The following is a 53,576-nucleotide window of genomic DNA, read 5'->3' on the forward strand; positions in this document are numbered from 1 at the left end:
CTGAGGGAGGTAATTGGGGAACATATCCAAATAGACAGAACACTTGGTCCTTCGGGATCTGCTTCTTGGTAATAGTACCAACATGTGATATAACCGAATCCCAGTAGCTGTTGATGGTTGGGCAGTCCCAGAGTTGATAGAGCAGCGTGGGGCGGGGTATATAGAGATACCATGGGCATTTTTTTAGGTTTGCATTGTCTTTGCCGATGTAGAATGGGTAGTAAGCTCTGTGTATTATTTTGAATTGTGTTTCACGCCAAGTTTCTGATATGGTGAGTTTGCGTACGCATCTGTATCCTTCCAGAATTTTGTCTGGGGGATCCTCATCTCCAGGAAGAACCGACCATGTTTGAAAGGGTTTGAGATGGTATTTCTCAGATTGGTGTTGGATAAGGTAGGAGTATAAGTTGGTGTTGGACAGATGGAGTACTCCCCTACTTGTTACACCGTGTCTATGAAAGACATCCGGAAAGGGTCTGATTTGGGTCCGTAGCATGACCTCAGGTAGTCGATCAGCTGGTTGTAGTAAAAGATGTGTGCTGATGGTAAGGAGAATTCCTGCGACAGAGATGCGAAGGGTTAGAACTTCCCCTGACTATCTTGATACACAGCTGTTGTTGACGTGAGGCCTTTTAATTTCCATTGGTTGTATGCGTCGTGCAGGGACGAAGGGAGAAACATAGGGTTCCCTTGAATTGGTAAGTGCCTGGAGATGGTTGATGGTAGCCCCAGTATTTTGCGTACTTCTCTGCCAGCAATGTTCGTGTCTCTGACAAGTAAATTTGATTTTAGATGGGGTGGAAGGGTACTCAGATTGGAGTGTAGAGTAGCCTCTAAAGTGTATGGGGAGGCCATAGCCCCCTTGAGAGGGGTATTGCAGTACTTGGATTTTCCTGTTATCCAATCTAAGCCCTGTCTAAGTAGACATGCAAGATTATAAAAACGAATATTTGCCATACCTGCACCACTCTCGGTCTTCAGGAGGCTCAACCCTCAAGACCATAGGAAAGTAGACAGCGCCTTGTGGATCTTTCAGTAGTAAGGGTATGGTCTGCATTGGGTATAGCAGCCGAGCAAAGGAAACCTTTTTGAATAAGTGGCATCTCCCGAAGAGCGAGAGGGGCAGGGTCGCCCATACCTCTAATTCCTGAACACTTTTAGTTATTTTATTTTTTTTATTTATTTTTTTGCCACGTCAGAGGTCCTGTGCTTGAGATACAATCATATTGCCTCTCATTTTTTATCTCAGCATCATATCTCATCATCGTGGATTATAATTCTTATTTTCCATGTTTTTTTTTTTTTTTGCTATTACAGTATCCAGCAAAAGTTACCCGCCTTCCTGAGGCCTATCTAGACAACAATCATCTATCTGTATTTTATCCCTTACCCACCCTACCCCCACCCATCCTAATCCCCCCCCCCCTCCCGCACCCCCCTCCACATCCCTCCCTTACACCCGCTTGCACATAGACCTCAATATGCTACCACTATGTCTCCTATTCATTCTAATCTATAGGATATCCCATCTCGGTTATCCATGGGGACCATATGCCCTTCCATACTCTATAATTTCCTCTCCTTACATACAGAGTCTTCTCTTTCCAGACTAGTTCATTAATACTTTGGGTCCATTCTCCTACTGTAGGGGCTCTTTCAGCTTGCCATCTTTGCGCGATCAATCTGCGTGCCTGAAAGAGACATCTTACCACTGCCACCGTGACATATTTCCCTTCTCTCGGCTCTTGCCTATATCCCAATACGCACAAAATCGGGTCCATTCCCATTTCTAACTTAAAGATCCTATTGATACTCGCCGTCACTTCTCTCCAATATCGAAAGAGCTTCGGGCAGCGCCACAGCATGTGTAAGAGATCTCCCTGTCCCCGACATCTAGGACATCTGTCATCTGTTCTCCTACCAATCTGACGTAATCTTTTAGGGGTATAATAAGCCCTGTGCACCAGCATCAATTGTGAGATCTTTTGAGAAGGGGAGAGCGAGGTCACTGGCCCTAATTCCATTATTCTCCTCCACTGCGTATCTAAGATTTCTCCTATATCCTCTTCCCATTTCCTCTTCAAGTTCGGGTGGTCTATTACGTCATTAGAATTCATACCTAAATGATTGTAAATACCTGAGATGGACCCCTTTACACTATCTGAGGTGAGCAACTTCTGAAGTGGAGGTATTTTATCCCACGTTGGCATATTTCCCCCAAACTGTGCTACTAAAGCATGTCTCATCTGCACATAGCTAAAAAATGAGTGTTGTGGTATATCATATACTTTTTTTAAGTCCGAGAATGTCCTTAAGACCCCTCCATCATAAAGGTGGATCAGTCTGGTTATACCCTTCCTTTCCCAAGATTTAATCTTACCGATACTAAGTATTTCAGGTAAGTTTTTGTTGTCCCATAGGGGTGTGGTTTCTAACAGCCCTGAGAAGCCCATTTTTAATTTCACCGCTTTCCAAACCTTACCTACCATTTTAGTTATCGAATTACTATACTGAAAGGAGTCAGCCTCCAGGACCTCAGCTATAAACTCATGCGGGGCTCCTATCATTCTGATCCCTTCTTTTAGCTTTCTTCCTTGCTCCGAGTCGTAACCCGCCAGATGCTGCATCTGCGCCACCAGGTAATAGTTCCTAGGATGTGGAACAGCCAGGCCTCCTCTATCTATTGGCATCTGTAACGTCTGGAGTCGTATCCGGGCCGTACCCTTTTTCCAAATAAGTTCTCGAAAAAGGGTATCTACTTTCTTAAACCATTTTTTGCATATCCATACGGGCGCATTATGCAAAACATACAGCAGCTGTGGCAGCCAGATCATTTTGATCAAGCTGCATCGGCCCATAACTGAAAGCGGAAGTTTACTCACATTACGTCACATTTGCGATTAAATTTATGCAAAAGAGGGATTAAATTTTTATTGATATATTGATCGGGGTTCAGTGTCAAGTATATGCCGAGATACTTCAGCACATCCACCTCTCTTACCCTTATCCCCGGGTGCGGGACTGCAGCATCCAGGGGGTCAACTCGGAGCAGTTCAGATTTCTCCCAATTAATAGCCAGCCCTGAGAGGTTTCCGAAACCTTCTACTAAAGTTACTGCCTGTGTCAGAGATGGTCCAGTATCTCCCAAAAACAATAACACATCATCTGCGTATAGGGCAATCTTTTCCTGTCTCTCTCCGCTTCTTTGAAATCCCTTAATCCCAGAGTTGGCCCTGATAGCTATGGCTAATGGCTCTATAGCCAATGCAAAGAGCAGAGGGGACGGGGGACAACCCTGCCTTGTCCCCCTGCCCATTTCAATTTTTTCTGAGTACCTACTGTTGGCCCTTACTTTGGCGCTAGGGGCATTATACATCTTTTTGATCCAGCCAATAAAGGTGGGGCCCATTCCTACTTTCTCCAGCACCCGCCATAGGAAGTTCCATTCTAAACTGTCAAAAGCTTTTGATACATCCAGGGACATTATGGCCCTTGCCCCTACATTCTCTGCTGGGATCTGCATATTTAGGAAGGTTCTTCTAATGTTCATGCTTGTAGATCTTCCCATAATAAACCCAGTTTGATCTGGGTGCACTAGCTTTATCATGAACTGGTTCAGCCTATTTGACAGTACTTTAGCTAAGATTTTTTCATCCACATTCAGTAATGAAATTGGCCTGTATGAGGCCACTTCCAAGGGGTCCTTATCCGTTTTGGGGATTACTATGATCGTAGCCTCTGTCATTGAAGCCGGGAGGTGTCTCCCTTCCGCTGAATCTATTAAAGTTTTATGCAACTCAGGAAGTAGCAGTTCTCCATAATGTTTATATATTTCTACCGGGAGCCCATCCGGGCCGGGAGCCTTATTATTTGGCATCCCAGCCAGTGCCTGTTGTAGCTCATTAATGGTTATCGGGGCATCTAAGATTTCCCGTTCCTCCTGAGTGAGGGTCACCATTTCTAAATTTTCCAGGAAACTATCCATTACCCCTTGCTCCCCTGAGCCTTGTGACTGATACAGCTCTCTGTAATAATCTCCAAAAATTTCTACTATCTCCTCGCTCTTGCATGTTATCACCCCATTTGAATTTCTAATACTAGAAATGAGTGAGGGGGAGGTGTTTGTCTTAACCAGCTGTGCAAGCAATCTTCCCACCCCCTCCCCTTCTCCAAAGTAGCGCTGTTTCATAAATATTCGTTTACTCTCTTCTTTTTTTACAATTACTGTTTTATAATCTTGTTGTTTATTTAACCAGATTTTTTGGTTTTCTGGGGTTGGGTCCATGACATAGGCATTCTCGGCTTCTAGAAGTTCCTTCCTAATATTCTCCTCCCATAATCTAGATTTTCTCTTCATTCTTGCTACCTGTTGGATCAAAACGCCCCTAATAAACGCTTTTAGGGCATCCCAGATCACGCTCATTGGGGCCGAGCCGGCATTAAGGCTTATAAACTCTTTTAATCTTAGTTTAACTTCCACTTCGTCCTTCATAAGTTCAAGCCAAAACGGACTAATCTTCCAACACCCTTGAATTTTTTTGATCCCCGTATTGAGCACGACCCTCAACAAGGAGTGGTCTGAGATCCCCCTAGGCATATATTCTATCTCAGTTATGTTTTGTGCCATTTCCACATTACCTATAGCCATGTCTATCCTAGAAAGGGTGCCGTGTGTACCTGAAAAGCAGGAGTATTGTTTTATTCTCGGGTGCCTCTCTCTCCAAAGGTCCTTCAAGCCTATTTCATTCAGAAAGCAGCTCAGCCTAGTTTCACCTGGGTCCCTGGATCGCACCTTAGGGGGAAACCTATCATAATTTACATCAAGAACTTCATTGAGATCCCCCATCGCAATAACTGGGATATCCTCTTTGTCCCCAATAAATTCCAACAGTTTGTACATAACTTCCATTTTAAACGGCGGGGGTATATATATATTTGCCAAGATACAGCTGCTACCCTCAAGTTTACCGTACAAAAAAATATATCGGCCCTGCTCGTCTATACTGACCTGATTGCAGGAGAAACTCACCCCTTCCTTTATTATCACACTTACCCCCCTAGAGTAGGAGGAGTATACTGAGTGGTATTGTTGTCGATATTTCCTATTAATTAACAGTGATTTGGATATATTGGTAAGGTGGGTCTCCTGCAAACAAGCCAGTCCAATATCAAATCTCTCCAGCATAGCAAAAACTATCGCTTTTTTTACCGGGGTACCCAGGCCCCTCACATTCCAAGACCCGATGTTTATAGATTTACCCTGCATCAAATTTACCATCGGATCTTAAAAAAAAAAAAAAAAAAAACAGCAAGCAAAGAGCGCCACACAGTTACACAGAGGGCGACTACATGACATTTACCAAATATAAAGTCTACTAGGATACCTATCTCCATTAAGTACACCCACCCTAGTGTCATATACAATTTGTGTTTCTCTACTTTAGTCCATTGAAATTTCCCAACTTTGTACTTTAATAACTCGCAATTAAATTTGACCCTAAAAAGGTATCTTGTAATAGTGCTTGTGTTCTTTCTCTCATGTGCATTTATCCTGTGAGTTTCATATTTTCCAATCTCGTGTTTACTCTCTTGTATGGTTATCGTGCTATTTTCAAATTTTACCTTCAAGTGTTTACAATTTCCAAATGGTTTCACCCCCCCCACCCAATCCAAACCCACCCAACCCTACTCCCCCCTCCAGACCACCCACCCCAGCCCCCCCAGGCCCTCGTCCCTCCCCCGACCCTCCTTCCCAGCTACTTAATACCAAACCCTCCCTTCCTCCCCCCCACCTAACAAGGTGCTCCCTACGGGAGTTTAACGTGACCGGTTCATCCATAACCCTCCTCACACCCTATCTCACAAACACTGCCACGATGATTCCCCCCCCCCATCCTGAAAATCTTAACTACGGTATCCAACCAGGGGTTTATCAAAACCGCTTACAGTCGCCCTCCTTCACTGTCTCCCCTCCCTTTCTCCTCGGCTATTCCGTAAAGACTCCTTATTGTCCTCCAACCATTGCGATGCTCCAGCTGCCGAGTCAAAGAACTGTACCCCAGCCGGGGTTACCGCTCGCAGTCTTGCTGGGTATAAAAGAGCGTATGTTAGATTATATGACTGAAAAGTGGCTTTAATTCCGAAATTCCGCTCTACGTCTCTGCAGCTCGGGAGAGTAGTCTGGATAAAGAGAAATCCTTGAACCATTGAAGGAAATGTCCCCCATCTCCCTTGCCTTGCGCATTAATGTCACCTTATGTTTATAATTAAAAAGCTTCAGCATCAGGGGTCTGGGGCGCCCCCCAGGTGGTGGTATTCTAGAGGGGTACCGGTGGGCGCGTTCTATCAAGAAGAAAGGTGAGAAGCCTTCCCTTCCGAACTTGTCTAATAACCATGTCTCCAAGAATTTTATCATGTCAGGGCCTTCGCTTTTCTCAGGTAGGCCCAGCAGCCTAACATTAACCCGGCGTGATCTATTTTCTAACTCATCCATTTTAATAGCATAGCTGTCCAGATTCGTTTGCATATTCTTAACCGTGTGCTGTATTGGGTTTAAATCATCCTCCAACTGGCTTATTCTTACTTCCAGCTCCGTTGTTCTTTCAACTACTTTCTGGATATCTTGTCGCACTAACAATATATCCTCCTTCATTCCAGTTAGCTGAGCTGCCAGGTCTCCCAGAGACTATTGACATGCGTTAACCGCCTGTAATACATCCTTCAATGTTGGAGCCTCCTCCTCTTGCGGCCTACCAGGCCTAGCAGACTCTAAGTCGCCCTGGGAGTCCCCCGTGTTCTTTTTGCTCTTACCCTCTGAAACCAGCGTGGACAATAGGGCCGCTTGGCCTTGACTTTTTCTGTCGCCAGGACCCCCAGTATGGGATTTAATTTGAGCCGTCTGTCCTCCTTTTATTGGTGTTTGGGTTGGGGTATGCACTGGGGTATGCACAAACCGTTCCAATTTTGCAGCGGCTGATAATGCTGCCTGATTATTTTTTTCTTTTTCTTTAGAGGATCGGAGATGTTGTGTCCCCGCCCCCTCATGCTGCGACTGTTCCTCCCCTCGTCGCCTAGACATATTAACTTATAAAGGTCGTTACCCCAAATAAAGCAGGGTAAATGGGGCGGTATTGTTAAAACCTTTCAAACAGTCCCATAGATCCGTACTACGTAGAGGGGAGAAAAATAATAATGCTAGTGCTTACTCCCCAGAGATAACCAAGTCTCTCTTTCTTTCCCTTCTCCCTTTCCTTTCCTGTTACCCCCCTATCTTTCCCTTACCGTTCCTTCCTTGCCCCCACCTCCCCAGCCCCTTTTTCCCCCTATATTTATTTAAAAAATTGCTGGCTGTGTCCGCCGTTGGTGCGTCCAGAAGTCTTTTAAATGTGTGTGGACATGCCGTTATTGACTTATACTTAGAGGAAAAGAGAGAAAAAAGGGAAAATAAAATAAAAAGTAAAAAAAAATATATATATATGTATATATATATATATATATATATATAATATATTTCTCCCTTTTTTCCTTTCTCCTTTAGAGTGTCACTGGGGTTTCGTTCAGAACATTTGTAGATGAGGAAAAATTCTTATCAACATCAGAGATAACAGAACTAGTAACCGTTCAGTAGATAGCAGTATAGGCATATATATGATTTCAATCCCATCAGCAGGAGGTGGATAGCATAACTTAAAAAAGCATAAGGGTGTACATTACATCCTGCTATTTTGGCTCCTATGTGCCAGGTGGAAAGCAAACAGAACAGCTACCGCAGTCCTTTAAACAATTTAAACACATTCAATGTACTAGTTTTGACTCAGGAGGGGCTATTCCTAACTGTTTTCCCCCGCTGGGGTTACTCACGAATACCGTTACTGGTAGCTAGGAGGTGCTGGCATCCGTGCGCTGTCTGGGCCGAGCTCGTCCGGCTTGCATTACATGTGTGTATCTTCGGCCGCTAATGACCAGCGCGTGTGCCGTTGCTTCCGCGTTGTCCGGGAGATCCTCGGTCGTGCTCGGGTTGCGTCAAAAGATCTTCGGCCACTTTCGGCCAACTTCGGCGGATGCCGGCTCCTCCGTATTCCTGGAGCCCTCAAACCGAGCTCCTCCCTTGGATATGCATCAAGTCCTCCACAGCGTGGCACTCAAAGACAGGACGAGGGAGAGACAACGCAGCGGTGTCTCACTCACCTCAGCCCAGCCACATCCTCGCCGCTCACACCACGCCCCGCACACATCCGGTCACCTCCCCGACTGACACAACCATTCTTCCACTTTTAGTTATTAACGGGGTGTAATTAAGCCCATACAACTAGGCCGGTTCACGTCCAATATGAGTACCCAGATAGGTTATAGTACGTTGTGCTATCGCGAATAGTGACAAGTGTTTCCACTTTAGAGCTAGTCTTGGGTGGAGTGGCAAGATTTCACTCTTGTCAAAGTTTATTCGGAAGCCCGAGCTCCTTCCAAAGGCCTCAAAAAGTCCTTTCAAGCTGTCAAAGTCAGAAACGGGATCAGTGGAAAGCAGCAATATGTCATCTGCAAATAAAGAAGAGTGCAGAACCTGGGTTCCTATAGGAATTCCACTGACCCCATCCTGTGAGTTGAATATTCTAGATAGGGGCTCGATGGCCAAGTTAAACAGTAAGGGTGACAGTGGGCATCCCTGCCTGGTTCCCTTAGTTAAGGGTATTGACCCAGATATGAAGTCGGGGGTAACCAATCGTGCTGTGGGGGATGTGTACATTTGTTGGAGAGTCCCATAAAGGGACCCTGCAAGCCAAATTGTGTCATCACCAGGGCAGGACTTAGGGTGGTGGGGGCCCCTGGGCTTGAGTCACTTTCGGGCCCTACCTTCTATACATTACCGTATTTATCGGCGCATAACACGCACCCCAAGTTTAGGAGGGAAGTTTAAGGAAAAAAACTTTCATTTAAATGCCCATCAATGCAGCCTTATCAGTGTCCATCTGCAGCCTTGCCTATCCATCTGCAGCCTTGTCCAGTGTAATTTGCAGCCTTGTCAATGTAGCCTTGTCATTTGTCATTGCAGTCTTGAAGTTTAAAAATGGTGTCGCGGAGATACAGAGTCCTGTGTATCTTGGCGGCTCTCGGGTCCTCTCGCAGTCCCGAGCGGAGCCAAGATTAACCTGGTGTACTCGGCTCGGCTTACAGTCACGCCCAGTCCCTGCATTATGTCCATCGTAGGGTGGGCCTGGGAGTGACTGTGAGTGGAGCCGAGCCAAGTACACTCGGCTATGTATCTCGCTGGGGCTCGCAGGGGCCCCCTGTTGGGCAGGGCCCATGAGCTTGAGCCCAGTGAAGCCCAATGGTAAGTCCAGCCCTGGTCATCACTCTGAATAGCCAAGACAAACTAACATGTCAAAGGCTTTTTCTGCATCCAATGAAATAATTGCCACATCTTGGTCTGGGTGTGTTTTAGCGTAATTTAGGGCCATGAGTACTTTGCGTATATTCAAAGTGGCAGATCGACCTGTAACGAAACCTGATTGGGCTGGCTGAAGCAAAGACGGGAGTATAGTGGCTAGGCGCGAAGCTACAATTTTGGATAGGATTTTAGCGTTGACATTTATTAATGATATGGGGCGGTAGGATCCTGGCATTAGGGGGTCCTTCTCTTTCTTGGAAATTAATTTGATATAAGCCTGTGTTCCTGTAGGCATATAGGGCCCTCCATTCCACATGCCTGCATAAACGTGTTTCAGTGTGTCAGGTATAAAGTCAATGGTTGATATGTAATTCTGCTATATATAGCCATCTGGCCCTGGTGCTTTGGCTGTTGACATTTTCATGATTGGGTGCCGGATGTCTTCTAGAGTAATAGGGGCATTTAGTTCATCTAGATGTGTGCTTTGGAGTTTAGGTAAACGTACTCTGGAGAGTAGAGTCTCAGCCATAGTCTGATCCGTGGGGTCAGCTGTGTATAGGTCTGTGTAGTATTTGGTTAGTAAGGCACTAATTCTGTCGGTTGATGTGGTCAAGGACCCATCCGTATCTCTCATGGCGGTGATACGAGTGGGTCGCCACTTCCCAGCACACAATTTCACCAGTAATTTGCCTGCCTTGTTACCAGATCTATGGAATTGTAATTTGGTGTAGGATAGTTTAGCCATTTCTTGCTGTTCCGCCCAGAGGTCAAATGAGCTTTTAGCCTGCTGCCAGCTTTTAATATTATCAGGTGTACAGCTTATAAGTAGGCGTTCATGTGCTGTACGTAGCGTTTCGTTAGCTCTGTTATAGTGTTGCCTATTGTGTTTCTTAAGTTGGGCAGTGTAGGATATAATCCTGCCTCTCAGGAAGGCTTTGCCAGTCTCCCAGAACAGGTTGGGGTCGGTTACGTGTTCACTATTGGTGGATATGTATTCATTCCAAGCGTCTTGTAGCGCGCTCTTAAAGTCTGCGTTATCTACTAAATATGAAGGGAATCGCCAGGATGGTGATGGAGAAGAAGGTGTAGACTGGGACAAATGTACCACAATGGGGCTGTGGTCCGGATTCTGGCATCTAGTATCTCTGAATCGCTCAGGGAGGGCATTAATGTAGGGGAGGCAAAGAAATAATCTATTTGTGAGAAAGATTGATGTGGGGGAGAAAAAAAGGTATACTCTTGATTCGTCGGGTGCTGTAGACGCCACGCAGCTATAAAGTGTATGGAGGAAATAGCTTGTGCAAGCTGGGTGAGGATGGGCTTTGGGGGACCTGAGTTGATCGTGTGATATGTGTGACCTTTCATGCGATCAGCTAGGGTAGACATGAGTGAGTTGAAGTCTCCCCCAACCAGGTGTCTGTTTTCAGGGGCGGTAAGTATCCACTGGGCCATATCTTGGAAAAAGATAGTACCGGGCGTGTTGGGGGCATAGATATTGGTAATAGTTATGGGGTTTGAGGTCTACCATCATATGGACAGTCACCTTGCGGCCTTCCCAGGGGCGTAACTATAAGGGGTGCAGCAGTCGCGACTGCAACCGGGCCCTGTGATGCAGGGGGCTCATGCAGCCCCCTCTACATATGGCCGGCAGCAGCATAGGTAGCTAGGGGTACCAGTGCACCATGCACACGGGTGGCTGGAAGTGAAAGGTGACTAGCAGAGCTCCATGCTCGACCATCGCACTGGCTGCTCTTTAGTTGTGCATTCCCCGCATGACCTGTGTCCTCGGCCGGCTCCTCAGAGTAGCCCTCTCCTGCTCCATGCATTGCCGCTCAGTCCGATGTCTGTTCTCCCCAGCCAGAGTCCCCCCCCCTGAGTCCGGCCCACACTGCACTGCATTCTTCTCCTGGGTAAACAAACTTTAAGCACACAGATGCAGTGCAGCCCTATGAGAGCCCCCTGGAGGACACTGCAGGCTTGTCTGCCAGTCCCCCCTCCTCCCCCGTCATACACAGACGATGAAAGGTCTTTCTGGGAGATATGCTGATCACCCGTCCAGCACACTGGATGGAGCCCAGGCCAACATGGATGAGTGCGTGGCCTACAGCTTGGTCATGGTGAGTGAGAGGACCCCATCCCCCACACACCATTACATACCCCCTCCATCTCCCCCTGGGGACAGGGACCCCTTCTCACGTGGGGACAGTGACCCCCACCTCCCCTGGAGACAGGGACCCCTTCTCACCTGGGGGCTGTAACTTAATTTGCCCTGGAGAAAAGGACCTCATCTCTTCTGGGGACGGGGACCCCATCCTGCGTAGGGACAGTCCCCCAATGGGGCACCTAAAAAAATAATAATAAAATAATTGAAAAAAAAATACTGATACCAGTGGTGGAACTACAGGGCTCACAAAGGTCATACCTGTGACCACGCCCTGGAGTTCCACCGCCGGACTCAGAGGGAAGGGCCCTGGCTGGGGTTCAGGGGGGTCCTTCATGTTTTCTTGCATCGGGGGCCCTGAAGGTTCTAGTTACGCCACTGGGCCTTCTGAATCAGTCCTGACATCTATTACCTCATATCTCAGATTTTTGTGAAGCAGAATGGCGACACCAGCTTTGCACCCGACGGCCGGAGAGCCAAATATTGTGCGCAGTCGTTGCAGATCATCAGCTGTCAGGTGTGTCTCCTGCAGCAATGCCACATCTGCTCGGAGGCGTTTTAAGTGTCTTAGAATAGCCATGCGCTTACATGGTGATCTGAGCCCCTTAACATTCCAGGAAACAAACTTCAGGTAATTCCCACTGGCTGGAGAGGCCATGTCCAAAATGGGTAAGTAATTTTGGTTGATGGTTTGCAGAGAGGTCCTCTATCAGACAGGGCCCCTGCAACCGGAGAAGCCACTAAGTTAGACAACTTTCCAGAGGGTATAGGAATGGGGCATGAGAATAACAACAAGTAGACTATCGTATAGACTAGGAAACATAACAGCGAAGCTAAAGGTAAATCATTAAAATATTTAACACCTCATGCAAACTTCTCTTTTTTCCACATGAGGTTCAACCTGCAATCTCGGTAATCAGCCATGTCCCGCTCCTCCCCTGGTGGCTGGAGTGAGGCCAAAGGGGGAGGTAGAAGGGGATAGGACGATTGCTGGCACATAGTATGATAATCAAGGGGGGGGGTCCCTTGGGCGGGTGCAAGGATAAAATATTATACCCTCCTATCCGGGAGGGAAATTTAGGATAGCATTCGAGCCCTTTTCGGCTGGGGTCAATGTAGAGGGCTAGCGATCCGAATTGGTAGCTGTAACCTTTGTGTTAGATTAACAATATGCTATATAAAGTATACTAGTAGGAAACATTTACAAACAACTTGTCTAGTTAACTGAGTGCTAAACGGTAGTGCCTAGGTAGAGTCAATGGGTTCTGTCCCATCTGTGACCCTTAGAACCCACACCTATAGTTGGCATGGGTAGGTCAAAAGGAAGAGAGAGGGAGAACAGAACAGGAACAATACTACCCGTCTCTCGGTCATGCATCAGAGCGATTCTTCGCTGTAGAGTGTCAGCGGTGGCCTGAGTGGTCATATTTTGGGGTGAGTCAGATACAATTGTGCGGAGGTTTAGTTGGGCTACGCTGGTGCTTGGGGTGTGTAGCTGGCTGGATCGTGGACTGTGAGGCTGATTTTCCCGCAGCATCAACGTGTTCCATGTCTGTGCCCATGGTGTTGATGTATTTCTCTGCCTCTTCTGGCGTGGCGAAAGTGAGTTGGTCGCCTTCATATGTTTGGATTCTGAGGGTGGCCGGGTAGGTTAAGGAGAATTTTATCTGGTTGTTATGCAAAGTGGTGCATACCGGAGAGAAGACCTTGCGTCTGTTCATCACTTCAATGGAATAATCCGCAAACAATAATAGCTTTGCACCGCCGTCTACTGTCAATGAGCGGCAAAACTTTTGCATGATAGCGTTTTTGTCTGCATAGTTCAGATATTTAACTATAACATGGCGAGGTTTGGCACGGGATTCAGATTGCTGTCCAATGCGGTGCGCCCTTTCGATCGTGCATGGTATGCGTAGGCCCAATTGCTCCGGGATAATCTTAGCACATATTGTCGTGAGCTTGGCGGTGGTGACCGATTCAGGGAGACCTATGATCCGTAGGTTGTTTCTTCTCGAACGATTTTCCAAATCGTCGAGTTTCTCCCAGATCTCTTTGTGTGTACCAGCCGTACGTGCAAGTGACACAGATGTACCAGCCGCTTCATCCTCCAGAGAGGAGACGCGCTCCTCTGTATGTGTCAGTCTCTGCGCCTGGGCCTGTATTTCCAGGTGTAGTTGTTCTAGCCCTCTATGCACTGCTGCGTCCACTGTAGCGGCAAGTGTGGGTCCTAATAGCATGACTACCGCTTGTGCTATTCCCTCGGGAGAGGCAGGGTCTGCCGGAGCCGTCTCTGGGGCAGCAAGAGGCTTTATTTGTGGCAGTCCGTGCTCCATTGCGGACGATGCGGCCGCCATGTTGGCCATGTGTGTCTCTCCCGCTGGAAGGAGACATGCACCTGCAGAGGCCGCCTTGGCGTACGATCGCTCCATGAAGCGATCCATGATTGCTCACCCGCCTGTGGATGTAGCGGGGGATCTCGCCGATGCTGGTGATAGTCACGGGTAATGCGGGGAGCTGAGCGGGAGCTGAGGGCGATCATGTCCTTCTCATGTGGTGCCGGAACCAGAAGTATTTTTTCGCTTTAAGCGTCATGTGCAGCTCTTGTGTAGCTTTCCCCACCCCTCCCTCCTCTGCTCTCCTATAGCATTCGGCGCTCGTATAGCTTCCCCACCCCCTCCCTCCTCTGCTCTCCAATAGCGTTTGGCACTCGTGTAGATTTCCCGCCCCTCCCTCCTCTGCTCTCCTATAGTGTTAGGCGCTTGTGTTGCTTCCCTCATTCACCTCTCCTCTGCTCTCCTATAGCGTTTGGCGCTCGTGTAGATTCCCCGCCAATCCCTCCTCTGCTCTTATAGCTTTTGGCGCTCATGTAGCTTCCCCGCCCCTCCCTCCTCTGCTCTCCTATAGCGTTTGGCGCTCGTATAGCTTCCCTGCCCCTCCCTCCTCTGCTCTCCTATAGCGTTTGTCGCTCATGTAGCTTCCCCGCCCCTCCCTCCTCTGCTCTCCAATAGCGTTTGGCGCTCGTATAGCTTCCCCGCCCCTCCCTCCTCTGCTCTCCTATAGCATTCGGCGCTCGTATAGCTTCCCCTACCCCTCCCTCCTCTGCTCTCTTATAGTGTTCGGCACTCGTGTAGCTTCCTTCACCCCTCCCTCCTCTGCTCTCCAATAGCGTTTGGTGCTCATGTAGATTCCCTGCCCCTCCATCCTCTGCTCTCCTATAGCGTTCGACGCTCGTGTAGCTTCCCCTACCCCTCCCTCCTCTGCTCTCTTATAGTGTTCGGCATTCGTGTAGCTTCCTTCACCCCTCCCTCCTCTGCTCTCCAATAGCGTTTGGTGCTCATGTAGATTCCCCGCCCCTCCCTCCTCTGCTCTCTCATAGAGAACGATGTATAGAGGAGGGAGGGTTTGAGCGGCCGGGGGGAGAGAAGCGCTTCTGTATTTACAAGTGACGGAACTGAGCAGCTCTGGAGATGGCTGAACTCCCGTTGAAACAAAACTCTGGCGGGCTGCGGGCACCATGGGATTAAAGGGGCATCTGCTTTGGGCCCTCAACAATGACTGGGCCCTGGGCAGCTGCCCCCTTTCCCCCATGGCAAAGACGGCCCTGCTTGCTCCACCTGCCATGTCTAAGGATCTCCGCACACCTTCAGCTCTCTAATCTTTACTTTTACTTTGTAACTCTTCTCTTCTAAATAAACTTCCAGAACCTTCCCCGGGATCAGAGGTCGTTATTTCCTGGTCAGTACGGACTCATGTATTTCATATCTGGAAGATCTCTGATTGGTCCTCACACAGAGGGGGTGACGTCCCTTCTCAGTATGTGTGGCTGGATCTCCAAGATCTGAGCTGTACTGACTGGGGAGGGGGAAGGGAGGGGGTTGTTACTCTAGAAGATCAGATCTCCAATCTATGGAATATTTGCTTTTCTGAAAGAAAAAGGGGGGGGGGCTGTGCTCCTGAAAAATGGGGAACAGCACATACCCCTTACCTTCCAAAGTGGTAAGGGACCTTAAATGTGGCAAGATTTTGGCACATTTAAAGCCCCTTACCACTTTGGTAGGTAAGAGGGGTGTGCTGTTCCCCATTTTTTTCTGGAGCATAGTCCCCCTCCCCCTCTATGTCCCCCCTTTTTTTTTTCTTAAGACTTGGCTATGTGGGACGGGGTCACAATGGGGATATATTTAGCACAAAGCCCCACTCACACACTAAAACTATGTATTGGACTAAATAATTGCTTTCCTGACCCTCCCCCCCCCACCCAACTCAGGACTATTGCCATCACCCGAGGCTAGAACCAACCCGGGGTCACCCCCCATGGGCCTGAGACTACGTAGTCATGTGGCTGAATCTCAATATAAAAACATCTTAGTACATTGTGTCTGGTGTGATCACCTCTAATCCTAAAGCTCTATAAACTTCCCATCCTCCTCTGCATACCAGCTGAAATTTCCAATCAGGAAGATGGTGGGAGTGTCTGTGGTGGGAGAGAAGGTGGAGAACAGCGATGTGCAGCACAAACCACTGTCTGCAGACTTTCCTCCCATGTTGCTCTGACATTGTCATATTTCATGTATAAGAACTGGCCGGACAGGAAAGCAAAAAAACATTAGAGTCTGTCATGTGATGGAAGACGTTTATTTCAGGTAATCACCGATTGTAAATCATATTTGATGCCTGGTGGGGGCGGGGCGGGGCACATTACTGCCACTTATTCCTGCAGCAAACCGCAGCTGTCCAATCCATGTTGCCGCACTGGCAGTGGCACTGAGATGAACTCTTGATGTCCCACGAGCCACAGCCCATCCCACAGGAACAGCTGGTAGCCACATAACCTGAGGAGATACAATGTAACCAATCAATTGCATGGAGAGAATGCAATGTATCCAATCACTTCTATGGGGAGAATACAATGTATCCAATCACTTCTATGGAGGGAATACAATGTATCCAATCACTTCTATGGAGAGAATACAATGTATCCAATCACTTCTATGGAGAGAATACAATTTAACCAATCACTTCTATGGAGAGAACACAATGTATCCAATCACTTCTATGGAGAGAATACAATGTATCCAATCACTTCTATGGAGAGAACACAATGTATCCAATCACTTCTATGGAGGGAACACAATGTATCCAATCACTTCTATGGAGAGAATACAATGTAACCAATCACTTCTATGGAGGGAACACAATGTATCCAATCACTTCTATGGAGGGAACACAATGTATCCAATCACTTCTATGGAGAGAATACAATGTAACCAATCACTTCTATGGAGAGAACACAATGTATCCAATCACTTCTATGGAGAGAATACAATGTAACCAATCACTTCTATGGAGAGAACACAATGTATCCAATCACTTCTATGGAGAGAATACAATGTATCCAATCACTTCTATGGAGAGAATACAATGTATCCAATCACTTCTATGGAGAGAATACAATGTATCCAATCACTTCTATGGAGAGAATACAATGTATCCAATCACTTCTATGGAGAGAATACAATGTATCCAATCACTTCTATGGAGAGAATACAATGTATCCAATCACTTCTATGGAGAGAATACAATGTATCCAATCACTTCTATGGAGAGAATACAATGTATCCAATCACTTCTATGGAGGGAACACAATGTATCCAATCACTTCTATGGAGAGAACACAATATATCCAATCACTTCTATGGAGAGAATACAATGTATCCAATCACTTCTATGGAGAGAATACAATGTATCCAATCACTTCTATGGAGAGAATACAATGTATCCAATCACTTCTATGGAGAGAATACAATGTATCCAATCACTTCTATGGAGAGAATACAATGTATCCAATCACTTCTATGGAGAGAATACAATGTATCCAATCACTTCTATGGAGAGAATACAATGTATCCAATCACTTCTATGGAGAGAATACAATGTATCCAATCCCTTCTATGGAGGGAACACAATGTATCCAATCACTTCTATGGAGAGAATACAATGTATCCAATCACTTCTATGGAGAGAATACAATGTATCCAATCACTTCTATGGAGAGAATACAATGTATCCAATCACTTCTATGGAGGGAACACAATGTATCCAATCACTTCTATGGAGAGAATACAATGTATCCAATCACTTCTATGGAGAGAATACAATGTATCCAATCACTTCTATGGAGAGAATACAATGTATCCAATCACTTCTATGGAGAGAATACAATGTATCCAATCACTTCTATGGAGAGAATACAATGTATCCAATCCCTTCTATGGAGGGAACACAATGTATCCAATCACTTCTATGGAGAGAATACAATGTATCCAATCACTTCTATGGAGAGAATACAATGTATCCAATCACTTCTATGGAGAGAATACAATGTATCCAATCCCTTCTATGGAGGGAACACAATGTATCCAATCACTTCTATGGAGAGAATACAATGTATCCAATCACTTCTATGGAGAGAACACAATGTATCCAATCACTTCTATGGAGAGAATACAATGTATCCAATCACTTCTATGGAGAGAATACAATGTATCCAATCACTTCTATGGAGAGAATACAATGTATCCAATCCCTTCTATGGAGGGAACACAATGTATCCAATCACTTCTATGGAGAGAATACAATGTATCCAATCACTTCTATGGAGAGAATACAATGTATCCAATCCCTTCTATGGAGGGAACACAATGTATCCAATCACTTCTATGGAGAGAATACAATGTATCCAATCACTTCTATGGAGAGAATACAATGTATCCAATCACTTCTATGGAGAGAACACAATGTATCAAATCACTTCTATGGAGAGAATACAATATATCCAATCACTTCTATGGAGAGAATACAATGTATCCAATCACTTCTATGGAGAGAACACAATGTATCCAATCACTTCTATGGAGAGAATACAATGTATCCAATCCCTTCTATGGAGGGAACACAATGTATCCAATCACTTCTATGGAGAGAAAACAATGTATCCAATCACTTCTATGGAGAGAACACAATGTATCCAATCACTTCTATGGAGAGAACACAATGTATCCAATCACTTCTATGGAGAGAATACAATGTATCCAATCACTTCTATGGAGAGAATACAATGTATCCAATCACTTCTATGGAGAGAATACAATGTATCCAATCACTTCTATGGAGAGAACACAATGTATCCAATCACTTCTATGGAGAGAATACAATGTAACCAATCACTTCTATGGAGAGAATACAATGTATCCAATCACTTCTATGGAGAGAATACAATGTATCCAATCACTTCTATGGAGAGAACACAATGTATCCAATCACTTCTATGGAGAGAATACAATGTATCCAATCCCTTCTATGGAGGGAACACAATGTATCCAATCACTTCTATGGAGAGAAAACAATGTATCCAATCACTTCTATGGAGAGAACACAATGTATCCAATCACTTCTATGGAGAGAATACAATGTATCCAATCACTTCTATGGAGAGAATACAATGTATCCAATCACTTCTATGGAGAGAATACAATGTATACAATCACTTCTATGGAGAGAACACAATGTATCCAATCACTTCTATGGAGAGAATACAATGTATACAATCACTTCTATGGAGAGAATACAATGTATCCAATCCCTTCTATGGAGGGAACACAATGTATCCAATCACTTCTATGGAGAGAATACAATGTATCCAATCACTTCTATGGAGGGAACACAATGTATCCAATCACTTCTATGGAGAGAATACAATGTATCCAATCACTTCTATGGAGAGAATACAATGTATCCAATCACTTCTATGGAGGGAACACAATGTATCCAATCACTTCTATGGAGAGAATACAATGTATCCAATCACTTCTATGGAGAGAATACAATGTATCCAATCACTTCTATGGAGAGAATACAATGTATCCAATCACTTCTATGGAGGGAACACAATGTATCCAATCAATTGCATGGAGAGAATACAATGTATCCAATCACTTCTATGGAGGGAACACAATGTATCCAATCACTTCTATGGAGAGAACACAATGTATCCAATCACTTCTATGGAGGGAACACAATGTATCCAATCACTTCTATGGAGAGAACACAATGTATCCAATCACTTCTATGGAGAGAATACAATGTATCCAATCACTTCTATGGAGAGAATACAATGTATCCAATCACTTCTATGGAGAGAACACAATGTATCCAATCACTTCTATGGAGAGAATACAATGTATCCAATCACTTCTATGGAGAGAACACAATGTAACCAATCACTTCTATGGAGAGAATACAATGTATCCAATCACTTCTATGGAGAGAACACAATGTATCCAATCACTTCTATGGAGGGAACACAATGTATCCAATCACTTCTATGGAGAGAATACAATGTATCCAATCACTTCTATGGAGGGAACACAATGTATCCAATCACTTCTATGGAGAGAATACAATGTATCCAATCACTTCTATGGAGAGAACACAATGTATCCAATCACTTCTATGGAGAGAACACAATGTATCCAATCACTTCTATGGAGAGAATACAATGTATCCAATCACTTCTATGGAGAGAACACAATGTATCCAATCACTTCTATGGAGAGAATACAATGTATCCAATCACTTCTATGGAGAGAATACAATGTATCCAATCACTTCTATGGAGAGAACACAATGTATCCAATCACTTCTATGGAGGGAACACAATGTATCCAATCACTTCTATGGAGAGAATACAATGTAACCAATCACTTCTATGGAGAGAATACAATGTATCCAATCACTTCTATGGAGAGAACACAATGTATCCAATCACTTCTATGGAGAGAACACAATGTATCCAATCACTTCTATGGAGAGAACACAATGTATCCAATCACTTCTATGGAGAGAATACAATGTATCCAATCACTTCTATGGAGGGAACACAATGTATCCAATCACTTCTATGGAGAGAATACAATGTATCCAATCACTTCTATGGAGAGAACACAATGTATCCAATCACTTCTATGGAGAGAATACAATGTATCCAATCACTTCTATAGAGAGAACACAATGTATCCAATCACTTCTATGGAGAGAACACAATGTATCCAATCACTTCTATGGAGGGAATACAATGTATCCAATCACTTCTATGGAGAGAACACAATGTATCCAATCACTTCTATGGAGAGAACACAATGTATCCAATCACTTCTATGGAGGGAATACAATGTATCCAATCACTTCTATGGAGAGAATACAATATATCCAATCACTTCTATGGAGGGAACACAATGTATCCAATCACTTCTATGGAGGGAATACAATGTATCCAATCACTTCTATGGAGAGAACACAATGTATCCAATCACTTCTATGGAGAGAACACAATGTATCCAATCACTTCTATAGAGAGAATACAATGTATCCAATCACTTCTATAGAGAGAATACAATGTATCCAATCACTTCTATGGAGGGAACACAATGTATCCAATCACTTCTATGGAGGGAATACAATGTATCCAATCACTTCTATGGAGAGAACACAATGTATCCAATCACTTCTATGGAGAGAATACAATGTATCCAATCACTTCTATGGAGAGAATACAATGTATCCAATCACTTCTATAGAGAGAACACAATGTATCCAATCACTTCTATGGAGAGAACACAATGTATCCAATCACTTCTATGGAGAGAACACAATGTATCCAATCACTTCTATGGAGAGAACACAATGTATCCAATCACTTCTATGGAGAGAATACAATGTATCCAATCACTTCTATGGAGAGAATACAATGTATCCAATCACTTCTATAGAGAGAACACAATGTATCCAATCACTTCTATGGAGAGAACACAATGTATCCAATCACTTCTATGGAGGGAATACAATGTATCCAATCACTTCTATGGAGAGAACACTATGTATCCAATCACTTCTATGGAGGGAATACAATGTATCCAATCACTTCTATGGAGAGAACACAATGTATCCAATCACTTCTATGGAGGGAACACAATGTATCCAATCACTTCTATGGAGAGAACACAATGTATCCAATCACTTCTATGGAGAGAATATAATATATCCAATCACTTCTATGGAGAGAATACAATGTATCCAATCACTTCTATGGAGGGAACACAATGTATCCAATCACTTCTATGGAGGGAACACAATGTATCCAATCACTTCTATGGAGAGAATACAATGTATCCAATCACTTCTATGGAGAGAATACAATATATCCAATCACTTCTATGGAGAGAATACAATATATCCAATCACTTCTATGGAGAGAATACAATGTATCCAATCACTTCTATGGAGGGAACACAATGTATCCAATCACTTCTATGGAGAGAATACAATGTATCCAATCACTTCTATGGAGGGAACACAATGTATCCAATCACTTCTATGGAGGGAACACAATATATCCAATCACTTCTATGGAGAGAACACAATGTATCCAATCACTTCTATGGAGAGAATACAATGTATCCAATCACTTCTATGGAGGGAACACAATGTATCCAATCACTTCTATGGAGGGAACACAATGTAACCAATCAATTGCATGGAGAGAATACAATGTATCCAATCCCTTCTATGGAGGGAACACAATGTATCCAATCACTTCTATGGAGAGAACACAATGTATCCAATCACTTCTATGGAGAGAACACAATGTATCCAATCACTTCTATGGAGGGAACACAATGTATCCAATCACTTCTATGGAGAGAACACAATGTATCCAATCACTTCTATGGAGAGAATACAATGTATCCAATCACTTCTATGGAGAGAACACAATGTATCCAATCACTTCTATGGAGAGAATACAATGTAACCAATCACTTCTATGGAGAGAACACAATGTATCCAATCACTTCTATGGAGAGAATACAATGTATCCAATCACTTCTATGGAGAGAATACAATATATCCAATCACTTCTATGGAGAGAATACAATATATCCAATCACTTCTATGGAGAGAATACAATGTATCCAATCACTTCTATAGAGAGAATACAATGTATCCAATCACTTCTATGGAGAGAATACAATGTATCCAATCACTTCTATGGAGGGAACACAATGTATCCAATCACTTCTATGGAGGGAACACAATGTATCCAATCACTTCTATGGAGAGAACACAATGTATCCAATCACTTCTATGGAGAGAACACAATGTATCCAATCACTTCTATGGAGAGAATACAATGTATCCAATCACTTCTATGGAGAGAATACAATATATCCAATCACTTCTATGGAGAGAATACAATGTATCCAATCACTTCTATAGAGAGAATACAATGTATCCAATCACTTCTATGGAGGGAACACAATGTATCCAATCACTTCTATGGAGAGAATACAATGTATCCAATCACTTCTATGGAGGGAACACAATGTATCCAATCACTTCTATGGAGAGAACACAATGTATCCAATCACTTCTATGGAGAGAACACAATGTATCCAATCACTTCTATGGAGAGAATACAATGTATCCAATCACTTCTATGGAGAGAATACAATGTATCCAATCACTTCTATGGAGGGAACACAATGTATCCAATCACTTCTATGGAGAGAACACAATGTATCCAATCACTTCTATGGAGAGAATACAATGTATCCAATCACTTCTATGGAGGGAACACAATGTATCCAATCACTTCTATGGAGAGAACACAATGTATCCAATCACTTCTATGGAGGGAACACAATGAATCCAATCACTTCTATGGAGAGAATACAATGTATACAATCACTTCTATGGAGAGAACACAATGTATCCAATCACTTCTATGGAGGGAATACAATGTATCCAATCACTTCTATGGAGGGAATACAATGTATCCAATCACTTCTATGGAGAGAATAAAATATATCCAATCACTTCTATGGAGAGAATACAATATATCCAATCACTTCTATGGAGAGAACACAATGTATCCAATCACTTCTATGGAGGGAACACAATGTATCCAATCACTTCTATGGAGAGAATACAATATATCCAATCACTTCTATGGAGAGAATACAATGTATCCAATCACTTCTATAGAGAGAATACAATGTATCCAATCACTTCTATGGAGGGAACACAATGTATCCAATCACTTCTATGGAGGGAATACAATGTATCCAACCACTTCTATGGAGAGAACACAATGTATCCAATCACTTCTATGGAGAGAATACAATGTATCCAATCACTTCTATAGAGAGAACACAATGTATCCAATCACTTCTATGGAGAGAACACAATGTATCCAATCACTTCTATGGAGGGAATACAATGTATCCAATCACTTCTATGGAGAGAACACAATGTATCCAATCACTTCTATGGAGAGAACACAATGTATCCAATCACTTCTATGGAGGGAATACAATGTATCCAATCACTTCTATGGAGAGAATACAATATATCCAATCACTTCTATGGAGGGAACACAATGTATCCAATCACTTCTATGGAGGGAATACAATGTATCCAATCACTTCTATGGAGAGAATACAATATATCCAATCACTTCTATGGAGGGAACACAATGTAACCAATCACTTCTATGGAGAGAACACAATGTATCCAATCACTTCTATGGAGAGAACACAATGTATCCAATCACTTCTATAGAGAGAATACAATGTATCCAATCACTTCTATGGAGGGAACACAATGTATCCAATCACTTCTATGGAGGGAATACAATGTATCCAATCACTTCTATGGAGAGAACACAATGTATCCAATCACTTCTATGGAGAGAATACAATGTATCCAATCACTTCTATGGAGAGAATACAATGTATCCAATCACTTCTATAGAGAGAACACAATGTATCCAATCACTTCTATGGAGAGAACACAATGTATCCAATCACTTCTATGGAGAGAACACAATGTATCCAATCACTTCTATGGAGAGAACACAATGTATCCAATCACTTCTATGGAGAGAATACAATGTATCCAATCACTTCTATGGAGAGAATACAATGTATCCAATCACTTCTATAGAGAGAACACAATGTATCCAATCACTTCTATGGAGAGAACACAATGTATCCAATCACTTCTATGGAGGGAATACAATGTATCCAATCACTTCTATAGAGAGAACACAATGTATCCAATCACTTCTATGGAGAGAATACAATGTATCCAATCACTTCTATGGAGAGAATACAATGTATCCAATCACTTCTATAGAGAGAACACAATGTATCCAATCACTTCTATGGAGAGAACACTATGTATCCAATCACTTCTATGGAGGGAATACAATGTATCCAATCACTTCTATGGAGAGAACACAATGTATCCAATCACTTCTATGGAGGGAACACAATGTATCCAATCACTTCTATGGAGAGAACACAATGTATCCAATCACTTATATGGAGAGAATACAATATATCCAATCACTTCTATGGAGAGAATACAATGTATCCAATCACTTCTATGGAGGGAACACAATGTATCCAATCACTTCTATGGAGGGAACACAATGTATCCAATCACTTCTATGGAGAGAATACAATGTATCCAATCACTTCTATGGAGAGAATACAATATATCCAATCACTTCTATGGAGAGAATACAATATATCCAATCACTTCTATGGAGAGAATACAATGTATCCAATCACTTCTATGGAGGGAACACAATGTATCCAATCACTTCTATGGAGGGAACACAATGTATCCAATCACTTCTATGGAGAGAATACAATGTATCCAATCACTTCTATGGAGGGAACACAATGTATCCAATCACTTCTATGGAGGGAACACAATATATCCAATCACTTCTATGGAGAGAACACAATGTATCCAATCACTTCTATGGAGAGAATACAATGTATCCAATCACTTCTATGGAGGGAACACAATGTATCCAATCACTTCTATGGAGGGAACACAATGTATCCAATCACTTCTATGGAGAGAATACAATGTATCCAATCACTTCTATGGAGAGAACACAATGTATCCAATCACTTCTATGGAGGGAACACAATGTATCCAATCACTTCTATGGAGAGAACACAATGTATCCAATCACTTCTATGGAGGGAACACAATGTATCCAATCACTTCTATGGAGAGAACACAATGTATCCAATCACTTCTATGGAGAGAATACAATGTATCCAATCACTTCTATGGAGAGAACACAATGTATCCAATCACTTCTATGGAGAGAATACAATGTATCCAATCACTTCTATGGAGAGAACACAATGTATCCAATCACTTCTATGGAGAGAATACAATGTATCCAATCACTTCTATGGAGAGAACACAATGTATCCAATCACTTCTATGGAGGGAACACAATGTATCCAATCACTTCTATGGAGAGAATACAATGTATCCAATCACTTCTATGGAGAGAATACAATGTATCCAATCACTTCTATGGAGAGAATACAATGTATCCAATCACTTCTATGGAGAGAATACAATGTATCCAATCACTTCTATGGAGAGAACACAATGTATCCAATCACTTCTATGGAGAGAATACAATGTATCCAATCACTTCTATGGAGAGAATACAATGTATCCAATCACTTCTATGGAGAGAACACAATGTATCCAATCACTTCTATGGAGAGAATACAATGTATCCAATCACTTCTATGGAGAGAATACAATGTAACCAATCACTTCTATGGAGAGAACACAATGTATCCAATCACTTCTATGGAGAGAATACAATGTATCCAATCACTTCTATGGAGAGAATACAATATATCCAATCACTTCTATGGAGAGAATACAATGTATCCAATCACTTCTATAGAGAGAATACAATGTATCCAATCACTTCTATGGAGGGAACACAATGTATCCAATCACTTCTATGGAGGGAATACAATGTATCCAATCACTTCTATGGAGAGAACACAATGTATCCAATCACTTCTATGGAGAGAACACAATGTATCCAATCACTTCTATGGAGAGAATACAATGTATCCAATCACTTCTATGGAGGGAACACAATGTATCCAATCACTTCTATGGAGAGAATACAATGTATCCAATCCCTTCTATGGAGGGAACACAATGTATCCAATCACTTCTATGGAGAGAACACAATGTATCCAATCACTTCTATGGAGAGAACACAATGTATCCAATCACTTCTATGGAGGGAATACAATGTATCCAATCACTTCTATGGAGAGAACACAATGTATCCAATCACTTCTATGGAGGGAACACAATGTATCCAATCACTTCTATGGAGAGAATACAATGTATCCAATCACTTCTATGGAGAGAATACAATGTATCCAATCACTTCTATGGAGAGAACACAATGTATCCAATCACTTCTATGGAGGGAACACAATGTATCCAATCACTTCTATGGAGAGAACACAATGTATCCAATCACTTCTATGGAGGGAACACAATGTATCCAATCACTTCTATGGAGAGAATACAATATATCCAATCACTTCTATGGAGAGAATACAATATATCCAATCACTTCTATGGAGAGAATACAATGTATCCAATCACTTCTATGGAGGGAACACAATGTATCCAATCACTTCTATGGAGGGAACACAATGTATCCAATCACTTCTATGGAGAGAACACAATGTATCCAATCACTTCTATAGAGAGAACACAATGTATCCAATCACTTCTATGGAGAGAATACATTGTATCCAATCACTTCTATGGAGGGAACACAATGTATCCAATCACTTCTATGGAGAGAATACAATGTATCCAATCACTTCTATGGAGAGAATACAATATATCCAATCACTTCTATGGAGAGAATACAATGTTTCTTGATCATACATCACGGGACACAGGAGCTTCATTACATAGTGGGTTATATAGGCACCTCTGGTGATTGGACACTGGTTGACCCTAATTAAAGAGAATTCCTCCCCTATATAACCCCTCCCATTTGGGAGGCACCTCAGTTTTTTCGCCAGTGTCTGGTCGATGGTCACGTAAAACTTAGCTCTATGCGGGTCCCGGCGAGGGCCGAAGGGCTACAACAAACCGGATCCATACCTCGGGCCGATATTTGACTCCCATGATGGTATGGTACCCGGGCCTCGTCTGCCGAAGAAACTAGGTTTTGCCTGTAAGTCCTCTCCATTGGAAGACTGGGCTCTGGGACAACCAGACTTGGGGTACTGTTTACTCAGGGCGCCCATAAGTTTCTGGCAGAGCTTTCTACATGGCCCAGGTGGGAGGATCTTTTCGTAAGAGCCCCAGATATACCTGAAGGTTGGCTAACAATACCCGCCGTGATGGGTGAAGGCTGGAATTGGTCTGATATCAGCAATTCCTGCGGCAGGGACAGGTAAGGGAAGTCATCCTATATATTTAAATATATGAATGGATTTCTTCATTGTGAGTAGTTGTATGTCTTACCTGGTTTCCACCACTAGAGGAAGTAAGAGCAGCCTGATGCATACTTACATGCCTTTCAATACAAACACGCTCAGTGAAAGCCTGGTTCTCCAGCTACTCACGTCTCCTTACAGTTCCTGCCACAGTTAAAGGTAAAAAGGGGTCCCACGCAGGTCAGGGGTCCCACGTTGCTCCCTTTGGGTTCTCCTTCCCCCCCCCCGGATTCCGCGGTCCCCGTGCATGCGCGCGGGCGCATGCACGCATGCCAGGCGCGCTCCCGGCCTAATGGAGGAGGGGGGGTGGTTGCGAGCCATGCACGTTAGTGTGCACGGCGCTGTACTGCGCAGGCGCCAGGCGGCAGTTTTAAAAAGCCCAGAGCGTCAGGGGACTGTAACTAGAGACACAAGAGCTGTGGGCTGTAAGCATCCGTGTGGGATTGGATCCAGGCAAACTTTAAGACACCTACTCAGCATCAGGTTGTGCAGTTTAAGCATATATTGATTTATTGTGAGACTTTAAGCGCAACAGTGATCGCATTTGTACTAGTACCTCTGCTTTGTAGCTTAGTACTATGTCTCCTCGTAAGAGGGTCTCAGGGGGGGGTAATTAGAGCACTGGCAAGTCACCGCCTAGGTCCAGGGGTTCCAAAAGTGCCTGTAAATTACCATCCCCCTCTGCAAGACTGGAGCCTGCCTCTCAAGACGAGTCAGTGCCCCTTTCAGGCTTTGCAGCCTCTCCTAATGTCGCAGCCCCGGTCTATGTCACTGAGGACTCCCTTAGGGCTACATTGGAGGGTTTTGAAGGGAGAATCATGAATTTTATTTTTGCTTCCCTAAAAGATAGCAGGAAAAGGGGTAGATCCCCTCCCTCTGCTGAAATCCCTCTCTCAGACAGCTGCTCTGAAAATGAGGAGGGATCCCTATCTTTAGAAAGGGATCATGAGCAGTCGGATGAGTCAGAGGAAGAGGAGATAGTCCCCTCCTCCCAGGCACTCAGAAAGCAGGTGCAGTATTATATTGAATTGGTGCGTACCACATTCAGAATGCCGGCTGCTGAAGTCGCTACATCCTCTGTCTCTTCCCTGGGAGTCAGGAAAGCCCCACAGACTGCTTGTTCCTTCCCAATTCATCCTTTAATGGGTGACTTGATGTATGAGGACTGGGGACATCCCGATAAACTGTTTACTCCTCCCAAAAGGTTTTCCATGCATTATCCTGTGGAGGAAAGTTTCACCAAGAAGTGGGGGGCCCCATCTGTTGATGCGGCTATCTCTTGTGTGAATAAAAACCTAACTTGTCCTTTGGATAATGCACAGGTATTTAAGGACCCAGCTGACAAAAGGCTGGAAACCTTGTTAAAAACCTCCTTTTCCATGGCTGGCGCTGTGGTGCAGCCTACAGTCGCAGCCGTAGGGTTTTGTCAGTTCCTCAAGGAACAGGTTAAACAAATGTTTGGACTCCTTCCCAGTGAGGAAGTAGAAAATTATGCAGAGATGCCTCACATCTTGTGTTTCATAATTGATGCGATTTTGGATTCTGTCCAACAAGCATCGCGTTTGTCCCTCATGTTGGTTCACATGCGAAGGACCCTATAGCTAAAAGAATTGGGCTGCTGAGATGTCATGCAAAAGGCATTTGGCTGGGTTCCCATTTAAAGGGGAGCGTTTGTTTGGGGAAGAACTAGATAAATTCGTCCAAAATATTTCAGGAGGCAAGTATACTCTCCTTTCAGTCAAAAAGAGTAAACGTCCTTCATTCAGGCGTACTCTTTCTCCCGAAGCATCAAGCTCTAAACAGTGGCGACGGCCTTCCCAGCCCTCCTCTGCTAGAAAGCCTCAGGGCCGAGCCCAGGGACAGAAAAAGACTTGGGGGCGAAAGCCTGCCAAGCAGACCCCCAAGACCTCCTTGTGAAGGGGCGCCCCCGCTCGGCAGAGTGGGGGGAAGGCTCCTGCAGTTTGCAGGCGCCTGGCGGGAGGAGATTGAGGACAAATGGGTGATCTCTTCAGTATCTCTGGGCTACAGGCTAGAGTTTCAGGAGATTCCACCTTCTCGTTTCCTAAGGTCAGGGATCCCCAAGGATCCAGTAAAGCAGAAACCGCTATTCCTGGCCTTAGATCAGTTACTATCCCAGGGTGTGATAGTAGAAGTGAGCCCGAAAGATCAGGGTTCAGGTTTTATTCAAATCTCTTCACCGTTCCAAAGCCAAATGGAAGTGTCAGACCTATCCTGGATCTGAAAGACCTAAACCGGTTTTTACAGATCCAGACCTTCCGGATGCAGTCAATCCGCACTGTGGTCTCCTCCCTGCAAGGGGGAGAATTCATGGCATCAATAGATATCAAAGATGCATATCTCCATGTGCCAATATTTCCCGCACACCAGAAGTTTCTAAGGTTCGCGGTAGAGCGGCGCCATTTTCAATTTGTGGCCTTGCCGTTCGGCCTAGCTACGGCCCCTCGAGTCTTCACGAAGATTCTGGACCCTCTCTTAGCAATCCTAAGAGTTCAGGGCATAGCCGTCATGGCTTATCTAGACGACTTGCTTCTCGTAGAGAGAACTGCAGCGTGCTTAAGTCGCAGCGTCACCAAGACGCTAGAACATCTAGAGCGCCTAGGTTGGATTATAAACCTAGAAAAGTCATCCTTGCAACCAACCACCAGGTTGGATTACCTGGGTCTGATTATCGACACCGCTCAGGGCAGGGTGTTTCTTCCAAGGCTAAAGGCCTTGGCCATTGGAGATCTGGTGCGTCTGATTCTGGGCAGAAGATCTTCCTCCATTCGGTTATGTATGAGACTATTGGGAAAAATGGTCGCCTCATTTGAGGCCGTCCCATTCGCCCAGTTCCACTCAAGGCCTCTGCAAAGATGCATCCTTGCGGTTTGGAACAGGAAGCCCCAACCCCTGGATCTTCCTATGCGTTTATCCCCCGGGACACGCAAAAGTCTTGTCTGGTGGTTACAAACCAGGAATTTGCTGAAAGGCAAAACTTTTCTTCCCCTCTCATGGAAGATTGTCACAACGGATGCCAGCCTGACAGGCTGGGGAGCCGTGTTACAGGGAACATGCTCGCAGGGGAAATGGTCTGCGACCGAAAGTCTGCTGCCCATAAATATCTTGGAGATTCGGGCAGTTTACATGGCACTCATAGAGTGGTCCTACAGACTGCGAGGTTTCCCAGTTCGGATTCAGTCTGACAATGCCACCGCAGTGGCTTACATCAATCACCAGGGCGGTACCAGAAGTCTGGTGGCCCAAAAGGAGATGAATCGCATACTTGTCTGGGCAGAAGAGCATGTTCCGTGCCTCTCTGCAGTCTTCATCCCAGGAGTGGAGAATTGGCAGGCGGATTTTCTCAGCCGCCAGCAGTTATGCCCAGGAGAATGGGCCCTGCACCCCGACGTGTTTCAGAACATATGTCACAAGTGGGGCACTCCAGACGTGGATCTGTTTGTGTCCAGGTTCAACAGGAAACTGGACAACTTTGTGTCAAGGACAAGAGATGCACTTGCTCAGGGGTCAGATGCTCTGACAGTTCCCTGGGATCAGTACAATCTGATCTATGCCTTCCCCCCGAGCCCGCTGCTGTCGTGGTTCCTGGGAAGGGTCAAGAGGGAGATGAAGTCGGTCCTTTTGGTGGCCTCGGCTTGACCCAGGCGACCATGGTACACGGAAATCATGAAGTTGGCAGTAGGCAGGCCATGGACCCTCCCCCTCCGGCCAGATCTGCTCTCACAGGGTCCAATCTACCATCCTGCTTTACGCAGTCTGAATTTGACGGTCTGGCTGCTGAGACCCACATTCTGAGAGACCGTGGCCTTTCGGGGCCAGTCCTTTCTACTCTGGTCAATGCCAGAAAGCCGGCCTCCAGGCGTATCTATTACAAGATCTGGAGGGCATATGTTTCCTGGTGTGAACTCAGGAGATGGCATCCTAGAAGGTATGTCATTAGCAGAATCTTGGCCTTTCTCCAGTCAGGCCTAGAAATGAATTTGGCCATAAGCACCATCAAGGTGCAGATTTCGCCCCTGTCGGTATTTTTTTCAAAGACCTCTTGCATCACATTCCCTGGTACGGGCTTTTATCCAGGGGGCTATGCGGATAAAACCGCCAGTTAAACCTCCGGTATGCCCATGGGATCTGAATTTGGTTCTCTCGGCCTTAGAGGGCCAACCATTTGAACCTTTGCATCTGGCTTCTTTAGCTCTCTTGACTAAAAAGCTGGTCTTCTTAGTAGCCATATCCACGGCTAGAAGAGTATCAGAATTGGCAGCTCTTTCCTGTAAAGAGCCCTATTTAATTATCCATAAGGACCGGGTGGTTATGCGTCCCAACAGGTCCTTTCTACCTAAGGTGGTTTCGGGTTTCCATCTGAATCAAGATATAATCCTACCATCCTTTTTTCCAAATCCTCAGTCCATAGAGGAAGAGTCCTTACACACTTTAGATGTGGTTAGAGCAATCAGTCTTTATCTTCAAGCAACTGCTCAGATAAGGAAAACTGACTGCTTATTTATTCTGCCGGAAGGCCCTAGAAGGGGTCAGGCAGCGTCAAGGTCCACTCTCTCGAGGTGGATCAGACAGGTTATTTCTCAGGCCTATACCTTAAAGGGGAAGATTCCTCCTTTTCAGGTGAAAGCGCACTCTACTAGGGCTATCAGTGCTTCTTGGGCAGTGCATCACCAGGCCTCCCTGGCTCAGATCTGTAAGGCTGCGACTTGGTCATCAGTCCACACATTCACCAGATTCTATCAGGTGGATGTCAGAGGGCAAGAGGATATCGCCTTCGGGCGCAGTGTACTGCAAGCTGCAGTTTAGGTCCTCCGGTCCCTGGCGGTCTATATTTATGATCTGTGTCTCCCTCCCCTCAATCTGAGCATTGCTATGGGACATCCCACTATGTAATGAAGCTCCTGTGTCCCGTGATGTATGATCAAGAAAATAGGATTTTTATATACAGCTTACCTGTAAAATCCTTTTCTTGAGAGTACATCACGGGACACAGGGCTCCCGCCCCTCTTGGGTTTTACGTGGTTTCTTATTGCTTTGCTACAAAACTGAGGTGCCTCCCATATGGGAGGGGTTATATAGGGGAGGAATTCTCTTTAATTAGGGTCAACCAGTGTCCAATCACCAGAGGTGCCTATATAACCCACTATGTAATGAAGCTCCTGTGTCCCATGATGTACTCTCAAGAAAAGGATTTTACAGGTAAGCTGTATATAAAAATCCCATTATCCAATCACTTCTATGGAGAGAACACAAAGTAACCAATCACTTCTATGGAGAGAATACAATGTATCCAATCACTTCTATGGAGAGAATACAATGTATCCAATCACTTCTATGGAGAGAACACAATATATCCAATCACTTCCATGGAGAGAATACAATGTATCCAATCACTTCTATGGAGAGAACACAATGTATCCAATCACTTCTATGGAGGGAACACAATGTATCCAATCACTTCTATGGAGAGAATACAATGTAACCAATCACTTCTATGGAGAGAACACAATGTATCCAATCACTTCTATGGAGAGAACACAATGTATCCAATCACTTCTATGGAGAGAACACAATGTATCCAATCACTTCTATGGAGAGAACACAATGTATCCAATCACTTCTATGGAGAGAAGACAATATATCCAATCACTTCCATGGAGAGAATACAATGTATCCAATCACTTCTATGGAGAGAACACAATGTATCCAATCACTTCTATGGAGAGAACACAATGTATCCAATCACTTCTATGGAGAGAACACAATGTATCCAATCACTTCTATGGAGAGAATACAATATATCCAATCACTTCCATGGAGAGAATACAATGTATCCAATCACTTCTATGGAGAGAACACAATGTATCCAATCACTTCTATGGAGGGAACACAATGTATCCAATCACTTCTATGGAGAGAATACAATGTATCCAATCACTTCTATGGAGGGAACACAATGTATCCAATCACTTCTATGGAGAGAACACAATGTATCCAATCACTTCTATGGAGGGAACACAATGTATCCAATCACTTCTATGGAGAGGACACAATGTAACCAATCACTTCTATGGAGAGAATACAATGTATCCAATCACTTCTATGGAGAGAACACAATGTATCCAATCACTTCTATGGAGAGAATACAATGTATCCAATCACTTCTATGGAGAGAATACAATGTATCCAATCACTTCTATGGAGAGAACACAATATATCCAATCACTTCCATGGAGAGAATACAATGTATCCAATCACTTCTATGGAGAGAATACAATGTATCCAATCACTTCTATGGAGGGAACACAATGTATCCAATCACTTCTATAGAGAGAACACAATGTATCCAATCACTTCTATGGAGAGAACACAATGTATCCAATCACTTCCATGGAGAGAATACAATATATCCAATCACTTCTATGGAGAGAATACAATGTATCCAATCACTTCTATGGAGAGAACACAATGTATCCAATCACTTCTATGGAGGGAATACAATATATCCAATCACTTCTATGGAGAGAATACAATGTATCCAATCACTTCTATGGAGAGAATACAATGTATCCAATCACTTCTATGGAGGGAACACAATGTATCCAATCACTTCTATAGAGAGAACACAATGTATCCAATCACTTCTATGGAGAGAATACAATGTATCCAATCACTTCTATGGAGGGAACACAATGTATCCAATCACTTCTATGGAGAGAACACAATATATCCAATCACTTCCATGGAGAGAATACAATGTATCCAATCACTTCTATGGAGAGAATACAATGTATCCAATCACTTCTATGGAGAGAACACAATGTATCCAATCACTTCTATGGAGGGAACACAATGTATCCAATCACTTCCATGGAGAGAATACAATATATCCAATCACTTCTATGGAGAGAATACAATGTATCCAATCACTTCTATGGAGAGAACACAATGTATCCAATCACTTCTATGGAGGGAATACAATATATCCAATCACTTCTATGGAGAGAATACAATGTATCCAATCACTTCTATGGAGAGAACACAATGTATCCAATCACTTCTATAGAGAGAACACAATGTATCCAATCACTTCTATGGAGGGAATACAATATATCCAATCACTTCTATGGAGAGAACACAATGTATCCAATCACTTCTATGGAGGGAACACAATGTATCCAATCACTTCTATGGAGAGAACACAATATATCCAATCACTTCCATGGAGAGAATACAATGTATCCAATCACTTCTATGGAGGGAATACAATATATCCAATCACTTCCATGGAGAGAATACAATGTATCCAATCACTTCTATGGAGAGAATACAATGTATCCAATCACTTCTATGGAGAGAATACAATGTATCCAATCACTTCTATGGAGAGAACACAATGTATCCAATCACTTCCATGGAGAGAATACAATGTATCCAATCACTTCTATGGAGGGAACACAATGTATCCAATCACTTCTATGGAGAGAACACAATATATCCAATCACTTCCATGGAGAGAATACAATGTATCCAATCACTTCTATGGAGGGAACACAATGTATCCAATCACTTCTATGGAGAGAATACAATGTATCCAATCACTTCTATGGAGGGAACACAATGTATCCAATCACTTCTATAGAGAGAACACAATGTATCCAATCACTTCTATGGAGAGAACACAATGTATCCAATCACTTCTATGGAGAGAACACAATGTATCCAATCACTTCTATGGAGGGAACACAATGTATCCAATCACTTCTATGGAGAGAACACAATGTATCCAATCACTTCTATGGAGAGAACACAATGTATCCAATCACTTCTATGGAGAGAACACAATGTAACCAATCACTTCTATGGAGAGAACACAATGTATCCAATCACTTCTATGGAGAGAACACAATGTAACCAATCACTTCTATGGAGAGAATACAATGTATCCAATCACTTCTATGGAGAGAACACAATGTATCCAATCACTTCTATGGAGAGAACACAATGTATCCAATCACTTCTATGGAGAGAACACAATGTATCCAATCACTTCTATGGAGAGAACACAATGTATCCAATCACTTCTATGGAGGGAACACAATGTATCCAATCACTTCTATGGAGAGAACACAATGTATCCAATCACTTCTATGGAGAGAACACAATGTATCCAATCACTTCTATGGAGAGAACACAATGTAACCAATCACTTCTATGGAGAGAACACAATGTATCCAATCACTTCTATGGAGAGAACACAATGTAACCAATCACTTCTATGGAGAGAATACAATGTATCCAATCACTTCTATGGAGAGAACACAATGTATCCAATCACTTCTATGGAGAGAACACAATGTATCCAATCACTTCTATGGAGAGAACACAATGTATCCAATCACTTCTATGGAGAGAACACAATGTATCCAATCACTTCTATGGAGAGAACACAATGTATCCAATCACTTCTATGGAGAGAACACAATGTATCCAATCACTTCTATGGAGGGAACACAATGTATCCAATCACTTCTATGGAGAGAACACAATGTATCCAATCACTTCTATGGAGAGAACACAATGTATCCAATCACTTCTATGGAGAGAACACAATGTAACCAATCACTTCTATGGAGAGAACACAATGTATCCAATCACTTCTATGGAGAGAACACAATGTAACCAATCACTTCTATGGAGAGAATACAATGTATCCAATCACTTCTATGGAGAGAACACAATGTATCCAATCACTTCTATGGAGAGAACACAATGTATCCAATCACTTCTATGGAGAGAACACAATGTATCCAATCACTTCTATGGAGAGAACACAATGTATCCAATCACTTCTATGGAGAGAACACAATGTATCCAATCACTTCTATGGAGAGAACACAATGTATCCAATCACTTCTATGGAGAGAATACAATGTATCCAATCACTTCTATAGAGAGAACACAATGTATCCAATCACTTCTATAGAGAGAACACAATGTATCCAATCACTTCTATAGAGAGAACACAATGTATCCAATCACTTCTATAGAGAGAACACAATGTATCCAATCACTTCTATGGAGAGAATACAATGTATCCAATCACTTCTATGGAGAGAATACAATGTATCCAATCACTTCTATAGAGAGAACACAATGTATCCAATCACTTCTATGGAGAGAACACAATGTATCCAATCACTTCTATGGAGAGAATACAATGTATCCAATCACTTCTATGGAGGGAACACAATGTATCCAATCACTTCTATGGAGGGAACACAATGTATCCAATCACTTCTATGGAGGGAACACAATGTATCCAATCATTTCTATGGAGGGAACACAATGTAACCAATCACTTCTATGGAGAGAACACAATGTATCCAATCACTTCTATGGAGAGAACACAATGTATCCAATCACTTCTATGGAGAGAACACAATGTATCCAATCACTTCTATGGAGAGAACACAATGTATCCAATCACTTCTATGGAGAGAACACAATGTATCCAATCACTTCTATGGAGAGAACACAATGTATCCAATCACTTCTATGGAGAGAATACATTGTATGGTTTGCCAGATTTTCAGATGTCTGACCTCTGTGTCCTGGGATCACAACGTCACCCTTATTTAAGTTACTGAGTGTACCAGACCTTACCAGGACAGGGGCACTTGGAGAGGACTCCAGGGTTCCACCTCTGAGGGGGACATAGCTTTGGGGTGCCACTTCTGGGGGGACATAGCCCTGGGGTGCCAACTCTGAGGGGGACATAGCCCTGAGGAGCCACCTCTAAAGGGGGTTTTAGCCCTGGGATGTGACCTCTGAGGGGGACATAGCCCTGGGGTGCCACCTCTGAGCGGGAACATAGCCCTGGGGTGCCACCTTTGGGGGGCACATAGCCCTGGGGAGCCACCTCTAAAGGTGGATTTAGACCCTGGGTGCCACCTCTTCAGGGGAACATAGCCCTGGGGTGCCACCTTTGGGGGGCACATAGCCCTGGGGAGCCACCTCTAAAGGTGGATTTAGACCCCGGGTGCCACCTCTTTGGGTAACATAGACCTTGGGTGTCACCTCTGGGGAGGACATAGGCCTGGGGTGCCAACTCTGAGGGGGACATGGCCTCAGAGTGCTACCTCTGAGAGGGACATAGCCCTGGGGTGCCACCTCTGAAGGGGGAATAGCCTCAGAGTTCTACCTCTGAGAGGGACATAGCCCTGGGGTGCCACCTCTGAAGGGGGGAATAGCCTCAGAGTGCTACCTCTGAGAGGGACATAGCCCTGGGGTGCCACCTCTGAGGGGGAAATTGTCCAATCAGCAGGGAGCTGTTGAAGGAATTCGCCCCCACCAATCTCACAGCTAATCTACATACACATCCCATAATATTCAATGCAGACAGTCAAAAGAGAAAATTGGAATACAGTTAGTCTGTTTTGCAGTCACATGATCTTACCGGAAGGACAGGAGACTTCGCTCCCCGGGGAAGTCATGGAGGTACATTCCAGAGTTGGGCGCTGGCAGTACTGATTCACTGAAATTAAGGAAAAATAAAAGAATGTATTCAATGTATTATGTGTATTTTTGGGCTTTTTATATTATAGCTGCCACAAAAAATATTTGAAAACAATTCAAAAAACCTCGAGCTCTGGGTATGATCTGTGTTGTATGGATACATTGGTCCAGGTTGGAACATTGGAATCTGTATATACAATATATGAGGGGTCCCCTTGGGGTAGCTGACAATCTCTGTACTAAAACCCAGACAGTCCCAGCAATCACTATCAGAATGATTTCCAACTTCCCCAGCGGCCCCTCAGTTATGGGATATCCATTGTTACACTGAGATAATTGGATCAATATAATTATACAATACAGGTCACACCTGGAGTAGGGGTGGGGAGGTGAGGCTCTGACACCTGAGAGAGAAGAGGTTTGGAGTAGGGATGAGGACGTGAGCATCTGACACCTGAGGGACAGAAGAGGTCTGGAGTAGGAATGGGGAGGTGAGGCTCTGATACCTGAGAGACAGGAGAGGCCTGGAGTAGGGATAGGGAGGTGACCATCTAAAACCTGAGACAGAAGAGGTCTGGAGTAGGGATGGGGTGGTGACCATTGGACACCTGAGGGACAGAAGAGGACAGGAGTAGGGATGGGGTGGTGACCATTGGACACCTGAGAGACAGAAGAGGACAGGAGTAGGGATGGGGTGGTGACCATTGGACACCTGAGAGACAGAAGAGGACAGGAGTAGGGATGGGGTGGTGACCATTGGACACCTGAGAGACAGAAGAGGACAGGAGTAGGGATGGGGTGGTGACCATTGGACACCTGAGAGACAGAAGAGGACAGGAGTAGGGATGGGGTGATGACCATTGGACACCTGAGGGACATAAGAGGACAGGAGTAGGGATGGGGTGGTGACCATTGGACACCTGAGAGACAGAAGAGGACAGGAGTAGGGATGGGGTGGTGACCATTGGACACCTGAGAGACAGAAGAGGACAGAAGTAGGGATGGGGTGGTGAACATTGGACACCTGAGAGACAGAAGAGGACAGGAGTAGGGATGGGGTGGTGAACATTGGACACCTGAGGGACAGAAGAGGACAGGAGTAGGGATGGGGTGGTGAACATTGGACACCTGAGAGACAGAAGAGGACAGGAGTAGGGATGGGGTGGTGACCATTGGACACCTGAGGGACAGAAGAGGACAGGAGTAGGGATGGGGTGGTGACCATTGGACACCTGAGGGACAGAAGAGGACAGGAGTAGGGATGGGGTGGTGACCATTGGACACCTGAGGGACAGAAGAGGACAGGAGTAGGGATGGGGTGGTGACCATTGGACACCTGAGAGACAGAAGAGGACAGGAGTAGGGATGGGGTGGTGACCATTGGACACCTGAGAGACAGAAGAGGACAGAAGTAGGGATGGGGTGGTGAACATTGGACACCTGAGAGACAGAAGAGGCCTGAAGTATGGAGTAAGAGGTGACAATTTGGTACCTGCTGGACAGAAGAGGTCTGGAGTAGGGATGGGGAGGTGAGTCTCGGACACCTGAGAGACAGAAGAGGTCTGGAGTAGGGATGGGATGAAGAGGTCTGGAGTAGGGATGGGGAGGTGACCATCTGATACCTGAGAGACTGAAGAGGTCTGGAGTAGGGGTAAGTGGGTGACCATTTGACACCTAATGGACAGAAGAGGTCTGCAGTAGGGATGGGGAGGTGACCATTTGACACCGGAGGGACAGAAGCAGTCTGGAGTAGGGATAGGGAGGTGAGGCTCGGACACCTGAGAGACAGAAGAGGTCTGGAGTAGGGATGGGATGAAGAGGTCTGGAGTAGGGATGGGATGAATAGGTCTGGAGTAGGGATGGGATGAAGAGGTCTGGAGTAGGGATGGGATGAAGAGGTCTGGAGTAGGGATGGGATGAAGAGGTCTGGAGTCAATGAGTTTAGGGTGGGAGCAGAGAACAAGACTCTTGTCACCTGATGAAGATTATCATGCATACAAATCCTCGAATACTCTCAGAAATGGGTCTGAGAGCTTACAGTCTATTATGGGTCAGTTATGTTTTGGAATAAAACATAATTCTCACGGTAAGTGGTGCGAGTCTTCAGGAATGGAAGAACAGATGAGAAGACCATTATTTACCTGTATTTTTGATGGCCTTTTCCATGTTGCAGGGAACATCGTGGCCATTCACCAGACCCAGCAGAAGCAGAAGAGCGAGGACATAAAGCTTCATTGTAGAATTCAGTCTGTGGACTCAGAACCAGAACCTGTGGAGGAAGAATAGAGAGACATGAAGAAATAGTCCCTAGGAGGACTCTGCACACACTTCAGGGATCAGTCTGACCTTCTCTCCGAGGACGGGAATTCTCTCCATCCATCCCTTGGAGACATTTATACACCATGCAGGGTGTCCTCCCAGCCTGACCTAGGGCAGATCCTCTGGTGATCACTATTTTTAGTACATCCCATACACATGGATTATACACCCAACGAATCGTTTATTACAAGTCCAACTTGTTATCTGAGATTTCTCAGCTGGTGGTTCACTGTCAAAAAATGTATCTGCTGGAGAAGTTCTCACAGATGGTAAATCTATAACTATTCTTTCATGTAGAAGGAAAACACATTGTCCACGGCATTGTGCACTGGATATTAAATCCTCAGAATTGAAAATTCTGTTAACAAAAATACTGAATATGAAATAGAAAAAGAGATGGACCTACCTGAGCAGGTTTATAACACCATAGTGGGAGAACCCTAGATAGCAGTGGATGGAGGTGAAGACAGTTGGGTACACTAGATACAATAGGGAAGGAGATGACAGTGGGTGGAGGTGATGACAGTTGGGTACACTAGATACAATAGGGAAGAAGATGGCAGTGGATGGAGATGATGACAGTTGGGTACACTAGATACAATAGGGGAGGAGATGGCAGTAGATGGAGGTGATGACAGTTGGGTACACTAGATACAATAGGGAAGGAGATGGCAGTGGATGGAGGTGATGACAGTTGGGTACACTAGATACAATAGGGAAGGAGATGGCAGTGGGTGGAGGTGATGACAGTTAGGTACACTAGATACAATAGGGAAGGAGATGGCAGTAGATGGAGGTGATGACAGTTGGGTACACTAGATACAATAGGGGAGGAGGTGGCAGTAGATGGAGGTGATGACAGTTGGGTACACTAGATACAATAGGGGAGGAGATGGCAGTAGATGGAGGTGATGACAGTTGGGTACACTAGATACAATAGGGAAGAAGATGGCAGTAGATGGAGGTGATGACAGTTGGGTACACTAGATACAATAGGGGAGGAGGTGGCAGTGGATGGAGGTGATGACAGTTGGGTACACTAGATACAATAGGGAAGGAGATGGCAGTGGATGGAGGTGATGACAGTTGGGTACACTAGATACAATAGGGAAGGAGATTGCAGTGGATGGAGGTGATGACAGTTGGGTACACTAGATACAATAGGGAAGGAGGTGGCAGTGGATGGAAGTGATGACAGTTGGGTACACTAAATACAATAGGGAAGGAGATGACAGTGGATGGAGGTGATGACAGTTGGGTACACTAGATACAATAGTGAAGGTGATGGCAGTGGATGGAGGTGATGACAGTTGGGTACACTAGATACAATAGGGGAGGAGCTGGCAGGGGATGGAGGTGATGACAGTTGGGTACACTAGATACAATAGGGAAGGAGATTGCAGTGGATGGAGGTGATGACAGTTGGGTACACTAGATACAATAGGGAAGGAGATGGCAGTGGATGGAAGTGATGACAGTTGGGTACACTAGATACAATAGTGAAGGAGATGGCAGTGGATGGAGGTGATGACAGTTGGGTACACTAGATACAATAGGGAAGGAGATGGCAGTGGATGGAAGTGATGACAGTTGGGTACACTAGATACAATAGTGATGGAGATGGCAGTGGATGGAAGTGATGACAGTTGGGTACACTAGATACAATAGGGAAGGAGATGACAGTGGATGGAGGTGATGACAGTTGGGTACACTAGATACAATAGGGGAGGAGATGGCAGTGGATGGAGGTGATGACAGTTGGGTACACTAGATACAATAGGGAAGGAGATGGCAGTGGATGGAAGTGATGACAGTTGGGTACACTAGATACAATAGTGATGGAGATGGCAGTGGATGGAAGTGATGACAGTTGGGTACACTAGATACAATAGGGAAGGAGATGACAGTGGATGGAGGTGATGACAGTTGGGTACACTAGATACAATAGGGGAGGAGATGGCAGTGGATGGAGGTGATGACAGTTGGGTACACTAGATACAATAGGGAAGGAGATGACAGTAGATGGAGGTGATGACAGTTGGGTACACTAGATACAATAGGGAAGGAGATGGCAGTGGATGGAGGTGATGACAGTTGGGTACACTAGATACAATAGGGAAGGAGATGGCAGTGGGTGGAGGTGATGACAGTTAGGTACACTAGATACAATAGGGAAGGAGATGGCAGTAGATGGAGGTGATGACAGTTGGGTACACTAGATACAATAGGGGAGGAGGTGGCAGTGGATGGAGGTGATGACAGTTGGGTACACTAGATACAATAGGGAAGGAGATGGCAGTGGATGGAAGTGATGACAGTTGGGTACACTAAATACAATAGGGAAGGAGATGACAGTGGATGGAGGTGATGACAGTTGGGTACACTAGATACAATAGGGGAGGAGATGGCAGTAGATGGAGGTGATGACAGTTGGGTACACTAGATACAATAGGGAAGGAGATTGCAGTGGATGGAGGTGATGACAGTTGGGTACACTAGATACAATAGGGAAGGAGATGGCAGTGGATGGAAGTGATGACAGTTGGGTACACTAGATACAATAGTGAAGGAGATGGCAGTGGATGGAGGTGATGACAGTTGGGTACACTAGATACAATAGGGAAGGAGATGGCAGTGGATGGAAGTGATGACAGTTGGGTACACTAGATACAATAGTGATGGAGATGGCAGTGGATGGAAGTGATGACAGTTGGGTACACTAGATACAATAGGGAAGGAGATGACAGTGGATGGAGGTGATGACAGTTGGGTACACTAGATACAATAGGGGAGGAGATGGCAGTGGATGGAGGTGATGACAGTTGGGTACACTAGATACAATAGGGAAGGAGATGACAGTGGATGGAGGTGATGACAGTTGGGTACACTAGATACAATAGGGGAGGAGATGGCAGTGGATGGAGGTGATGACAGTTGGGTACACTAGATACAATAGGGAAGGAGATGACAGTGGATGGAGGTGATGACAGTTGGGTACACTAGATACAATAGGGGAGGAGGTGGCAGTGGATGGAGGTGATGACAGTTGGGTACACTAGATACAATAGGGAAGGAGATGACAGTGGATGGAGGTGATGACAGTTGGGTACACTAGATACAATAGGGAAGGAGATGACAGTGGATGGAGGTGATGACAGTTGGGTACACTAGATACAATAGGGAAGGAGATGGCAGTGGATGGAGGTGATGACAGTTGGGTACACTAGATACAATAGGGAAGGAGATGGCAGTAGATGGAGGTGATCACAGTTGGGTATCTCAGTACAATACAATGAAGGTACATTCAAATATAAGCAATCGTGTAAAATAGTATAAAAGTTTATTGATACATAACACATGACAGAAATATCAATAGTAAAAATAATACTCCCCTGATGGGGAAGATCACAGTGGGATAGTTGATCATGGGCCCGTAAGACTATTGGGGAACTCAGGCAGAGAATCAGAGATCATTTATACAACTCAGTTAATGGTAAACTTACTACCATCGGCCGACATATAGGCCTTCACCATAAATTCAACCCTCGATTAGGGAGCCACGGAATGATCCGACCCCCCAAGGGGAGGGGTAATGAGGGGCGGGCATGACCTGGTGCCCAGGAGCCAACAGAAGCAAGGGAGTTTGCAATTAACTGAGAGAAGCGAGGGGGGGCGGAGCCATATAAAAATGGGGCGGAGCTTAGACGGGGCCAGTACACGTGGAGAGTTCACAGGAGGAGGCAGCTTTCCCACCCTCCCTCCCTAATGTGGGGTTGTTTGAGCATTCAGGTTATTGGTATCTGGCTGGTCGTTGTTTTTCTTTCTTTCTTTCAGGAACAGAGGCTTGGTCGTCACAGCAGTGAAAACGGCCCTATTGGGGGCTGCAGCGTTATCTTTCTGGTGGTCTTTGACGGTGGCGGTAAATGGAGGTGATCTAAAAGGGGTGGGGGGCTCATCAGTAATAGGGGGCCCCTCCGGGGTATTCCCGAACGTTGGACGGAATACTGGGTGTTTTTCACTGCAGGAATTGGTTGTCTCCGGGCGGTCACAGCTGGAGGCCTGGTTATGTTAATGGTACCGCAGTGAGGTTGGTTTTTGGTTATAAAAGTGGGTCACCGTCAGAGATCACCAGACTGGACTTTGGTTTAAATGTTGTTTATGGTTGTATATATATATTTATATATTTATATATTTATATACATATCTTTGGAGTGAGTTAAAATTTCGGTGTGTTAATAAAAGGCTGTTGTGGCCAGTTTACTCCAAAGAAAAGGTGTGGTCTCATTATTATTATTAAAGGTTGATAAGGGGCCAGAGGTGTTATGGGGTTAACAATAAGAAAGGGGACATTGGGCTACGCAGGTCATGTTAAATTCCTAGCCTTGGAAGTGGTGCCTCCGGACGCCAGAGGTGGTGACCACAACAGAGTACTCTTGCAGTGGGAAACCCTCTGAATTGAAAGGCTCAATGCCACCATTCCATGTGGGCCTAAATGAGGTCAACTCTTACAGGCCATTCCTGTAAATCAGTTGCTTCCAGACTCTCTTGCCGGGGTCCCTGTAGATCTTGCTGTAACCTTGAGTGTATAGGTACACCTTTGTGCACGTCTCTTGTGATGATAATTGGTAATTGCTTAGTGATGTCCACCTGCTCCACTTGCTGTAACTTATCTATGCTCATTTTTCTACTAGTCTTAATATTCGCCTGTGCCTGCATCTGTATCATATATATGTATATTCTTAATTTCTCAGTTACATATAATCCAGCCTTAGGATTCATGTGCCCTTGAGTCCAGTATGTGTTTTTGGGTTGCCCTGGCCCCTTACAGGGATTAACCTAATCCCCCTATATCGATTGTATTTCACTTCATATTGCTAATTTCTTTGCTCATATTAATTTTACAGTTTATATAAGTTTGTGTAGCGCAGAGGTTGTGACACAGTTATCATGCTAAGTGATGTGATAAAAAAAAATAAGAGTTTGGCTCCCTTTAGTGTCCTTTTGACGATAATGCTGTTGGGACTTTTCTTACAATTCTTGAGCAGCACAACCCCGTCTCACCCCCTGGCACATCTATACAGGACACTACGGTGTCAGCAGCAGGTGTAGAGAACAGTCCCCCTTCCTGTGATAATTGGTGGGAGACTCCTCTTTCAGTTCTGTGTCATCGCTTGAGTACAAAAGCATGTAACAGGTCACACATTTTAACTGTCTTTGGGGACCAAAGAGTTCAAGTGGGGGGAGTATGTAGAACAGTTATCATGCTAAGTGATGTGATGTTCTTAAAATAAAAGTTTGGCTCCCTCTAGTGTCCTTTTGACGCTAATGCTGTTGGGACGTTTCCTACAATTCTTAAGCAGCACTGCAAAGAATTAAGGGTAATGTAGTTCAATGTTAAAATGGCTAATGTGTTTAACTCGGTCAAGGAACTACTTACCCACAATGCCCAGTTCAGGACCCACAATGCCAGGTCACAGAACAGCCTGCTGGGTTAGTATATAAAAAGGACAAGCGTGGCATGCTTTTTCTCTCTCCAGGTGCCATTCAACACACAGCAGGAGGTCTGTGTGTGGGCCCAGGGCTAGGAGCGCCTGGGGCCTACAGCGGAGAGCAGATCGCCCACCCCGGAGGGATCCTTGTGGACGGCCCTGCTGGTTGAGCAGGAGGAACGGTCTGCGTTTCTGTCAGAAACCATGAAACAAACAGAGACAGAAGTACAATCAAATCACACTTGTTTATTAATAAAAATAAAACGGTAAATAGAAAAAAGCGTAGTCAAGCATAGCCAGAGTCCTGTAGCCAGATCGTGTAGTCAGCCAGTCCAAAATTCATTAACCAGATCGGGTAATCAGCCAGGCTGGAAGTCAGGGATCCAAGGAGAGCAACCGCAAGCAGGATAAGAAGCCAGGTGGGACGTCAGCAAGCCAGTCTTGAAACAAACAGCAGGAGATGGTTCCCTGCGATGTGACCAACGCGAAGGCCAATGAAAAGTGAGCAGGAAGGCTTTAAATAGGCAGGTCAGACGAGCATCATCGGGAACAGCTGGTAACTGTGGAAAGAGAAGAGAGCTGGCAATTAGCCGACAGCTGAGCGGCCAGCCCAGAGGAGGAAGGGCTAAGCCAGCCCTGACAGTTTCAGAACATTCAAAGCCTGCCTGCAGTAAGGTCTGTGTGTGACCGACAGACTGCGGCCTGGAAGGCGGGGAGCGGAATCGTTTGGCCTCTGAGGAGCTCCAGAGTACAGTCAGCTGGACCAGCGTGCGGATGGACCGGAGGACCCAAGATTTTTAAAGGTTTCCTGAATTACAGTTACATCAGCCATCAGAAGGAGCGGTGCGGTGTGACGGCGCCAGCTTGGATCGGGACTGAGATGCCAGGAAAGGAACCTTGCAAGCATCTGGGCCAGTTGTGGTGAGTGGGCACTTGCCCAGATCGATATTGTGCACGGTTGCTGTTTGAATTAGTTCCAGACTGTTGGTGGGATCTGTAGTCCCACAGAAGTGATCTCATTTATCCATAGACTGTGTATAGCGAAACTTCAGGGTTTGCTTTCCCTGTACTGCAAAGTAAATGCTGAGTTGTGTCCCTCATTAAACACTTCAGCCAGAGAGGATTTGGCTGGCCGAAGACCAGACCACTTTTTGCGATTCCGCACTGCGTGGCTTTAACTGACAATTGCGCGGTCGTGCGACGTGGCTTCCAAACAAAATTGATGTCCTTTTTTTCCCACAAGTAGAGCTTTCTTTTGGTGGCATTTGATCACCTCGGCGGTTTTTATTTTTTGCGCTATAAACAAACAAATAGCGACAATTTTGAAATAAACGCATTATATTTTACTTTTTGCTATAATAAATATCCCCAAAAAATATATTAAAAAAAATGTTTTCCTCAGTTTAGGCCGATACGTATTTTTCTACATACTTTTGGTTAAAAAAAATCGCAATAAGCGATTATTGATTGGTTTGTGCAAAAGTTATAGCGTTTACAAAATAGGGGATAGTTTTATGGTATTTTTCTTAATAATTTTTTTTTTTTACTAGTAATTTAGTGGCGATCTGTGATTTTTATCATGAGTGCGACATTATGGCCAGACACGTCGGACAATTTTGACACATTTTGGGATCATTAAAATTTATACAGCGATCAGTGCGATTAAAACTTGCACAGATTACTGTGTAAATGTGACTGGCAGTGAAGGGGTTAACCACTAGGTGGCGCTGTAGGGGTTAAGTGTGTCCTAGGGAGTGATTCTAACTGTGGGGGGGAGGGGCTGTGTGTGACACATCACTGATCACCGCTCCTGATTACAGGGAGCTGTGATCAGTGTCCTGTCATTAGGCAGAACGGGGAAAGAACAAGGGAAATGCTTTTTTACATCGGCATCTCCCCGTTCTTCCTCTCCGTGAGGTGTTTGCGGGTATCCCCAACCGGGATATATTGTATTGTGCTGTTGTATGTTCATAGCATTGTGCTGCAGAATTGGTATGTGTGTGTGTGTGTGTGTGTGTGTGTGTGTGTGTGTGTGTGTGTGTGTGTGCTCGGAGAGTTCAGTGGGAAGGAGCTCAACATAGCTGCTGATTGGTATTGGGTACCTGTCCCACTGGGCACCTGTTTGCATACGCTATCTACACAGGTATACAGGTGTAGCACCGGTCTCCTGAAGTGTTTTTTCTATTTAAAATTCCTAAAGCCACAGTTGGGTTTTGGGGTCAATTATACCAAATTATGGTTTCAGTACCAGTCTAGCTGGATTGCACTGGGTTCTGTGGGGGCAGGTTGGCAAAGCACACTGTTACTCTCCCACATTGCCGACTCTTCAGCCAGGATTTCAGAGCTTTCTGCTGGTATTTCCTGAGAGTCTAGCAGCTCCCATCCCTGAAAGCTCTTCTCTGAATTTCATGATTTCGTCCAACGGCCTCTCCAAACCCCTCCCAAAGTTAGGGTCCCCTGTCAACTTCACATACAACAGTCCCAGGCTGCCGTGGCCAAAGCCTTCTGTTGGGCTGTCATGCTCTATCCAAGGGCATGCTTGGGATACATGCCACCCAAGGGCTCTGTAGCTCTGATCTGTAGCTTTCTCCCAAAATCAGCATCCGCAGTCCATACTGTGACCAGTACCTTTCCTGGATGGAGGAGAGAACTTTTCCCTGGTGGTGCTTCTCACGGGCTAGTATTTCCTTCCAGTTCACAGTGTATAGAATCATACTGTGACAGACTCACCCGGGACAGAGGCTTTTGGAGGGGATTGAATGCTAGCCTCTTGCCAAAATGACTATAGGCCCTGGAATTTGAGGGAGCTACAAGCATTTAGGAAGATATTCTGTCATGTAATGCAAAAGGACATTATTAAGGAGGCCATGATGGTCTCTGCCAGCTTGGGACTCAGTGGGCATATGTATGTGAAAGGAATGCTGATTGATGAGATCTGCAATGCCTGTGTCTTTCACCCAATAGTTTATTGTGCTCATTAACACACCTTTGTCTCCTAGCAAACTATTGGAGGATGTGTTTATACTTATGTGTATTGTAAGTTGAGTGAGGAGACGACAAGTCTACCCTGAAAGGTCATATCTCCGAGTCACTAAGTCTGGGTAAATGATTAAATAACTAGCTCATGTTAATTATGTTTCTGGTTACAGGTGTATTGTTAGAGTAATATGAGCAGGAGGGGAGGATCTCCTCTTCAACTGTATATAAGACTGTATTTTTGTTCTAATAAACAGTCCATGTTCAGCAACCAAACAAGTATTGTCTTGTTTAGTTGGTTGTTAGCAGCAGTTGGAATATCTGATATCTATATTCAGACTGGGAGGAAGTGGTATATGACGAAAGCACACAAAGTTACATTGGTGGCAGCAGTGGGGCGCTTCCCGCAGTCTGGGACATCCAAACCTCCACCTGGATCCAAGGTCTGGATAGGAGGAGAGGAGGAGAGGTACAGATATCGGCCATCATGGAAGAGTAGGAGAGGTACAGATACTGGCCACCATGGAAGAGGAGGAGAGGTACAGATACCGGCCACAATGGAAGAGGAGGAGAGGTACAGATACCGGCCACCATGGAAGAGGAGGAGAGGTACAGATACCGGCCACCATGGAAGAGGAGGAGAGGTACAGATACCGGCCACCATGGAAGAGGAGGAGAGGTACAGATACCGGCCACCATGGAAGAGGAGGAGAGGTACAGATACCGGCCACCATGGAAGAGGAGGAGAGGTACAGATACCGGCCACCATGGAGGAGGAGTGATACAGATACAGGCCACCATGGAGGAGGAGGAGAGGTACAGATACGGGCCACCATGGAGGAGGAGGAGTGATAAAGATACCGGCCACCATGGAGGAGGAGAAGAGGTACAGATACCGGCCACCATGGAAGAGGAGGAGAGGTACAGATACCCGCCACCATGGAGGAGGAGGAGTGATAAAGATACCGGCCACCATGGAGGAGGAGGAGAGGTACAGATACCGGCCACCATGGAAGAGGAGGAGAGGTACAGATACCGGCCACCATGGAAGAGGAGGAGAGGTACAAATACCGGTCACCATGGAGGAGGAGGAGAGGTACAGATACCGGCCACCATGGAGGAGGAGGAGAGGTACAGATACCTGCCACCATGGAAGAGGAGGAGAGGTACAGATACCGGCCACCATGGAGGAGGAGGAGTGATACAGATACCGGCCACCATGGAGGAGGAGGAGAGGTACAGATACCGGCCACCATGGAAGAGGAGGAGTGATACAGATACCGGCCACCATGGAAGAGGAATTTGGAAGGAGGTTGAGAGAGATGTGGATACAGCACCGGGAACCAGTATCAGAGCAGGTCCTGCTGGGATGGTATGATTCTATCCACTGGAAACTCTGGAAGGAAGCACTAGCCTGTGAGCGGCGTCACCAGGGAAAAATTCCCTCCTCCTTCCAGGAAAGGTACTGATCACAGTATGAAGTGCGAATGGTGTTTTTGGGGGGACATAAGGAATGGAAAGCTGAGTTAACCAGGCTGGTTCAGGTGGAGATGCGGTTGGACGATAGCTACAGAGCCCTCCGTTGGTATGCAGCCCAAATGTGCCAGTGGACACCCCAACAGAAGGCTTTGGCTATGGCAGCCTGGGGCTTTTATTAGAGAGGCTTTCACATGACCCTGATTTTGGGAGAGATTTGGAGTAGCATTTGGAAGAAATCTCGGAATACAGAGAACGGATGCTGAATATCTCAGAAGTTCCCTGGGCACTGGAAGATTTGGAGTTTCTAGCCAATCAGGAATGGTAGCTTGAGATTGTCTACAGACGGCTGCTAGACTCTGCTCAGTGCCAGGGTTGGGCTCCCTTTGCCTGGGACTATCAGGAAATACCAGCTGACAACTCTGAAATCCTGGCTGAAGAGTCGGCAATGTGGCAGAGTAACAGTGTTCTTTGCCAACCTGCCCCCGCAGTTATGGACACGGAGGTCTTATGGCGGATGCAGCAAGTGCTGACTGACCTTGGTAATAATGTATTTGCATGGGATGATCTTGAATGGAGGAATGCATCTGTTCAGCAGCTGGATGAGGGTATGGGAAATGGAGCAGTCGGCTCATCTCTCCAGCCACAAAGCACAGAATGTATGGATTTAATTGACCGTTCATCAGAGGGTGTTATAGATTATGAGTCACCTGCCAAAGTGTTGGCACTCGGCCCAAGTGCAGCCAACCCGTGCCCTGGATTTTTAGCAATTCCAGAGACTTGTGATTTAATTGACTTTTCTGCTGAGGAAGAGCAACCGAGTGAGCCTTAAGCAAAAGAGTTAGCATCAAGGAAGAACTTCACGGAGATCTGCCCAGCACCAACAGCAGCATCTGTGGAGTTACAAGGAACTTCCCCAGCTGAAGTGCTGGCCACCGAACAGAGGGTCCAAGACCTCTGCCCCACGTCTGTGACAGTTCCGGAGGCTCAGGGTGAGAAGGTGGTGGTCACTTCCCAGCAGAAGATCAGTTTACAGGGGGAGAAGGTAGAGGAGGAGTTTGTCGTCCCTCCCCAACAGTCGGCCAGGGTGGAGGAAGCAGTCTATCTTCTCCAGCAAAGATCCGTGCACCTGCGAGACAGTACATGTCGTCCAAGCAGCCAGATGAGGGAATGGAAGAGGAAGCAACCGTCTCACCTCCCCAATGGCAGCTACACAGTTTGGGAGTGGAGGAATCCAGCCTCCTGCCCCAACGGTTAGCCAAAATGGATGATGTGGAGTCCCCAGGAGAAGTGCTGGCAACAGGGCAGAGCGCCGCTGGTCTCTGCCTAGAACCTACAGTGTTTCTACAGCTTCAGGAAGATGGGACCATTGGCCCTCTGCCCAGCATCGGACCGAGCCCCGAAATGATAAAAACCACCCAGCTGAAGCGCTGGCAGCCGGACAGAGAGTCAATGACCTCTGCCCCACACCTACTGAGATAAACTATTCCTTGCAGCCAAGACTGGAGATCATGTGGACAGACTATGGGCGTTCACTCTGCCCCAACTAACGCATGTCCAGACCAGGCGGAGGTCTTGGACCTTGTTAGTCGACTGTTCATGGGGTAGAAATGTGACAGACTCACCCGTGACAGAGACTTTTGGAGGAGACTGAATGCCAGCCTCTTGATTACTGACTATGTGCATTTGAAGGAGCTACAAGTATTTAGGAAGATATTCTGTCATGTAATGCAAAAGGACATTATTAAGGTGGCCATGATGGTCTCTGCCAGCTTGAGACTCAGTGGACAGATGCATGTGAAAGGAATGCTGAGTAATGAGATATGGAAAGCCCGGGTCTTTCACCCAATAGTTTATTGTGCTCATTAACACACCTTTGTCTCCTAGCAAACTATTGGGGGATGTGTTTATACTTATGTGTATTGTAAGTTGAGTGAGGAGATGGCAAGTCTAACCTAAAAGATCATATCTCTGAGTCACCAAGTCTGGGTAAATGATTAGATATCTAGCTCATGTTAATTATGTTTCTGGTTACAGGTGTATTGTTAGAGTACTATGAGCAGGAGGGGGGAATCTCCTCTTCAACTGTATATAAGACTGTATTCTTCTTCTAATAAACAGTCCATTTTCAGCAACCAAACGTGTGTTGCCTTGTTTCCTGGTTGTTAGCAGTTGGAATATCTGATTTTCTATATTCAGACTGGGAGGAAGCGGTATATGACAAAAGCAGTCAAGCGGAGTGTGGGACGTTTTGTCATACCCGGTAGGGAGAGCTGAGTATAGGCTTAATTCCACACAACTGCTGGGTTAGGTCTGCAGTAAACTGAGTCCCTTGTTCTGAGATAATCTCCTGAGGGGAACCCACCCTGGCAAAGGTTTGGAGCAGGGCCTCCACTACTGTCTCTACATGGATGTTTGTCAGAGGAACTGCCTCCGGGTAACGAGTAGCATAATCCATCACCGTCAATATTTATCTCTTCCCAGATGGACTGGTCGGGGTAATGGTCCTATCAGGTCTACGGCTATCTAGCTAAAGGGCTCAGCTATGATTGGTAGGGGGGGAACAAAGGAGCTTTAGATTGGTTGCCCTTCTTTCCCACACGCTGACAAGTATCACAGGTACAGCAATACTGTCTAATATCCTCAGTTATCCCTGGCCAGAAGAAACGGTGAACAGTTTTGGTCACTCCAAAGTGACCAGCTAGGGGAATGTCATGTCCGATGCTAAGCAGGTCGCGCCAATATTTCTGCGGCATGACCAGCTGTCACTGGGGCACTGGATGAGGTCCCTTCCCTTCGGTCACCCG

General features: G+C 45.0%; 1 protein-coding gene across 1 annotated transcript; it reads right to left on the reverse strand.

Annotated features, from left to right (window-relative positions):
* Positions 1–16,174: 16,174 nt before the first annotated feature.
* On the reverse strand, positions 16,175–40,812 carry LOC143976224 (resistin-like). The gene is made up of 3 exons (XM_077478637.1): positions 40,651–40,812; positions 38,451–38,528; positions 16,175–16,375 (listed from the first exon to the last, which is right to left on the reverse strand). Exons 1-3 carry the CDS (start codon positions 40,742–40,744, stop codon positions 16,242–16,244), a joined length of 306 nt encoding a protein of 101 aa, XP_077334763.1. The 5' UTR covers positions 40,745–40,812; the 3' UTR covers positions 16,175–16,241.
* Positions 40,813–53,576: the final 12,764 nt, after the last annotated feature.

Source organism: Lithobates pipiens, unplaced genomic scaffold (assembly GCF_037356315.1).
Source record: "Lithobates pipiens isolate NorthernLeopardFrog02 unplaced genomic scaffold, aLitPip1_a1.2 Scaffold_13, whole genome shotgun sequence".
Taxonomy (NCBI): domain Eukaryota; kingdom Metazoa; phylum Chordata; class Amphibia; order Anura; family Ranidae; genus Lithobates; species Lithobates pipiens.

Bases quoted from the DNA above. Each gene is read 5' to 3' on its own strand.
- LOC143976224 (XM_077478637.1), bottom strand. From the start codon at position 40,744: ATGAAGCTTTATGTCCTCGCTCTTCTGCTTCTGCTGGGTCTGGTGAAT. The intron at 38,529-40,650 runs GTAAATAATGGT...CCTTAATTTCAG, and splicing joins AAAGGCCATCAAAAATACAG to TGAATCAGTACTGCCAGCGC. The intron at 16,376-38,450 runs GTAAGATCATGT...GTATCTCCTCAG, and splicing joins CGAAGTCTCCTGTCCTTCCG to GTTATGTGGCTACCAGCTGT.